Source organism: Salmo salar, chromosome ssa10 (assembly GCF_905237065.1).
Source record: "Salmo salar chromosome ssa10, Ssal_v3.1, whole genome shotgun sequence".
Lineage (NCBI taxonomy): Eukaryota > Metazoa > Chordata > Actinopteri > Salmoniformes > Salmonidae > Salmo > Salmo salar.
In genome coordinates, this window is record NC_059451.1 from 99,832,694 (window position 1) to 99,904,782 (window position 72,089).

At 44.1% G+C, this 72,089-nt stretch overlaps 2 pseudogenes; one reads left to right on the plus strand and one right to left on the minus strand.

Moving 5' to 3' along the window:
* The first annotated feature begins 8,487 nt into the window (after window positions 1-8,487).
* Window positions 8,488-40,947, plus strand: LOC123724582 (V(D)J recombination-activating protein 1-like; annotated as a pseudogene).
* A 2,396-nt stretch (window positions 40,948-43,343) lies between these two features.
* LOC123724616 (V(D)J recombination-activating protein 2-like) lies at window positions 43,344-44,953 on the minus strand (annotated as a pseudogene).
* Window positions 44,954-72,089: the final 27,136 nt, after the last annotated feature.

The window sequence follows — 72,089 nt, forward strand, 5'->3', positions numbered from 1 at the left end:
GCTGTCTGTCCAACCAGCAGAACCACACACATCCATCCTTGTTCAAGTTCATCAAACCTGAGAGCATACTGGCCACACCAAGGTGCAGAGACCCCTGGCCACAGGCCTGAATCCAGCTGCAAGGAATCTAATAGACAGCACCACGGGATTCTACAGGAGGGCTGTTCCAGTACCACGCCGACAAATACCAGCACCATGTCCCAATGTGAGTTCTTTAACACTGCTGCTGTTGCTCAAGATGCTGAGAACTGTCTAGACCTGTGTGTGGTGTCATACCACTTGTCATGTCACTTTGTGGCAAATGTTTGTAAAAGTGCTACAGGGGAAATTGATAGAGATTGACTGAAAGATAGATTGATAGATTTGATGTTTATCTCCAGGTATCATCAACATGGGCACTAGTGAGAACAAGCTGTGCTATGATCTGCTGCACAAACGGGTGAGAGAGGTGAAGAAAAGGAGAAAATAGAGGGAGAGCTGTTCATGTGGTTGCCCATATTTGCTAATCACTGACTTGTCAATCAGAATGACACATTATTTATGTAGCTTGGTGATGTGTTGGAGATGTGGTTTGGTATCATTGTAACTATATTGCATTACACTCAATGGAATGTAACCATTCTCTCTCCGTCTATAAATCAAAACCCTTTTGCAGCCCCCTGCCTCCCTGCCACAGAGATGACCTTAGCCTGACATGCTTCATATCAACCCAGTCTGCTGCAGTATCCTGACTGGAAAGGCCACCGCTGTGTTAAATCACCTTGTATGAGGATCATATGCCTTGAAAGGATGGCTATGGTAAGGATGTATTCATTAGAGATAATTGAAGTCAATTCAATAACATGTTTAGCCTTCCCTGTAGCTCCTTCAGAGATGGTGTTTGCAACGCCAGGGTTGTGGGTTCACCCCACGTGGGGCCAGCACAGAAAAATTGAATGGAAATGTATGTATTCACTATCGTGTCGCCCTGGATAAGAGCGCTCATAAATGACTAAAAGGTAAATGTAAATGTTTATTTGGCATACAAGAAAGATGTTGATTACAGGGCAGCAACAAAAGATAAGGATGATAGAGAGCTAATGTGATGATATTCAATAGTTGAGAGAAGAAGTGTCAGGTTCCGTCTGGCTCACTGTGGCTCGCCCAGGCTGCATTGAGAGCAGACAGGGAGGTGAATTGAACCCGCCCCAGCCCTTAGTAGTAGTATAATGGCTTCAGTCTAGTGTATAATCCAGCCAATAGGAATACATGTGATTGCTGGATTATCTATGGGTGTGAATAGTTCAATTATGAAGAATGTTTTCACTCATGCTAAAGCCAGTTTGTCAGTGTGTATGTGTTCAGTTGTGGCAGATGAACATTGTGGCCCTCTTCATCCATAGCCACAGTGCTTGTGACCGAAGGTTAGTTAACTCAGTAGACCAAGAAGTATGTCAGTCGCTTTCACCCATGTCTCACATATTATAGTGTTTTAAATATCATCCATGCCTTGTCAAACTGTGTAAGAGAGAAGTTTAATTCATGGATTCTGAGTGGTTGCCCAATATCAGAGATTTATCCTGACAACAAATCAGGGTAGGTGTTAGATGCAATCTCATTCCAACTCCATTTTATGGAGGATCACTGAGGAATGCATCTGTGTTGCAGTGTTGGCTCTTCCATGTTCACTCACCGTGAAGTAGGCTTTAACGAATAATCTACATACCAGCCACACATCACCGTTTATTGCATATGTTATTTGATGGCTCATTTTCATAAGGCAATATATTTTTTGTGCGCTTTTTGGTGTGTGCGTTAGCCTATGGCAGTGGTAGCTCTGGCCTTTCCACCTCACTGTGGACAAACTGGAGGAAGCTATGAGAAGCATTAGCTTAGGTAGACCCCCCCAAGAAAAAACAGAATAGTTATCCATTGTTAAAATGAAGACAGTACAGAATGTTTATTGGTGTAACTGTCTTGGTGTGGCTCTCCACTGTCAGGGGTTGAATGCGGCCATGGTCCTGCGAACCTCTGTAACCCCCTGGCTGATGCTCCGTTACTCCTCAGAGATGATCATGTTTCGGAGCTGCCAAGAGGTGAGTTTTGTCCTCATATCATATATTTCATATTGTACAATATTTCTTCCCTCTTGCGACATATAACGGCTGAGTATTAAAGGGACTGTAGTTGTGGTTTACAGCTAAGGGCTGAGGACTTCTCCAGAGCCATTGGTTTAGTCTGTGGTTCACCCAGTACTTTGCAACCCTAACACCCTCCCATGCACCAAGACACAAAAATTGAGCTTTGTAGGTAACCATAAACCAGCCAGCTTGTGCCAATGCGCCATTTCCTCCGGGCACAGTTTGCACTGATAGAGGCCGTTTACTGCCTGCTTGTAGGCTGCCTTTATAACAAAGAAATATACATAATAACGCAGCAATAGAAATCATGATAAATGATTTATCTTTTGCTCTCTGGTTCATTCCTTTCCTGCCTAAGGCAGCATAAGTTGCATGCCATTGTAGATGAGGTGTACATGCTGACAGTGTTTGAAAGACACAGTAACCTTCCCACAGCGCCCCTTGTGGGCATGGACACAGGTATGATGCACACACGCACACACAAATTCCGCTCATTAAATGTATTAATTAACATTCAAAAGTTTGGGTCATTTAGTGAAATCGTTTTGGATTATTTTGTCATTTAATAAATAATTGATTAGAATATAGTGTAGATATTGTTATGCTGAAATTAAATTTAGCTTAGGAAACCAGAATTTTAACGAACATCTACATAGGCGCGGCAGACACCAGCTGGTCATACAAAACACCCAGTTTAATGTAATGCCAAGCAGCTAACTAAGTTTATCATTTTAAAGGGTAATTTGATCATTAGAAAACCCTTTCTAGTTATATATGTTAGCACAGTTGAAAACTATTATTCTGATTAAAGAAGCAAACAAAATCATTTTAGAGAAGAGTATTGGAGCATCAGCATTTGTGGGTTGGAATATTAAAACTAGAAACAAATAACTTTCTTCTGAAACTCATCAGTCTATTCTTGTTCTTGAGAAATGGAAGGCTATTCCATTGCTAGAAATTGCCAAAGAAAACGGAAGAATAGAATATTAAACTGCAGTTTATTAAATAGCACTTAAACACCGTTCAACGGCCAGCAGAAGAGGCGACCGGATGCTGGGCCTCTCTAGGCAGAGCGCAAAGTTCTTCTGTCCAAAATGTCATGTTGTTTGCCCATCTTAATCGTTTATTTTACATTAAGTCGAGATATGGCTTTTTTTTGGAACTCTGCCCAGAAGGCCAGCATCCCGAGCTTCACTGTTGGACGTTGAGACGGTGGTTTTGGGGTACCATTTAATGAAGTCACTGAGGACTTCCAGAGGCATTTGTTTCTCTCAAACCAGACACACAATGTACTCGTTCCTCCTTGCTCACTGCGAAATCTTCATTGCTAGAGCAGTTTGTGCCAAGGTTCTTTAGCGCGAAGTAGTACAGCGCTTGAACGAGATCTTCAGTTTCGGGCAATTTCTTACGGAATAGAAAAATTATTTGCAGAACAACAGAATTAATGCCTGGGAAGAAAGACGTTTCGGGCCATTTTGAGCCTGTAAATTGATCCTACAAATGCTGATGTCTAGATATCATTTGAGCTTAAAGAGCGCTGCCTTATTGCTTCTTTAATCAGAACAATAGGTTTCGCAAAGAGTACACTGCAAAAGGGTTTGTAATGATATCAGGTTTTTAAAATTATAAAGGATTAGCTAAACAACGTGTATTGGAACACAGTATAGAAGCGTTGATAATGGGCCTCTGTAGTATATTCTGTTAAACGCGTTTCCAGCCACAATAGTCATTTACAATATTAACAATAATATAATTTACTTTAACAATTTGATGTTATTTTAATGACAAGAAAATGTGCTTTTCTTAGGCCTCAAAGCTCATCACTAAGCTGGCGACCTCATGGGATTCAAACACCTCCCTCTGCAACCGATCCGGACTTCTTTACGGGCGTTCCAGGTGGTAAGGGTAGGTAATAACACATACGCCTACGCCTGATACTCAACACGATAGCCACCCTCAGGGGTGCGTGCTGCAGTCCCCTTCTGTACTCCCTGTTCACTCATGACTGTACCGGCCAGGCACTACACCAACACCATCATTAAAATCTGTTAAGGATAGGGGGGCAGTATTTTATATCCTGATGAAAAACCGCCTCAAATTAAACTGCCTCACCAGACTCAGAAGGTAGGATATGGGTTATTATTAGTAGATTTGGATAGAAAACACTGTGAAGTTTCTTAAACTGTTTGAATGATGTCTGTGAGTATAACAGAATTCATATGGCAGGCAAAAACCTGAGAAAAATCAACCAGGAAGTGGGAAATCTGAGAATTTTAGTTCTTCTTTTGAATCCCTATCTAAAACTACAGTGTTGTGGGGTACGTTGCACTTCCTAAGGCTTGCATTGGCTGTCAACAGCCTTAGAACGAAACTTGTTTATCCTTCTCCTGTTACTGGGCAGAAAATAGGAGCTCAGCCAATCAGTGGACTGCCTAAGGACAAAGGATTTTGTTATGCACTCTGTTTCGCGGGAGCGCGCCTGCTCCTTTTTCTTCTCAAATGAATACGCTTATTGTCCGAAGTTGGAATATTATCAACGCTTTTATGTTAAAAATACCCTAAGGATTGATTGTAAACAACGCTGACATGTTTCTGTGAATCAAATGGAAGATTTTTGACTTTTCGTTGGATTTACGCTTTCATGCCGCTATGCCTTTGGATAGTGATCTGACACAGCATTTAAAAACGTGGAGGTATTTGGACAAAATATGGGAGTATTTCGAACAAAACTAACATTTATTGTGGAAGTAGGAGTCCTGGGAGTGCATTCTGGACGAAGATCAGCAAAGGTAAGTCAATATTTATAATACTAATTCTGAGTTTAGTTGACTCCAGAACTTTGCTGGTATCTGTATAGCTTGCTTTGATGGTGAGCTCTGTACTCAGAATATTGAAAAATGTGATTTAGCCAAAAAGCTATTTTAAAATCTATCACAGCGGTTGCATTAAGGAGTAGTATATCTATAATTCTTTCAATAACTGTTGTAAAGTTTATCAATGTTTATGATGAGTATTTTTTGTAAATTGATGTGCTCATTCAATGGAAGTTTTGGGTGGCAACACATTTTCTGAACATCACCGCCAATGTAAAATTGGTTTTTGGATATAAATATGAACTTTATCTAACAAAACATACATGTATTGTCTAACATTCCTGGGAGTGTCCTGGGAGTCTGGGAGTGTCATCTGATGAAGACGTCAAAGGTTAGTGTAATTCATTTTAGCTTTATTGTGGTTTTTGTGACACCTCTCCTTACTTGCAAAATGGCTGTTTGGCTTTTCTTGTTTAGCCTGTCTAGGGTAGGTGGACCCGAAATCGGTCCCACCCATCGTAGAACAGCCAGTGGAATCCCGTGGCGCGCATTATTCAAATACCTTTAGAAAATGTTATTATCAATTTCTCAAACATAGTTGACTATTTTACACCATTTTAAAGACAAGACCTCGTTAATCTAACCACACTGTCCGATTTCAAAAAGGCTTCTACAAGAAAGCAAAACATTGGATTATGTCAGCAGAGTACAGCCAGAAATAATCAGACACCCATTTTTCAAGCTAGCTACATGTATCAGCATAAACCCAAACCACAGCTAAATTGCAGCACTAACCTTTGATGATCTTCATCCAGATGACCCCAGGGACATTATGTTCCTATAAATACATATGCATGTTTTGTTCAATCAAGTTCTCATATTTATATCAAAAACTAGCTTTTTACATTAGCATGTGACGTTCAGAACATAGATACCCCCGCAAACTTCCGGTGAATTCACTAAATTACTCACAATAAACGTTCGCCAAAAAACATAACAATTGTTTAAGAATTATAGATACAGAACTCCTTTATGCACTCGCTTATGTCCGATTTTAAAATAGCTTTTGCGGTGAAAGCACATTTTCGGCAATATTCTTGAGTAGACTTACCTGGCATCACAGGGCTAGCTTATTTAGACACCCACCAAGTTTAGCCCTCACCAAAGTCAGATTTACTATAAGAAAGATTTGATTACCTTTGCTGTTCTTTGTCAGGGAATGCCCCAGGATTTCCTCAATAACAAATGTTGGTTTGGTTTCAAAAATGATCCATAGTTATGTTCAAATATCCTCTGTTTTGTTCGCGGCGTTCAAGACACTATTCGCGAAGTGTAAAGAAGGGTGACGCGCCCGGCTGGCGTTTAAAAAAATTCTAAATATTCCATTACCGTACCGTAAATGTCAACCGGGGCATTGTTTAAAATACATTTTTATGCCATTTTTCTCGTAAAAGCGATAATGTTCCGACCGGGAAACCGTGTTCACGTTCAAAGAGAGAGAAAATAAAAACATGGGGTCGCCTCGGTGCACGCCTCTCAGTCTCATTGTCCTCTGATAGACCACTTACCAAAGGCGCTAATGTTTTTCAGCCAGGGGGCACAAGAAGACATCATTCAGCTTTTTTCCGCCTTCGAGAGCCTATGGGAGCCGTAGGAAGTGTCGACGTTACAGAGATCCTAAGTTTTGCAAAGAGAGTCATAGACCAAGGAATGGTCAGAGAGGACTTCCTGCTTACAGAATCTTCTCAGGTTTTTGCCTGCCATGAGTTCTGTTATTATACTTCAACAGACACCATTCAAACAGTTTTAGAAACTTTAGGGTGTTTTCTATCCAAAGCCCATAATTATATGCATATTCTAGTTTCTGGGCAGTAGTAATAACCAGATTAAATCGGCAAGTTTTTTATCCGGCCGTGCAAATACTGCCCCTACCCTCAACAGGTTAAGTGATGTGCTAACATAATCTAATGTTTTGTCTTTGTAGTATCCCTTTTTTTGAAATCGGACACTGTGGTTAGATTAACGGAATCTTATCTTTAAAATTATGTATAATACTGATGTGTGAAAATTTGAATTATGTGATTTTAGTTTTGAATTTAAGCGGTGGTATTTCTGCACTGGCTGTTGTTTCAAATCGATCCCGCTAACGGGATTTCGCGTGTTAAGGGGTCACTAAGAGGTTTGCCGATGACACAACAATGGTAGGCCTGATCACAGACAATGACGAGACAGCCTATAGGGAGGAGGTCAGAGACCTGGCCGTGTGGTGCCAGGACAACTCTCCCTCAATTCTCATCGGCCGGGGGCTGTAGTGAAGCAGTTTGAGCTTCAAGTTCCTTTTTTGATGTCCACATCACCAACAAACTAACATGGTCCAAGCATCACCAAGACAGTCGTGGAATAGGGTACCGACAAAACTAACTCCCCACTCAGGAGACTTAAAAGATTTGGCATGGGTCCTCAGATCCTCAAAAGGTTCTACAGCTGCATCATCGAGAGCATCCTGACTGGTTGCATCACTGCCTGGTAGGCAACTGCTCAGCCTCCGACACGCAAGCGCTACAGAGGGTAGAACGCTGGCCCAGTACATTACTGGGGCCAAGCTTCCCCACATCAGGACCTCTATAACATGGGGTGTCAGAGGACGACCCTAAAAATTGTCAAATCGACTCCAGCCACCTGAGTCATAGACTGTTCTCTCTCTGCTACCGCATGGCAAGTGAGTGCCAAGTCTTGGTCCAAGAGGCTCCTAAACAGCTTCTATCCCCAAATCTCAATTACCTTGACTAACCGGTACCCTCTGTATACTAGCCCACCGCTATTGTTCTTTTCCCTGCTTCTCTTTAATTGTTACTTTTATTTCTTATTCTTATTTTTTATTTTTTATAAATATATATATTTTTAACTGTATTGTTGGTCAGGGCTTGTAAAAGTAAACATTTCACGTAAGGTACCTGTTGTGGTTTGACGCATTGATTTGACATCCTGCAAGCATTCTATCTATGTTGCTTTATACAATACAAAACATGTTTTTCAGAGAACATTTCCCCTTTCCTGTCACTGCTTATGTTAATCTACTTTCTTTTCTGCTCACTCCTATTTTATGGTGGAGGAGCTTTTGTTGAGTGTTTTCACACAGGTATATTAGTGAAGATGGATTGCCTGTGTATTGCCTTCAGTAAACACTCAGATTCCTCTGTCTAGACTCCTTAGACTCCTATCTACCGATGATGACTTGACTGACCCAACGCTCTTCTCTTTCTCACTCCCTCTCTGTCTCTCTCTAGGATTCTTCTTCCTCCTCAGCTGGTCCTCTTCACCTACCAGCACCGGGTGGAGATCAGCCGATGACTTCCATGCCTGGGCTCCTCCTTTTGTCATGGGTTCCCTGGGCTGGGCCCTGCTATTGGTTGCTCTGCTGCAGTCTTCCTGGTGGAGCAGTGTGTGGTCCCGGACATCCTGCCAGATCTCATGAAGGCTGCCGATGGTAGGCGGGGCGCCTCCCAGGTACCTGTACGCCCAGCGCTCATTCATCGTGAGTCACCAGCGTTGTCATGAAGACCAGAGTGATGAAGACTGACCTGCGAGGGCTGAGGAGGTATGTCTGTACACTGGAGAGGAGGGAAGAGAGAGGACAGGACAGTGATGGAGTATTAGTGTAATTCCTTCTTCAGGCTCAGAGACTGAGCTGACTACAGAACAGGGACTGGACTGGGCACACACAGCTGATAGGGTCCATGTTCACACTAGCAGTTCACCAGGGAGAGGAGCTTCTAGTCTGTGTGTCTGTATCAGAGATTTCTCCACTGTAGGAGAATGTTTACAGACACACTCTGAGAAATATGTAATATTAGACTAATCAAATCAAATTTCATTGGTTGTAACACACATATTTTGCAGATGTTATCACAGGTGCAGGGAAAAAGCTTATGTTTCTAGCACAAACAGTGCAGTAATACCCTAACAAAACAAAACACACAAATCCCAAAAATAACGAATAACGAGCAATGTCAGAGTGTCGAATAACGAGCAATGTTGCAGAGTCCGGAATATAAGTATGTAATTTTACAAACATTAACATATTAACAATTTGCAACAGGCTCAAAATGGCCAGAAACAAAGAACTTTTAGATCAGTCTATTTCCTTGTTCTGAGAAATGAAGAGCTATTCCATGCGGAAATTGCCAAGAAAACTGAAGATCTCGTACAACTGTGCAACCTTTACTTCCCTTCACAGAACAGCGCCAAACTGGCTCTAACCAGAATAGAAAGAGGAGTGGGAGGCCACGGTGCACAACTGAGCAAGAGGACAAGTACATTAAAATGATAAACTTGGATTAAGCTAACACAACGTGCCATTGGAACACAGGAGGATGGTTGCTAATAGAGGGCCTATGTAGATATTCCTCAAAAAATCTGCTGTTTCCAGCTAAAATTGTCATTTACAACATGCAATATCTAAACTGTATTTCTGATTAATTTGATAAGTTATTTTAATGGACAAAATGTGCTTTTCTTTCAAAAGCAAGGACATTTCTAAGTGACCCTAAACTTTTCGAATGGTAGTGTATATAAACAGCACACATATATATAATGGTATGTGTATAGACAGTATATGAATAGAAAAGTTGTGTACAACAGTAGATATATAGGATAAGCCTTGAATAGAATACAGTATATACATATAAAATTAGTGGGTAAAACAGTATGTAAATATTATTAACCTTGTCTCGGGTAGGATGGGACGTTAAGCGTCCCACTTATTTCAACAGCTACTGGAAGAGCGTGGCTTGAAATACAAAAACCTCAAAAATGCACAATAATTTCAATATTTCAAACACACGACTTACACCATTTGAAAGATAAGACTTCTAGTTAATCTAACCACATTGTCCGATTTCAAAAGGGCTTTACTGGTGGAAAGCAAAACATTAGATTGTTAGGAGAGTACATAGACATAAACCACACAGCCATTTTTTCAAGCAAGCATATATGTCACAAAAACCCAAAACACAGCTAAATGCAGCACTAACCTTTGATGATCTTCATCGATGACACTCCCTAGGACATTATGTTATACAATACATGATGTTTTGTTCAATCAAGTTCATATTTATATCCAAAAACAGCTTTTTACATTGGCGTGTGATGTTCAGAGACGCATTCCCAAAGCAAAAACTTCCGGTGAATTTACAAAATTACTCATGATAAACGTTGACAAAATACATACCAATTATTATAAGAATGATAGATACAGAACTCCTTTATGCAATCGCTTATGTCCGATTCGAAATAGCTTTTCGTAAAGCACATTTTTGCAATATTCTGAGTACAAAGCTCGTGCCATCCACGGGCTAGCTAATTGGACACCCGCCAAGTTCAGGGGCACACTAAACTCAGATTTGAGTATTAGGAAAATTGTATTACCTTTGCTGTTCTTCGTCAGAATGCACTCCCAGGATGTGCTACTTCCACAAGAAATGTTGTTTTTGTTCCAAATAATCCATAGTGTCCAAATGCATCCGCTTTTGTTCGTGGCATTCAGGTCACTATCCAAAGGGGTAGCATACGCTGAGCATATCGAGACAAAGAAATTCAAAATGTTCCATTACCGGTACTTAGAAGCATGTCAAACGCGTGTTTAAAATCAATTTTTATGGTATTTTCTAATAAAATAGCGATAATATTCCAACGGACAATAGTGTATTCATTCAAAAAGAAAAAAATGGTGTGGTCTCGTGAACGCACACATTTTCAATCTCTTAGTCACCAGGCAGTCCACTGACAAACCGAGTTGCTATACTCTGCCTAGAGACAGGAGACGACTCAATACGTTTTCTGAAGGCTTCTGAGGAGAGCCAATGGAAGCCTAGAAAGTGTTCCACGTAACCCCACAGATTCTGTAGTTTTGATAGAGAAGCAAAAGGAGAACTACAAATTGTCACAGGACACTTCCTAGCTTGGAATTTTCTCTGTTTTTTGCCTGCCATATGAGTTCTGTTATAATCAGACACCATTCAAACAGTTTTAGAAACTTCAGAGTGTTTTCTATCCAAATCTACTAATAATATGCATATTCTCATTTCTGGGCAAGAGTAGTAAACCAGTTTAAATCAAGCACGTTTTTATCCGGCCGTGAAAATACTGCCCCCTACCCAGACAGTTAAAGTGGGACCAAAAGTTTCAATTAGTTAGATAAAGGGTTCTTGTCAACAAGGAACAATTCATTATTTGTAGTTGTTTGTTGCCAAGTGTACTTTCAGTAAGATTTTCTGTGTAGTAAAATAAGATTTACGTTTACAAAGCAGCCTCATGTGGTGAGTTGAACCAAGGTTTGATGTTGAAAAATCTATTTTTGATACAGCTTGGCAGCAATGTTTCTGTTCACAAGTATTCAACATTAATAAGTGGAAAGTCACACATTTTGGTTGTTTTGTGTACAAAGTGGGATCACTACTTGTTGAATTTAGATGGAAGTGATAATACATTTACAGTTTAACAGTTTAACTAATACTTCTAAGACAGTCCTATGTGAATTGTGCATTTTCTCCAGTAAGCTTGATACTCATCACCACTATAAAAGTGAATGATATCACAAAGTGTTTTGCAGTGGCACTGTGATATTATTGATTTTGTACCTTTAAAAACAGATGAATAAACTGCTGCTTTTATTTACTCAGCCCTGTTAACCAGTATCTCTACAGGCCAGGACGTCTTCCTGGCATCACCAGAGAACAGTCCCTGCCCAGCCAGTGCAAAAGCCACTGGATAGCACACTGCACTCCCACAGAAAGCCTTATTATTACGCCCCTATGAGCAGTAGAACCATCACATACAGCAGTACAGTTGGACTCAATGCCAGCCATTTTACTCAGCACTGCCAAGCTACTGTCTACCAGTCTCTCACAGCCCTTCTTTAGTTCTCTCAGTCTTCTCTCTTCTCTTACTTCCCCAACAGGGAGAGGAGAGAGTGGGCTCTCCCTGCCATCATGCCCCATGTTTTACATCCTGATCCTTGTTAAAGTAGGGGAGAATTAACAGGCTCTGGCTTTGTTAATTGGCTGCTAATCAGGTGTTGCCTCAATTTGCAGTTCTGCCCTGTTGGTGCCTGCTAATGAGTGTGTTATTAAATCCACCCAAAGGATTTGGGTCTCTTTTTCAATTTATCAACAGGGTAGAGATTAATTTGTGTTGGAAAATGAGAGTGGAATGTCATTAGCTGTCTTGCTACAGAGTGTGATCTAAGTGGCTAAGATCAAGTGCTCTTCTTCTCTCTACATGACAACAAACATGCAGTGTGGTGCTGTGGTTGTGGTGTGGTTGTATGATTTTGTCGCTTGATTTTGTGGTGTTGTGTAGTGTTGGTTTGTGTGTGTTGGGTGTTGTTGGGTCTTGTGTAGTGTTGTTAGTGTAGTGCACCCAGCCGATGAATGTTAGGATATTGATGATGTGAATACCTCCCCTTGTGCTGTATTGCTCTTCAAGAGATCGGTTTACTTTTTGACATGTGTATACAGGGAGATGTGAATCCTGGTCTTCAATTTAATAAGAAGAGCAGGGCCCATATAACTTCTAACTTTACCTACATGTACATATTACCCTCAACTAACCGATGCCCCCGCACATTGATTCTACTGGCACTTCTGAATATAGTCTCGCTATTGTTATTTTACTGCTGTTAATACTGTTACTTTTATTTCTGATTCTTATCCACAATAACGCATTGTTGGTTAGGGCCCTAAGTTAGCATTTCACTGTAAGGTTACTACACCTGGTGTATTGGCGCACATGACTAAATAATGCATTTGATTTGATTTGACTGCGCTACAGTTGAGGCTTTCTGCCTGGCTCCTTGAGACCTTGGCAAGGCCATGTGGCAACGGAGTGACACTCCCATCATAGAAAATATGTGCAGATGTTTTTTTTATAATCAGGGCCAAATCTTTAATGCTATATATGTATTTGAAGGTATTTGTTAGTTCTTTAACGCAATACCACAAGTAATGTTCAAATAAGTGGTGTGGGGCTAGTTGGCAAAGTGGGTGGGTTATATCCTGGCCTGTTTGGCTCCTGGGTCCTCGGGGGGTATCATCGATGGGGCATTAGGTGTCTCTGACACCTCCCTGTCTCAACTCCAGCATTTATGCTGCAGTAGTTTGTGTGTGGGTGGCTAGGGCTGGTCTGTTATATCTGGAGTATTTCTTCCTGTCTTATTCGGTGTCCTGTGGGGAATTTAAGTATGCTCTCTAATTCTTTCTCTTTCTTTCTTTCTCTCTTGGAGGACCTGAGCCCCAGGACCATGCCTCAGGACTACCTGGCATGATGACTCCTTGTTGTCCCCAGTCCACCTGGTCGTGCTGCTGCCAGTTTTAACTGCCCTGGCTCAAGTGCTATGGAACCCTGACCTGTTCACTGTGATTACTATTATTTGACCATGCTGGTCATTTATGAACATTTGAACATCTTGGCCATGTTCTGTTATAATCTCCACTCCGCACAGCCAGAAGAGGACTGGCCACCCCTCATAGCCTGGTTTCTCTCTCTAGGTTTCTTCCTAGGTTTTGGGCATCTAGGGAGATTTTCCTAGCCACCGTGCTTCTACACCTGCATTGCTTGCTGTTTGGGGTTTTAGGGCTGAGTTTCTGTACAGCACTTTGATATATCAGCTGGATGTAAGAAGGGCTATATAAATACATTTGATGTGATTTGAAATATACTGTATCTGTCATGCAAAAAAATTACATAGTGGTGGGTGATAGTCACAGCAGCCCAGAAACAAAACAACAATTCATCTTACTTTAATCATTTGTGGCGCATTTTATGACTTATATGGCTCCATGATAGATACAACATTTTGCATCAGGAAATTGTCCTAAAAATACATATCCACAGATAACTTGTATTGCAAATATGCTATTTTGCACATTTGTCACTGTGTTACCATGTAACTCCGTTACATCTCTTGGATTTTCATGGTGAAATATTAATCAAATGATACCAAAATTGGTGTTGATATAGTAACTAAGTATTTAATTAGATGATATGTTACATTAATGGATTATCACAAAAATAGAACGTTATGTAGGTGTGCATATACCCCCCCGAAAAAGATGTTAACTGGCTGTGATCAATTACCAAGCACTAGTTTGAGATTTTGTGCTTGAAAGATATATTTGAACAATTACTTGTTAGTATTGCATAAGAACACTAACAACACACACCTACATAGTAGCATTAAGACTTGTTCCTGACTGTAAAAAAGACATGGCAGTTTTTATATAGTGGGAGTGTGACTTTATCGTGTGACTTGGCTCTCTATATAACCTGTATACATTAGCACTTAACCCCTCTACTATTACTTCCTCTCTACCCACTTTTACCTTTCTCTCACCCCAACCTGAGAGATAGAGACAGATATGCCAGGGTAAGAGAGAGACAGTCTGATGGAGCGAGAGAAAGAGCGAAGCGGACAAAGGAGAAAGAGAGAAGAGAAAAGAATAATAGCTTTTAGGACGAAGGGAAGGGAGAGAGAGTGACGCAGAGGGAGGTTTATGTTGTTTGCCAACTTGGCCGGTTGGTGGTGCTAGTGTAACGTGGTTACTTTGCTGTCATTTGATGAGTAATGAAATGACGGAAGATGGACTCATATGGATGTGTCCGTGTGTATGGATGCCTGATATAGTCATGATAAACCCTGAAAAACCCTGATGAAGTATCAGAACAATATTTCTGAATATTTAGTAGGAGCCAGGATGCGTAGCCTTATTTATAAGTAGCTGTTATTAGCTCTCTGTCTCCGCTTTGGAGGATGATAAATTAGAAATAAAGCAGGAACCTTGTGTGTTTCTCTGCAGTTGTATTTTTTGGTGGTTTGTATAATTCATTGTGCATATTTTGTAACTTATCTGACAGTTAAATGCTGTTATGTTAGAGCAGAGACACTGGGGGAAAATGCAGAATACAAGATGGCAGGGGAGAAATAGAGGTGGAAATTATGAGATGGTGGAGAGGAGAGAGTGAGGATTGAGAAGCCAGAAGATGGTTTTTTCATTGTAGTCTACCAAATGTTTGAATGTGTTAGTATAGACCTGTCAGTGATAAAATGCCCTACTCAGAATTCCCCCCTCCCACTCTCTCTGCCTCCCCTGTCTCTTTTTAACTCCCCCTCTCTCTCCGCTATAATGTAATAGTTATGGTCCCTCTATTATGGCCTTCAACTTCAATTCATTGCATTTTTACGTGCTTTAGTAATTAAATAAATGGTAGTCTACAGTATCTAAGTGGAATGGAAACATCAGGAAGATGTTTGGGTTCCAGAGAAAGGAGGCAGTGAGTAAAAGAGAGAGAGAAAAAGACAGAGATAAAGGTGGACATGGACGGAGGAGAGTAACCCAGGCCCTGGTGTCCCTTCAGGCTCTCCTTCTGCGAGGAGGACCCTGGCTAAAAGGCCTCCTCCTGGTGAATGTTAAGCGTGCCTTGCTCTTTGTGACTGGTGTCCCATCTCGTCCAGGATCGCTAAGGGGCGCTATGCACCCATTATTTTAGAGGGGGTATGAAGTACGCTTAAGGGTAAGTGGTCCTGTATTTTCTAACCAATTCAGCCAGCCAGAGCTATAATCATTATGCCTAATTTCTATGTAAAAAAATATGTATATTTACCTCATTTAATTAATGATGCACATAGGGATTTTTTAAGAACTTTTATGTTAATAGGAGCTATTACAACTGGCCACACTGGTATATAGTATCATTACCCAATAATTGTTGTCACTGCTAGTAAGGTTGGGAGATTAGGAACCTATGTAGCTGGCTAGCTAAAGCCAACTTTCATAAAATTGTTAGGGTGGCTAGTGATTAGAGAAAAACCAAAATTTTGTTTTATTTATTCATCAAGAAGGAATCAATAGGTTACATAGCTTGATCAAATTTAATTTTACAAACATACTTCCTGCTCATTACCCGAACAGCTAAAATCAAATCCAAAAGCTATGTGTCACTCTATCTCCCTCTGCTGATGATACTGCATGGCACTAGAGCACCGTTTTCCAACTCATTCCCACGGAGGGCCAAGTGGGTTGTGGGTTTTCACTCTCCTTTGCACTTGATTGATGAATTAAGGTAACTAATTCGTAAGGAACTCCCGCAATAGGTTGTCTAATGTCTTAATTAAAAGAAAAAAAGAAATACCTGCAGACACTAGGCCCGCCAAGGAATGAGTTTGACACCCCTGCACTAGATTATCTAGCGCCCTCGCTAGCACATCTCTTTGCTCCAGTGTAAAGTTTAATAATTAGTTTAACATTTGAAAATGTTTGAAAGAGGACAAATATGAGGGGCGTACACGCTTGTGCTCCTATAAGCATGACGCCCACTGAGACCACCCCCTGCTGGGATTACACTCCTTCCAACAGGAGAGCGAAGATGCGCCACGGAAAATGTTTCAGAGATTGTGAGGGCAAAGGTCACAGTCATCCCTTTGGTAGACAGTGTGTATGTGAGTGTCTGTATGTGTGTAGGTACGAATGTGTGTGGTCAGTGTATGAGGGCAGTACCCAGATATTCCAAAGCCTTTATACTGTCTTTGTCTATGTGTGTACGTAATAAGTGGACTTGTTTGTCTATTTGTGTGGGCCTAGAGTGTGTTTGTGTCTTTCGTGTGTGTGTGTGTGTGTGTGTGTGTGTGTGTGTGTATGTGTGTGTGTGTGTGTGTGTAACCAGGTTTCCATCCAACATTTTCATGTAAAGTACATGTCGGATAAAAAATGTCAGAGCCTGATGGAAACAACAAATTTGACGGTAAGCTTTGCTAAGTAAGGCAGAACCAAATATTCTAGACAAGGTGGGATCTTTTTGTGTCAGTAAAATTCATTATGTGAGAAAAGTCGGTGGAAACACCTTTATGCTCAAATATTGATGTATAATATATCAAAGTAAACTTGGAGTCAACGCAATGATATATTTGTGTTGGGGCTCCCCACTACGACTTGGGAAGCATACAGTTTGCCCAGCTTACAGATGATATATGTTATGATGAACTTCACATGCATTTTACAATTTATATTTTAGTCATTTAGCAGACACTCTTATCCAGAGCCGACTTACAGTAGTGAATGCATACATTTCATTTTCATTTCATACAAAACATTTTTTCTTCTTTTTGTACTTGGTGGTGAAAGTGCACAATGAAGGGAGCTTGATACTCCAAAATTTTACAATAAATATTGAGGATCTTATTTTGTTGACATTCATTGGCTGCCGTTTGACAAATATTTCTCTATTTTGTCCATAATAATATGCATAATATGTGTGTAGCCTGCCCTCACTGTATCTGCATCAGCTGTTAGCTAGGCGCACATGCCAAGACCAGAGTGGGCACATTGTCACGGTTATCGTCGATTAAGGAGGACCAAAATGCAGCAGGACTGTGTTTGTTCATTTTTTGAACATTTATTAAATCAAAATGAACACAAAACCAACAAACAAGAAGGTGAACGATCCACAGACAGTCTGGCAGAAACTTAGGCTAAACACAGAACAATCTCCCACAAACACACAGACAAAACACACCCAACTAATATAGGACTTCCAATCCAAAGGCAACACCACACAGCTGCCTTCAGTTGAGTGATCCACCCCCAATAACTCTACATTAGAAACACACTTACTAGACTACACACATGAAATACATAAACATAGACCGCAAACCAAAAAAAACCGGAAATACTAAATCCAAACACCCTTTTACCAAAACACCAACCGAACCACATAAAACAAATACCCTCTGCCGCGTCCTGACCAAACTAACAATAACAATTAACCATATACTGACCAGGGCGTGACACACATTAGGCTATGTAACATAGGAAATGTTTTTGGTGACAAAACTATCAGTAGAGTTGTATGATGGGGAAACCCATTTAACGTGTAAATAGAATTTAACCACAAAAGTTATTTTTATGTGCACTATGTCATCATACACAGTTTTTTATCGCAACAAGTCTATTTGATGGAAACACATGTCTGGTGAGGAAAATGCGCATATTGTTTTTATGCAAGATTTTAGAATATTGGCATGAAAATCTACAATCTTCAATTGGATGGACACCTAGCTAGTGTGTGTCTTTTTGTGTAGGCCTGTGGCTCCATTCTCATCTCTCTATTCATGCCTGATCGCTGCAGTCTCCATCCCTTATCTCGGTGACCAAGGAAATTGAAATTCTAAATATAATCACTCTGTGCCAGTTTCTTTAACTGCATGCATCTGCTTTGCATATAGAGTGTGCTTGCTTTGGGGACGTAGTGCGAAAGTTACTCGCCTGTTTGAAATAATGGGCCACAGCCTATACCTGCTAGTAGTCACACACTTTCTTTACACTGTTGTTCACATTCACAAAAGCTATCTGGAGAGAGAAGGTTGAGCCAAGAAAGAGAGATGTGGTGAGTGAGAGAGACAGGTACAGAAATCTGGTTGTAGAAACATTTCTGCATTTACTGTTTGTGTAAAGCGAGTAATTTAGAATAGTGTAAAGAGCTGTTGTAGGAGACAGTAAGTATATCGAAACAGACATTTCCTTCTAATAAAAAGGATTTGTTAAAAAGGTGATGAGAATGATAACCTAAAGTGAAACCTGCACTGTTCTGTCTTAAGGTATTCTCCTTTTCACTGTTATCGCCTAGTTCCCTTTCGCTATGTAAGGGAGTTTGATAATAATAGTTTTGGGTAGGCTTAGGAATGATGCAACCTTGATAATGATGATAGTTTAGCACATTGTAATGCACCGCACACGCATGCACACACATCCAGGCTCCCATGATCCCAGAGGCAGCCTCCTCAAATCAAATCTATTCCAGCCACGTTAGAACATCTGACTGAATAAACAGTCTCTCTCTCTCTCTCTCTCTCTCTCTATGTGTGTCTCTCTCTCCCCCTATTGTCTCTCTCTTTCACCTGCTCTCTCTCCAATTTTCAATTACTCTCTCTCTCTCGCTCTCTTTCTGTCTCTCTGCCTCTCTCCCTCACTCTCCTGTGGTCTCTGTGTCTTCACTCTCTCCTCCTCTCTCTGTTTCTCTCTGTGTCCGTTTGTATTAGAATGATGCTTCTCTCTAGGAGTTAAATTGAGAGTGGAAGTAGAGGTAAAATATGTTGATATGGAGGCTTAATGGTGTATCAATACCACCAAATATACCCCATCCAAAACACTTTCTTAAGCAGGTGTGTCCACACATCTATGCCTCCACCCCAGAGAGACTCACTTGACCAACTGGTTGGTGTGTGTGTGTGTGTGTGTGTGTGTGTGTGTGTGTGTGTGTGTGTGTGTGTGTGTGTGTGTGTGTGTGTGTGTGTGTGTGTGTGTGTGTGTGTGTGTGTGTGTGTGTAGAGAGAGATAAGAAAGCCAGGCTGGTAAAATTAATGTCTCCTGTTGTATTCTGAGTCATGTTTTCTTGTAATTTCTCACTCCAACTGGACCAGCCCAACCTCAGAAGACAGCTTGAATCTTCTCCTGCTCCCTCTTCTCCACGTCTCAACCCTTATTTTTCCTCTGGTTCTGCCTGTTATTTTTCTCGCCAACTTGACCAAATAGCCTCCAGATGGCGTCAGGGTCTCTCCCTCTCCTCTCCCTCTCTTCCTTTCCTCACATCACTAGGCTGTGTGATTGGTTTAAAGAACAGTCACTCTAATCAGTCCTGAATCAACGTGTGTTACGTTTGCCATTGTCTCCATCTGAGCTATGACACCAACTCCGCTGAAAGGGCACGGTCGTCCTGGCATTTCCCATAATGGATGTTTTGGTTAAGGACAGGGAAAATAATAACCAGAACTATGTCTGGGAACAGCGCTGTTTGAATCTTCCAGGAGAGTGGGGAGACCAGAACAGGGGACTGTCAGGGATTGCGGGCCCTTGGGGGCCTGAGGTGGGCCTGGGGGCTGGAGCTGACAGACAAACGCTACTCTTTTCACACTCAGACAAGCAGGATGACAGTTTTCTTTCTCTCTTCACGCCTTTTTCTCCTGTGGTCAGCGACCTGCCCACTACATTGATGGAGAAAGATGAGATGAGGAAAATATCTCAGGTTTAGGAGGAATCTGGTGCTTTCTCTGCTGGGAAAGGGTGGCTACAACTTTTCAAGCGGCAATTGACCACCTCTGTAGGTTCCATAATACTGTTGCTAATAACCAGATAAGCATTGAAGAGCTCCACCACATCTGTCCAGTTGTAGCATTAGCACACAGCACTGGCGTCTTTGAAAAACTAAGCACTTACTCCTGTAAAGGGTTTCTTCCAGGAGAAACTACCTGCTGGTGATGGGCTGGCGCTGTGTACATTTGTTGAGTTTCTAAAAAAAAAAACAGGCGATTAACTAAAACAAATCCTCTGAGTAGTGTTGAGGTGGCGTAAAAAAATTTCCCAGCGCACTGGTGCCCCCTCTCTTCACTCAGTGAAATCTACATTTAATTAACACTGCAGAGTTAAAGAGCATTGTTTTTTTATTATTAAAAAGACACCAGGCTGTATTCCTCACACTACTTCCGGTGTCCTGAATCCGACTTTAATTTGATTTGGTTTTTACAGGGAGAGTGGATCAGAACCATCTGGAGTGTCTGCTCTTGATCAGACTGTGTTTTACTTCCTGGTGTAGGGGTAGCTGTCTGTAGATACCTTTTCACCAGGCTTCCAGGAGTGAATGTAGATTTAGCTTCTTTAACCTCCTATGTGTGTGCCTCACTTACTGTCAGAAGTGGGTGTAGCTGGTGCATGAAGTCAGGCTCAGGAGAGCAGAATGAGTGAGCAACGTACTTTTTACTCAAAATAAAGGCACAAGGTAACAAATACACTTACGACCAAATACAAGCTTAAATATTTAGCACTGGGTGAAAGCTAGCACTTTTCGTCAAAAAAGCAACCATCATGAACACACATGAACATAAAAACAATCACACACAAAACACATGGAAACAGAGGGTTAAATACATGAACATGTAATTGGGGACTGAAAACCAGGTGTGTAAGAAAACAAAACCAAACCAATGGAAAATGAAAGGTTGATCAGCGATGGCTAGAAGACCGGTGAGTCGACCGCCGAATGCCGCCCAAACAAGCAGGCGGAAGTCGTGACATACTTAGCTAAAAAAATTGTATGGGCCTAATCATAGAATTATTCATTTAATGGATCTTTGTTGGCTAATAGTAAAGATTTGTTGTTTTAGAAATACAATCCTATTCATGTGGCATTTAACACAACTAGTTATGATTTGTTTCATCTGATTATCAAACAATCCCTTCACAATGCTGCTCCTGTAAAGCCTGGCTACCTGCTCACTTTAGGGTTCACCAGAGCATTATTCCCACATCCATAGAGTGCACTGTGCACCCGATATTTGATGAATGGAAAGATACATCTGTCACAAAATGTTATGAATGACACATTTTGGTGATTGTCAAATAGGCCTACACTTGTAACCTGAATTGATGCGTATCCACTGCTGTCCGCATAATGCTCTCGCTCCTCGAGCCACTCATCTCTGTCTTAGCAAATTTTGTAGTGTATTTCCACACGTTTTCAAGTCCATTTACACATTTTTCATGTGACTGACATGACGTAATGATAATAATAGTGTAAGCTTACAGTTTAGCATCTTTGTTTTAATTATTGTGATAGGCTCAATGTTTTTACCAGTATGGGTGTAAAACTGTAACCCCACTATTTATTTTGCCTGTCCTCCATACCGGACCGTTCGGCTTACTTTTCAAACCCTGCAGGCTTCTCTTGCGAGTTGGTTTAACTTTGTCAAACAAGTTATTTGAACAAATATGTTTCCTATATTGTCCTAGTCTCTACAGAACGGACACATTTTAATAGAACAAGTTCTGCACATAATCAACATAAAGCTCTTTGAACACCAAGGGGAGAGGGCAATATTAATCAAATGTATTTTAACATTGACAATGTTTGCACTTGAGAGTAAGAACATTTGAGGACAAATGGTAAGAGTAGTGATGCTGAGTGTTAGTGTACTACATCTCTGTGTTGAAGCCCTACCACACTCTCCACAAGGACTCCAACACAGTCCCATCACACAGGAGTGATTTAACATCAATGGCCCTGAACATTGTGCTTTCCATTTATTACAGTTTTTCTCGATTGTTTACACACATTTTCTGAAAGCATGCCTCATATTCTCAGAACTCTACACACAAATCAAAAAACACACACACAATGGGCAAAACCCCCCAATTCTCCAGCAAAATGAAACTTTACATTCAAAACAATGTTAGTTCTTATCAAAATGGTATTTTGCTTTCAAATAGCCACACACAAACCATCATATGAATATTAGACATTTTATAAGAACCAGTTGAACACTGATGTGCCAATGTAAAACACTATGATGAATGGGAAAACACTTCTTCTCCATTCCATCCATAATGACTTGAAGCCTTCTTTTGGTTCAGTGTTGCCATTACTACAGACAGTACATACATAAGTGTGTTGTAAAAATATTTGAGAATATTGTTTTTATACTCAGAACAGACAAACTACACGGTATCAAATATATTTTATTTTTCCCACAAAAACAATCCGAGTGTACATCCCATTCCCAGCCAACTTCAAAGTTGCACATACAGTGAGATGCTACATACAAAACAGAAGAATTGAATGTATACAGTTACAGTAAAATATATATATATATATGCTGCATCCTCTCTTCTATATTAGCGGTCTGGCCACAGCACCTCATCCACACATCACAAGCTTAATGTTTTCCTATAGCCAAGCAGCGGGGGAAATATCAAGCCTAGCGTAGCGATTCCAGCCATGAAAAGCATCAGCTGCTATATCTCCACATGCGACTTCCATAGCTTTGGAGAGAGAAGAGGTATACTGCGATTTGTGGATTTCGGTCATACACTTTCCATCTCCAGGCAGAAAAAAATTCCTCAGCGGGGTTAGGGGACTACCAAGAGAGTCATGGGAGGAGATAAACAACTAAAAAGCGTGGCTGGGCAGTACAGGTCAACCGCAGCCCTGTGGAAGCTTGAGCTTCCCAAATGACAAGCGTACCTGAGCTGCTCTGGGCCTCTACACTGGTCGGTGGAATGAGTGTGTTGTGTGGGTGTCAAGGAGATGTGATCAGATGGGCGGTGTTGTAAGCAAGCCAAGGGTAGCATGGTGATGGATGACGCCGTGGTGGGTAATCGCTGCACACATTGTGATGTTCCCTCCCGCTGGCAAGGGACTTGAACAATGGTACGCTAGCCGATGACATTCCTTCCCCTCTTCGTCTTTTTGTGGGGTTGAATCCAGCCTCATCAATGAAAGATGAACTGGGTGCTCCACTGCAGCCACCCTCTGGCTCAAGGGACTCTCCCAGAACACACATGAACATATCAGAAGTAAGACCATTAGGGGTGGGGTCCTTCAACTGTTGAGAAACACCAATCATTATGAGTTCTAAATACTAGAAATATGTATAATTTATAGGTTGAGTAGGCATCAAATTGTGGGATTGTATAGGACTCACTTACTTAGTTATACTTCGCAATTCTTTGACTCTTTCTGAATTGCATTCAAATGGCACCCTGTAACCTGCTTCATCCAAAGATTATTTCTCGCCAGACACAGTCCAGTGTTGATAAGCTTACCCTATCAATATTTTGAAATATCTCATTGTTTTCTATTATTTTTCTTTGTATTTGCCGTAATGTTATAGGCGTTATTTTCCTAGGAACCATAGTTCATGATTTCAGTTTCCTGTTCAGGGGACAGAGCACGTTCCCGACCACCTTGTGTTGGTAATCTTTCAGCTCTGCGAACAAATAGTAAAATACTGTAAATAAGTGAATACAGTTCCCAAATACTTTGAAACATACTTTATTTTTACAGTCACAGAACAGTCCACAGGCAATACTGTACTACTGTACTCATTGAGTACTGTATTGATATGCAATACTGCAATTTTTCTAGTGAGAGTAGATTTCTTACCTATTCTCATTTCGAATATCCAGATGATGGATGCTACAGTGTAATCTAGAAAAAAGCGCGCACCTTTAAAGGCGGAGTGCTGGCTAGGAGTAGAACACTAGAAAATAAGAAGCCGCACTCTAGAAGCTCAAGATGCAAAAATTTGTCCACCAACGTTTCGACAGCAAAGCTGTCTTCATCAGAGTATCATCAAACACTGCGAGATGAGTCATTTTATATAGTGTCAAGGGCACACAAAGGTGTTTATAATCTTGTGATATATTATCATTGGTTAACAAATATTTTAAAAAATGGCATACAAAGAACATACAAAAAGACAAACAAATGGATAGCATACGATCATATTATTTGTAGTCTAAAATGTATCTAACAAGCAAACAAAATTACAATGGCAAAATAGCAATTATCACAAGAATGGCTTCAGATCAAAGTCTAATGTGTTGAGACCGAAGGGGGAGCAAGGGTCGCACAAAATTAAAAGTCCGAGCAGCCTCTCGTTTCAACAATCAAGTATCGAGATGCACCCCCTCTCCTCGGGAGGGTGACATATTCAATACCAATAACGCAGAGGCAGCTCGGATGGTTTTGCTTCAAAAGTGGGCCGCAACTGGGTAAGTTAAAGTTTTGCACCTAATGGTGCTCTGATGCTCCTGAGATACGTACTTTTAATTCACGCTTTGTTTTACCCACATAATTTTTACCACAAGGACAAGTTATAAGATAAATAACTGCCTTAGTGGAACACGTAATAACACCTTTAATTGGGATAGATTTCCCTGTTTGGGGGTGTTTGAAGGATCTACATTTATAAGTGCCATTACATTGAGCACAGCCATTACACTTGCAATTTCCATCCAGTATGGGGCGCAAATGAAGCGTTGTTCAGGAATATCTTGGGGTGGTAAATCAGGTGTACCAATTGGTCTCTGAGATTTCTTCCCAGCGAAGAATACGACAAGGGAAGATCAGAAAATACATTACCGGACTATCATCATATTTCAGAATGTGCCAATGTTTGTGAGCGATTCCTTTAATTTGTTCAAGAGCACTTTGAATAAGCGGAGTGAGTGGTAGCAAGAATGCGTCTTTTTTAACGAGACACGACCTTGAAAAGTTTTGTGATAGTGTGATTTTGCCATTGTAATTGTTTGTTAGATACATTTTAGACTACAAATACTATGATCGTATGCTATCCATTTGTTTGTCTTTTTGTATGTTCTTTATATGCCATTTTTTTTAAATATTTGAGTTAACCTGATATTAGGTAAACTTGGCCATGATTACTAAACACCTGTGGGTCTCTTGACACTATATAAATGACTCATCTCGCAGTGTTTGATGATACCCTGATGAACAACACTGCTGTCGGAAACGTTGTGATTAAATTTTTGCATCTGAGCTCTTAGAGTGTGCGGCTTTCCTTTATTTTCTGGGATGCTACAGTGTACCTGCTCAAATTTGGCTGTACTCTTTGACCAGCCTCCTCATTGTTAGACCATGGTTGACCACATGATCCCAACCAAAGTGGCTCGGATCTCATCAGGGTGCAGGTCCTTGGCCTTCCTCGTCCTCGATCCTTGTCCTTGTCACTCCCAATCCTCCTCCTCTTCCTCTCACTCCTCTGGCTCTGCCTCTGTTTCCAATGTTGGCATCCATTGCTCCAAAACAGAAGAAGCTCTACTTGTTGCCCTTTTATGCTAAAGCTCCTGATTGCTAATTGTATAACTGTGTGACAGGTGTTTGCCCATATCATGAGTCAGTGTGCATATTTGAATGGCAGTGTGTTCATTGTGAAAACAAAATTTTCTGCATGAAGAATTGTGCCAAATGCAAAGAATTGTGTGTAGTGTTTTGAAAAAAGTGTGTTTTAAGAACTGCAATTTGAGTGCTAAAGTAGGAATTGTGCTTGTAGTTTAGCTCTAGCTTTGGTTCAGGGGTTGGTGCATGAGTTACATGCTGGTCGTGTGTCTCAAGTACCAGTATTTTGTCAATGTGTAAACAATTGAGAAAAACTGTTACAAATGCGGCTATAATAGATTTTTGACTGGTTGCAGGTTCATATCAACAAAGAACAGAAATTAGGATATCTGCACAGAGACAGAGGACAAGTTTGTGAGATGCAGGGTGCAGTACTGTAAAAATAGGGGTACAGGAGGAAGAACAAAAAACAAAATCGCAAGAAACAAAGCAAAGTAGTAATTTCTTATCAATTTTTGAGCTACCTATGATAGAACATGTTCTCATTTACATTACATTTAAGTCATTTAGCAGGCGCTCTTATCCAGAAGCGACTTACAAATGGTGGATTCACCTTATGATATCTAGTGGAACAACCGCTTTACAATGAGTGCATCTACATTTTTTAAGGACGGGAGTTGGAAGGTTGAAGGATTACTTTATCCTATCCCTAGGTATTTCCCTTAAAGAGGTGGGGTTTCAGGTGTCTCGGAAGGTAGTGATTGACTCCGCTGTCACAGGCGTCGTGAGGGAGCTTGTTCCACCATTGGGGTGCCAGAGCAGCGAATAGTTTTGACTGGGCTGGCCGGGAACTGTGCTTCCTCAGAGGTAGGGAGAGCGAGCAGGCCAGAGGTGGATGAGCGCCCAGTGCCCTTGTTTGGGTGTAGAGGCCTGATCAGGGCGAAGGTACGGAGGTGCCGTTCCTCAGCTCCATAGGCAAGCACCATGTGGTCTTGGTAGATGCGAGGAGCTTCAACAGGAAGCCAGTGGAGAGGGCGGAGGAGGCGGGGTGGCGTGAGAAGGCTGGGAAGGTTGAACACCAGACGGGCTGCGGCGTTCTGGATGAGTTGTAGGTGTTTTGTGGCACAGGCAGAGAGCCCAGCCAGCAGTGAGTTACAGTAATCCAGACGGGGAAGTTGACAGAAGTGCCTGGATTAGGACAACACCCGCTTCCTGTGTGAGAACTTGAAATTAAGAGTACTCTGCGAATGTTGTAGAAACTGTGAACCTACAGGATCGGGTCCTTAACCTTGATGTTAGTAGAGAAGCGACAGGGGTGTTGTCCAGGGTCACGTTAAGGTTCTTAGCACTCTGGGAGGAGGACACAATGGAGTTGTCAACCGTGATGGCGGGTCATGGAGCGGGCAGTCCTTCCCGGGAGGAAGAGAACATCCCATCTTGCGGGTTTAACTTGAAGTGGTGATCCGTCATCCACACTGACCATGTCTGCCAGACATGCAGGGTCGCGATCGCCACCTGGTTATCAGAAGAAAGGAAGATTAATTGTGTGTCGTCTGCGCCCACTTAATGTCCTGAGAAGACCATGTGAGGGATATGACAGAGCCAAGTGACTTGGTGTATGGCGAAAATAAGGAGAGAGACCTAGAACAGGCCCTGGGGACACCAGTGGTGAGCACGTGGTGGAGACAGATTACGCCACCTGGTAGGAGCGACCTGTCAGGTAGGGGCGCATAGTAATTCAAGCGTGGGCCGCGCGAGGAGATGCCCAACTCGGGAGGAGGGTGGAGAGGGGAGGATCTGATGGTTCACAGTATCAAAGGCAGCAGATAGGTCTAGGAGGATGAGAGCAGAGGAGAGAGTTAGCTTTAGCAGTCGCGAAACCTCCGTGACACAGAGAAAACAGTCTCAGTTGAATGACCAGTCTTGAAACCTGACTGATTTGGTCAAGAAGGTCATTCTGAGAGATAGCAAGAGGCTGGCCAGGGCGGCACGTTCAAGAGTTTTGGAGTGAAAAGAAAGAAGGGATACTGGTCATAGTTGTTGACTTCGGAGGGATCGAGTGTAGGTTTTTCAGAAGGGTGCAACTCTGCTCTTGAAGAGCCCGGAAGGAGGACATAGCCAGCGGTCAAGGATGAGTTGATGAAGCGAGGGGTGAGGTAGGGAGAAGGTCTCGGAAATGGTCTGAGAGAAAGAGAGGAGGATAGAGATCAGCGGGCAGGTTGTTGGGCGACCGACCGTCTGGGCATGGCAATTTCATCTGGAGAGAGAGGGAGAAAGAAGGTCAAAGCACAGGGTGAGCGAGTGTGAGCAGGACCAGCGGTGTGCGTTTGACTTAGCAAACGAGGATACGGATGTCATCAACCTTCTTTTCAAAATGATTGGCCGAAGTCATCCGCAGAGATGGAGGAGGAGGGGGAGGGGGAGGAGGATTCAGGAGGGAGGAGAAGGTGGCAAAAAGAGCTTCCCTAGGGTTAGAGGCAGATGCTTGGAATTTAGAGTGGTAGAAAGTGGCTTTAGCAGCAGAGACAGAAGAAGAGGAAAATGTAGAGAGGAGGGAGTGAAAGGACGCCAGGAGTCCGCAGGGAGGCGAAGTTTTCCCTAATTTCCGCTCGACTGCCCGAGCCCTGTTCTGTGAGCTCGCAGTGAGTGCGTCAAGAAGCCCCGCAGACAGGAGGGGGAGGACCGAGCCGACCTGGAGATAGGGGGACATAGAGAGAATCAAGGATACAGAGAGAGGGAGGAGAGAGAGGAGGAGGGTTGAGGAGGCAGAATCAGGGGGGATAGGTTGGAGAAGGTTTGAGCAGAGGGAAGAGATAATAGCATGGAGAAGAGGAGAGAGTAGCGGGAAAGAGAAAGCGAAGGTTGGAATAAGTAGTAATACCATCCAAGTAAGGGACGAGTGAAAGTGGTGGATGAGAGCTTGAGAGGAAAAGGAATCACAAGGGTAAGTGAAGGTCAGAAACTTGGAGGGGAGTTGCAATAGAGATTAGTGGACCGAACAGCATCTAGTAAAGATGAGGTCAAAGCGTACCTGCCTTGTGAGTAGGGGAAGGTGAGAAGGGTGAGGTCAAAAGAGGAGAGGGTGGAAAGAAGGAGGCAGAGAGGAATATGAGTCAAAAGGTAGACGTGGGAGGTTAAAAGTCACCCAGAACTGTGAGAGGTGAGCCATCCTCAGGAAAGAGACATCAAGACGTCAAAGACTCATTACAGTTGAACTCTCTCCAAGGGAACCTGGAGGGCGATAAATGATAAGGATGTTAAGCTTGAAAGGGCTGGTAACTGTGACAGCATGGAATTCAAATGAGGAGATAGACAGATGGGTCGGGGAGAAAGAGAGAATGTCCGCACTTTGGGAGATGAGGATTCCAGTGCCACCACCCCCGACTGGCCAGATGCTCTCGGTGTATCACCGAGAACAACGTGGGCGACGAGGGGAAGAGCAGTAGGGTAGCAGTGTTATCTGTGATAATCCATGTTTCCGTCAGTGCCAAGAAGTCGAGGTGCTGGAGGGTAGCATAGGCTGAGATGAACTCTGCCTTGTTGGCCGCAGACCGGCAGTTCAGAGGCTGCCGGAGACCTGGAGAGACTCCACGTGGAGTGCGTGCGCTGGGACCACCAGGTTAGAGTGGCAGCGGCCACGCGGTGTGAAGCGTTTGTGTGGCCTGTGCAGAAGAAAGAACAGGGATAGACAGATACATAGTTGACAGGCTACAGAAGAGCTACATTTCGTTCATCAAAGACAATGACGGAAAAATATGAAATTTTTTTCAATAAAAATTATCACTTCTCCCTGAGAATTGTATGTTTTTGAACAATGTAATGTTTTCTATTTTTCGGTGTATTGTTTACTGACTGCTTGAGTGTATATCATTTTGATCACTTTGTTTTATGATTTGAGAGCAGTGTTTGATTTTGAACACAGAGTAAAAAACTGTTTTTGGCGAATGTTTCATTTTGCGAGAGAGGAGTCAAAGGTTATGTAAATAGTGCTTGAAGATGAGGTTTTGTGTTTAATGTTTTCAGGAAATTGAAGGCAAGGTTTCAGAAATTGTGTTTTAACAATTAGGCTTGTAATGACTATCAACAAGGTCAGGGTGAAGAGAGAGGAGGAGACAACCAGAAAGGTCAGGAGAGTGAAAGGTCAAGAAACTGAGGAAGAGAGGAAGAGAAGAGAGAGGGAGATGTAGAAGGAAAGAGAAGAAACGGATGAGGGCAGTATGAGTGGTTGGGATAGGGATCTGTTGTGACAGGTAGTGTTGATAAAAATGGCTGAGCATCAGTAGTCCAAATAGACAAATCATCTGGGGGAGTAGACAGACAAAAGAAAGGGAGGTGACACACGTTTGCAATGTTGTGGAGTGTATTATAGTAAACTTGATAACCTTAGGCCAAATTATATACGCATAAAGAAAGTGGTACAAACAGACAGTGTGAGAGCTAAAGGTAATTACAGAGTAGAGAGAAAATAAACTAATAGCAGAAGCACTGAGCATTCTCTAATCATGCAGTTTAGTGTTCAGAAGCTATAGGCTACTTGGAAAAATACAAAAAATACCATGTATTCAATAAAAGCTGAAAGGATTATATCAGTGGTGATCGGCACTGTTTAAGTGGTGATCGGTGCTATATTTCTATCACAGCATATTGGATGACTGTCATTCATATTCCATTAACTCGGCTCAATAACATTGACATGGTTTGAGGCTACTACATGATACTTAAATTTTCCCTGTACCTATCATAGGTTGCTACAACCTAGCCTATGAATGTAAAGTATACAACGTAGGTGCACAGGTCAAGAGAAATTTGAGTAATCAAGGTGACAGACATTGACACATTCAATACCTTGCACAATCTTGCCTGCACCTGTTGATCAAGGGTGTGATCATTAGTCCAACACCTGCAAATGAGAGTTTCTAATGGACAAATTCAGGTGCGGTGCATTCGGAAAGTACTCGGCCTTATTCTAAAATAGATTACATTGGTGTTTTCTTATCTAATCTACACACAATACCCCATAATTATCTGAAAATGATCATTTTTCAATGTTTCACTTTTTCATGTTCTTTTAATGTTTCACTATTTAATGTTTTTGAAGTTCACTGAGGGGATGGTACTTCCCTTCCTCTCTGAAGAGCCTCCACTGGATTGTATAGTCTGTTTTTGAAATTCAAAAAACACTCTTTTGTCCCAGAGTTATCTTGTTGCAGGTGTGTAGGAATGTAATTGCTGAAAGAGAAACCTGCATACTTTTCTCATTTTTTGTTCAAAGCATATGTGGTCTTTTCCATCAGAGCTTGTCTTTTTTGGTCATGCAGTGTGTAACCGTGGGTTTAAGCCACTTAACCTTCAACATGTTGAAGGCATCCACGGATCTTCAGCACCCTGAAGCCACCCATGTCACGGCTCTCTTTGGGGTCGACACAGGAAGTAATCCATCCTCCTTTCCCAGTCCTTCTACTCCTGCCCAAATCCACATTCATAACAGTCAGCTACATGCCAGGTGTCTGTCTCTGCCAGGCTGTATTTCCATGCACACATCAACCAGCTGTTGATTTGATCAGCCTTTCTCAATCAACGGAGGCAGAGAGATGGGGTCTCAGGGGGTCCTGCTTGTTTATTAGACAGACAGACATCTGCAGCTTTTCTTTAGGTCTTTCTGTCTGTCTGTGCTCACCTATAACTATACAGAACATGGGGTTGGGTTCGATGGTTAAATTGAATAGGCTACCCAGAGGCAACCTTCAACACCGCATGGGTCAAAGAGGAGTAGGATAGAAATTTGGATAATAGTACCCTACTTACATGAGTAACCCTAACCCTTACCTAACCTAAACTTAGCTTTATGTATACACACCGGTTCAACCTAATCCTAACCAAAGCTTCATGTCCACACCCTGGTTCAACCTTAACCCTTACCCCTCCAAATACGGCTCCCGCCAAATTCCTAATTTGAACCCTGGGTTATGTTTTCATAATCCATCATTGGTTCTATACATATATCTTCATGTCCACAGATATGGTGAACTGCAGATCTTCAAACTTTTGCCTTCAATTTATTTTTAGTTTTCAATGTGGCTATCCCTGCCTTTTTGTGTGGCCCATTGTATCCCCAGTTAACTATAATTACATAACCTAACATCCTTCTCAACAGTCAAACACCACCACTAACAGTACCTTTCTCCTTTCAGGTCTGTGGAACAAGTGGAAGGCAGAGATGAGTAGGAGAGAACAGACCAAATCAACTCCACTGCTTCTACTGGGGCCGCAGTCACTGTGTGTCTAACTGACTTGGCAGGCAGATACAGCACAGCGCAGGCGGAGAGGCTCCCCAGGCGAAGAGATACCACATTTCATCCTCTGGATGAATTTAAACAAGACTGATCTTGAGCAAATTCTGTTTGTCTGTCTGTGTTTGTCTCCACAGAGATAACATATTAAAATAGTGCTTTGTAATTAGTGCTCCGTCTTCAATGGAGACATGGAGGGACCTTGTAGTTTGGAAACAAAATAAAAGGTATTAGTTGATTTGTATTTGTCTTTATTATGGATCCATAGTTGCTGCCAAGGCAGTAGCTATTCTTCTTCTGGGGTCAGGCAAACTTAAGGTAGTTATACAATTTTAAAAACATTACAATACATTCATTACAGAATTAGCAACACACTAAGTGTGTGCCCTTAGGCCCATACTCAATACCACATAACTACAACACAAAATCATGTACGTAGTGTGTATGTGCTGTATGTGATCATGTGTGTTTATGCATGTGTCTGTGCCTATGTTTGTGTTGCTTCACAGTCCCCGCTGTTCCATAAGGTGTATTTTTACCTGCTTTTTAAATCTGATTCACTGCTTGCATCAGTTACTTGATGTGGAATAGAGTTCGATGTAGTCATTGCTCTCCATAGTACTGTGCACCTCCCATAGTCTGTTCTGGACTTGGGGACTGTGAAGAGACCTCTGGTGGCATGTCTTGTGGGGGTATGCATGGGTGTCCGAGCTGTGTGCTAGTATTTTAAAACAGACAGCTCTCAGTACATTCAGCTTGTCAACACATCTCTTACAAAACAAGTAATGATGAAGTCAATCTATCTTCCACTTTGGAGCCATGAGTGATTGGACATACATTTTATTCATGTTAGCTTCTCTGTGTGTACTTTTAAGGGCCAGCTGTGCTGCCCTGTTTCGATCCAACTGCAATTTTCCCAAGTCCATATTTGTGGCACCTGACCACCGACTGAACAGTAGTCCAGGCTGCAATAAAACCAGGGCCTGTAGGACCTGCCTTGTTGATAGTGTTGTTAAGAAGGCAGAGCAGCGCTTTATTATGGACAGACTTCTCCCATTTGCTTAGCTACTGTTTTATCAATATGTTTTGACCATGACAGTTTACAATCCAGGGTTACTCAAGCAGTTTAGTCACCTCAACTTGCTCAATTTCCACATTATTCATTACAAGATTTAGTTGAGGTTTAGGGTTTAATGAATGATTTTGTCCCAAAATACAACGCTTTTTAGTTTTGGAAATATTTAAGACTAACTTATTCAATGCTACCCATTCCGAAGCTAACTGCAAAGTGTTCCAGCGTCATTTCAGTCGAGTAGCAGTAGCAGAGTATAGTGTTGAGTCAGCTGTCTGCATACGATAGCCACACTGGCCTTACACAAAGCCAGTGGAATGTCATTATAAAGATTGAAAAAGTAAGGGGGCCTAGATAGCTGACTCGGGAATTCCTGATTCTAACTGGATATTTTGGAGAGGCTTCCTAAAGAACACTCTCTGTGTTCTCGTTAGGCAGGTAACTCTTTATCCACAATATAGCAGGGGGTGTAAAGCCATAACACATACCTTTTCCAGCAGCAGACTATGATAGATAATGTATAAAAGCTGCACTGAAGTCTACAACAAGACAGCCCCCACATTCAGTTTATGGCAGATGAACCTGTAGCCATATTACTTTCAACGGTATTCTAACATTAGATCGTCTCTAAGCTTTACAGGAATGTGGTTCTTTATATAGACCACAACACCATGGCATTTCTGTCTTTTCGGTAAGTGTTATAACCATGTATTGATACCACTGTATCATCAAAGATATTATCTAAGTGAGTTTCAGAGGATAGTCAGAATGTGAATGTAATCTGTTACAAGCAAGTTATTGACTTCATGGACCTTGTTTCTCAGGCTGCAGTATGTTAATATCGGCTATTTTTTTGCACGTTTCTGGGTTGCTTGATTTTTTAAAATATCAAGGCACAAGGCGAGACCCAGATGCAGACACAGGAGGCAGATGGTTGGAGTTTTACAATGTTTAATAATCCAAAGGAGTAGGCAAGAGAATGAGTCGTGGGACAGGCAAAAAGGGAAAAACCAGATCAGAGTCCAGGAGGTACAGAGTGGCAGACAGGCTCGTGGTCAAGGCAGGCAGAATGGTCAGGCAGGCGGGTACACAGTCCAGAAACAGGCAAGGGTCAAAACCGGGAGGACTAGAAAAATGACAATGGCAAAGGAGTACAGGAAAAACAAGCTGGTTGACTTGACTAAACATACAAGACAAACTGGCACAGAGAGACAGGAAACACAGGGGATAAATACACTGGGGAAAATAAGCGACACCTGGAGGGTGGAGACAATCACAGGAACAGGTGAAACAGATCAGGGAGTGACATTTAATGCTTTACTGGGAAGCTTATCAGAAGTAGACTTGCTCATGTTCTTTATATTGGAGCTGATAGTAGTGCAGGATGAGCTGCAAAAGTGGTCTTCCTACTATTGCACACTGTCTCAGTGCTAACAGTGTAACTCTGGTTCATAGGCTCATGATTACTGCATACAATAGCTGTAGGATCAACAGAGGTATTCAGGGCAATTAGGGGGACATAAATTAAGTTACTTACATTGTGTCTGCCAACGCCTCAGGATAATGTACATTTGATGCAGCATTATGACGACTCATTGTCACAATGGTAGGGGATTAACTGAGCTGGTCTTGGCTCATTGACAATCAATGTTTCAATGCAGCCTTGAAATGCGTGACAGAATCCAGGAGCCAAGATGATTTGGATGGACTCCGTCATTCCTGTAGAGTATTTTCCAGAAGGTGTCAAAGTTATCTATAAAAGTGAAACCAGCAGAGCTACAATAATCTTTTAGTCAGATGTGTAATACCAGTAGCCTCGCGGAATCTTTTACACCCACGGACCAATGATGGTACTTGGCCTGAGTCTTTTAATGCTAAAATCAGTTCTTTAAAATTCATTTTGCCCCCAAAGAAAAACAGAATCAAATGAAAGATCAAGTTCACACTCCAGTGATCGTGCCATTTACAGTAAAACAGTCTATCTGCTTGTAAGACTGAAGCCAGCATTAATTGGATGAACTAACAAAGGTTCACTGCACATTCGATGTTATGTTTGCAGTCTTCCCTCTGATCTTATTTAATTTAATTACTGATACAGTTGGACTTTATCACTGACTTGAGGGAGCATCCATTATTCTTAGACCATACAAGACCGTACAACAATGTAACTGCTCCTCTGTGTGAAAGTAGGGCTCTACTGAGCTATATACCGTGTTCTCCATAAAAACCCTGCACTGGTAACCTTTCCACCACTCTCCTTTCACAGTTTGGACCACCTGGTTGAGGTGAATCCACAGATGGAGGTTGGTAAAGGGGGAGGGGTGACACAAAAGAGTCCCCACCTGGTGAGGAGTGTGAGGTGTTAATGTATCTGGCAGTGTGTGTGTGTGTTTGTGTGTGTGTATGTGTTTGAAGGTGTGTGTTTTGATGTTTATGGATATGTGTGTGTGTGTGTGTGTGTGTGTGTGTGTGTGTGTGTGTGTGTGTGTGTGTGTGTGGGTTAACCTCATATTGTTTTCTGATCGAGCTGCCAGTGTCTCAGGTGGCAGTGTTTGTCTGTTGGGGTCTCCGTACGGGGTATGAAATACCAGAGGAGAGGAAGAGAGGGACAGACAGAAAGAGATTCCCATGGAGTAACAATCCATAGTGGGAGACACACCAAGCCAAGAATCAGCCCCAAGGCCGGAGATAGACACAAACATACACACACACTGTGCAGGAGCTGTGACTCCAAGTCCCCCCCTGTGCCCCCATGCGGGAGGGGAGCCCCAATGGGAACCGACGCCAGCTGAGACTGAAAAAACAAGGTGAGAGGCCCAGCGCTCTCGCTCTCTCTCTCTCTCACACACACACACACACACACACACACACACACACACACACACACACACACACACACACACACACACACACAAACACTGGGTGACTCAGCTGTTAGACTCTAACGAAAGTTCAGTCTGAGATACAGAGAGCTGGGAGTAAAGTAGACTTCCAAACTACCCAGTGAAAAAATCACACTGGGTATATACACACACAGAGATGGAAAGAAGGGGAAATGACACTATGGGCACGCCAATGGTGAGACATGGTAAGAGTCTATGTTTATGCTTTGGTTTAATTGATGTATTGATTTGTGAGCTACTTGAATGTAAAGTGAATGTACATTGGTTGACATAGCATTGCAAAAAGTGTACATTGACAGTCACATGGTATTATTGTATACGAGCAGTTGACTATGAGAATGAGGATGTTGTTGAAGTGTCTTAGCCCTTCAAAATAACTACTCCAGGGGTCCAATTGGAACAGTTTCCTGAATTCAAGTGGCATATAAAAAATATAGGCCTATTCCTGTATAATTATTTTTCTGAAATGAAAAATTATTAATTTTCTGGGTGCTCCAAATGCCAGTGAGAGCCTCCCTGGGGCTCCAATTCTGTCTCCAGCCTAGAAAATGACTAATAGAAGTGATTGACAGCCCTCCAGGGATAGGTGTGTCCATTTAGCAATTTCACAATTCCAAGGCAAAAATTGCCACATCAGTTCCCTTGAGCACCAGGATTGGGGGAAGATAGAAATAAAGATTGTTTGGTTGTGGATCGATCCCTGAATGTCTCATGCATTTTACAGAAGATCTAAATGCCACTTATGGTATAATACAGAACTTCGGGTCAGATCTCAGATGTCCACCTTATTCACGGGTTAACAGAGGACTTTGTACATAACCCACCAGATTTAAATTAAGCGGTTGGACGTTAGCACTGATCATCTAACTTCTCCCCTACCGCTTCACTCTCATTTTCTCCTCTCCTCTCCTCAAGAGCCCTTGCTGACACTATGGAGGAGGGGGACCCTGGAGACATATGCCCCCGGTGCTCCATGCCGGCCGAGCTCCATCACCCCTACTCCAAGTTCTCAGACTGGAAGGTTCAAGCTGTTCCGGGTCAGGTCCATGGAGAGGGCCCGCTGCCCGGGGAGATGCAGCTCGAGAGAGGGGCCTTGTCTGGCGACGTTGTGGTCCTCTTGCACCCCTGGGGGAAACTGTGGGGGATGTGGTGGGTCTCCAGGGAGTGTGATGAAGCTTTGCCTGGGGGGTAAGAGCAAGGAGAACATAGAGGGCCGGGAAAGAGAGTGGACCTGAAACTCCAGGAGATGGACACACACATGAACCACCTCAGGTCAGTTGAGGAAGTGGAGTGTTTTTTAATCAGCAACAAGCTCAGAAATGTAGTTTCTTTCTGTTTAAAACATACTGGAAGATCAGAGAGACAAACTTTTGGTTTATGTAATATCCTAATGTTAATGTGTGTGTGCAGGTGTCTGTGCCGTCTGTGGGGGGCCCTGAGGAAAGCCAAAGGTCCAGAGCATGAAGTCCAGGGGCTTCTGGACCGGGGGCGTTAACGCAGGGAGTGCCCCCGCTGGGGATGGGCTGCAAGGCCACCAGCTGGCCAGAGGTCATCCCTGCAAGGTCTTCAAAGTGGACGGGCGGGGACATGGAGGTCGTCCATCCGCCGTTCTTCTGCCAGCGCTGCTGGACATTGGCCATGCGAGGAGGGGGGCTTCTGCAGCTTCCTCCAGGACCCATGTCCCAGAGTGGAGACCCCACACCATCCCTCTGCCTCCTCTGCCACCCCAAGAAACCCTTACTACAGAGGAGAGGGTAGGGGAAGAGGAGGAAGCCTACCGTGGAGCCCAACGCTCTAGGCCAAGAGGTCCAAGTGGGACCTCCAGGATAACGCTGCTACATGTTGGTGAGAAGAGAGCCTGAGAACAGTGATAGATCCTCACCAGGGGACCTGGACTTAGACCCTGGGTGAGATCCAGCGCTCAGAGAGCTCAGTGGGTGAAGAACATCGCCCTCGCCAGAAAGAGCACCTCAGTGCCAGACTGCTGTCCGAGGGGATCTCCCTGTGGACTTCCTGAGCTCAGTTACCTGTCAGGTGTGTGACCACCTGTTGTCTGAGCCCGTCCAGTCCCCCGCAGACTACCTCTTCTAGCCGCAGCTGCATTGCTAAATACATCTACTCTCTGGGCCCCCACTGCCCGGCTTGCACCCCTGGCCTAGCGGCCCTGCCGACCTTACTGCCCCAGCTAAGGGCTTCCTGGGGGTTCCTGCACTCCCCTGCCGCTGCTTTGCCCCAGAGAGAGCTGTGGGGAGGCGGGTACGGCTGGACTCCTTCAGAGCCCACTGCTTGGGCCACCATCTGGAGGAAGTGGATGGGGGACACTGGAAGTCAGCAGAAAATTGCCTGGACAACTTCCTGCCTGCCAACAAGGGGGAAGGCCCCGACAGCATCTCTTGTCACTGATCGAGGCGTGCCCAGTGGAAGCAACCAGGCTGAGGGGACCTGAAGACCCAGGTGAAAGTGTTTGCAGAGAAGGAAGAAGGTGGAGACACCAAGTCGGTGTGCCTGACCCTGTTCCTGCTAGCCTTGAGGGCGGGAAACGAACACCGGCAGGCAGATCGAACTGGAGGCCATGATGCAAGGTAGGGAGTCTGGACATTCACTAGCTCACACATACAACAAACATGATCTAATGTAATCACAGGATTTGAGCCACTTATTGTTGAGATTCGATTATTGCATTTGTTCAAAGGTGCAGTTCACATAAACATTGACAACTACCCACCTGTGGGATATTTGTAAATGGAAAATCTTGTTACACACTCTGTCCTCTCGTTCCTCTCCCTCTCTTTCCCTCTCACACCCCTTCTCTCTCTTACTTTCTCTCTCTCGCTTTCACCCCTCTCTCTCGTTTTCTTTCCCCCTTCCTCTTTTCTCTCCCCTTTCACACTCTCTCTAATGCACAATAACAACTCTTGTCAACAACATCAGCACCACTGTATCTGCAAATTATACAGGCAGCATCGTACTCCACTCTGGGAATAGAGGCCAGCTGGTGTCTGTCTTCATCTGCAGCCAATACATCAGTTTATGGCAGCTTCACTGATTCACCCTTGCTGTCCTCTGCATAACGTTCATAATGACAGCAAATGCAGGGGTGCAATTAAGAGATATTCCAGTACTGAAATTATCATCAGAGTGCTAGAATTAACTAGTGACTGAGGTCCGATGACAGCTCTCATTCATAAACATGTCTGGTACTCATAATACATAACATCTGCCTTTGTTTCTCTCCGTGCTTCTCTCGCTTCTCTCAGTCCGGCTCCAGGCAGGGGCTTTGGCCTGCATCCTGCTGTGTCTGGCCATCCGGGTCAACACGTTCCTGAGCTGCAGCCAGTACCACAAGATGCACCGCACCGTCAAGGCCACCAGTGGGCTTGCCAGATCTTCCAGCCCCTGCACACCTTAGCGCTGCAGAGAAGGGGAGCTCTCCCAGGCTACCACCCCTTTGAGTGGCAGCCGGCCCTCAAGAGCATGTGTCCACATCCTGCCATGGTGGGGATCATTGACGGGCTATCAGGGTGGGTCGCTTCGGTGGATCGACTCCCCAGCAGATACAGTCACGCGTCGGTTTCGCTACGACGTGGCCCTGGTGTCGGCCCTGAAGGACCTGGAGGAGGACATCATGGAGGGGCTGAGAGAGCGAGGCCTGGAGGACAGTGCTTGCACCTCGGGCTTCAGCGATGATCAAGGAGTCCTGCGATGGCATGGGGGACGTCAGTGAGAAGCATGGTGAGCGGAGCGGGCCGTCCCGGAAAAAGCTGTGCGTTTCCTCTTCACCATCATACTCGTCCGTCTCTATTCAAGCTGAGGGAGAAAAGATGAGGCGATCACCATTTTCCTGGGAGCCCAAGCCCAACTCGAGAGATGTCCTGCAAGCCGCTTGCCCTGATGTTTGCCGGGACGAAGTCGGGACCACGGAGACTCTACAGGCGTCCTGGGGCCTGTGGTGGCTGAAAGGGAACGCGAGTGAAGCACAGCTGTCTGATCCTGTCTGTGGGCGGCTTTTCTCGCTCCTTCCCGCTTCCACTTCCGGGGCACGGGCTATGATGAGAAGATGGTGCGAGAAATGGAGGGTTTGGAGGCCCCTGGCTCACTACATCTGCACGCATGTGACTCCACTCGGGCAGAGGCCTCCCAAAATATGACTCTCCACTCTGTCACCCGCAGCCACGACGAGAACCTGGAGCGCGATGAAATTCTTTGGAGGACCAATCCTCATTCTGAACCAGCTGAAGAGCTGCGAGACCGAGTCAAAGGCGTCTCTGCCGGGAAGCCCCATGGAGACCCAGCCCACACTGGATGCCCTGCACTGTGATATTGGCAATGCCACCGAAGTTCTACAAGATCTTTCAGGAAGAGATAGGGGAGGTCTACCTCATAAGACAAACCCAGCCGGGAGCAGCGCCCAGGAGCACGGCGGGCCGCCCTGGACAAGCAGCTGAGAAAGAAGATGAAGCTGAAGCCCTGTAATGAGGATGAATGGGAAACTATGCACGGAAGCTGGATGACCCGGGAGGCAGTGGAGGCATGTGTGAGCTGGTGCCTCAGAGGAGCTGTCAGAAGCCCAGAGGGAGCTGATGGGGCTCTACATCCAGATGAAGCCTGTGTGGCGCTCCACCTTCCCGGCCAAGGAGTGCCTGCAACAGCTCTGCCGGGTATAGCCTTCAACTCCCAACGCTTCGCAGAGCTGCTCTCCACCGTCTTGCAAGTGGGCTGACGGAAAGATCACCAACTACCTGCACAAGACCTTGGCCCATGTGCCAGAGATTGTGGAGGGATGGCTCCATCGGGACCTGGGCCAGCCGAGGGGGGAATGAGTCTGGGAACAAGCTTGTTCAGACGGTTCAGGAAGATGAATGCCCGTCAGTCCAAGAACCTTTGAGCTGGAGAGGACGTGCTGAAGCACCACTGGCTCTACACATCAGTACCTGCAGAAGTTCATGGAAGCTCACAAGAACTCTGCCAAAGCTCTGCAGGCCACCATTGACAGCTGTGGAGAGTCGGGAGACACAGGAGGATGCTGACATGTCACTGGATGTCCCAGACTTTTGGAAAATTGTTTAATTTGACATTTCTTTGGAACTTTATGGATTACATGAGGGATATGTTTTTAGCAGGAGCATGTCTAATTCTAATCTGTCTGTACTGTAACTGTTCTGCAGGGGCGGACTTGGACCAAAAATCAGTCCTGACATTTCTAAGCATGTTAGCCCAGTGTTTTCCTTGAGGCCCCAATTATTAGTCGAAGATAATTGTGTGCAAAAAAAGAGAAAAAGTTAGACATGTCTACTAGGCTAAAAATGGACCAGCTAGTATAGCATTTCGCACGAAAAGCCAGATGGCCAGTGCGCGCCCTGCTTGTTCTGTTTCAAACTTAATATTTACTCTGCACAATATGAACTATGTAAGAGGAAGATACTTTTATTCTGTAAAGACATTATTATTAATTGTCATAATCCAAAAAAAGGTGGCACTTTTTTTTATTTGGATTCATTATTTACTCTGAGGACATTTGAAAAGCTTCTACCAAATTTAATTTCCATACCATAATTCCCAAAAGTCGTTGCATTTTTATTATTGGTATTTTATACTTACTTCATTAGTTCATAATGATTTGATGATTTGATAGTTGGTGTTTTATCTCTGGGTGCCTGTGAAATGTGGGACAGTTTATTGTATTGCATGGGTTATGACACATCCATGAATTTATCCAGTGAGGTTATTTAGGGAACAAATGAAAGCATACTGTAAGTCATGGAATGGAAATTGTGATAAAGGAGCTCACATTTATGATCAGTGTATTAGTTTATCTCCAGTGCTGGAGCAAAATTGAATCATATAGACTCAAATTGTCTTCGTTTCAGGTTGCCTTCTAAAAACTGTTGCTTTAGAGCTTTATATTCAGGTCCCCGAAGTCCAAAATGGGGGGCCGTGAATTTGAAACCATCTTTATCTGTTTTAGCATTTGCACAGTGAAGGGAGAAATAATACCATTCTATCTCTTTTCATAAAATAACATAAACAGACCTTTTTGTTGACCACAGTGAAAAATGCAGTAGGCTCCATTACTAGGCCTAACACCTTTAGGCTTGCCTAAATGATGTATTTAGATGATCTTTATTGAATCCTCACACGCCCTGGTTCTACTTGCCTCTTCTGGGGCGAGTAAACAGGAAGAGAAAATCAGGGGAAGCAAGTGAGCCTTGAGGGGAACTGAATTGATTTGATAGTTTATTTGTTTGATTGATTGATGTTATTGTTTATCTCTGCCGGACACCATTTTGAGTTGTGACAGGCAATTTTTTATATTTGACACATTAAATGTTCTAGTTCTATTTTACTGTCATGGCTTTAAGCTGATGATGTACAGATTTTCATAATAAGTGTAATATTTAGTTTAAACAACTGTCACAGTCAAAAGAATAACATCACATTTTTACATGACAGTATGTTAAATAATGTATTCTCCATTATTAGAACTGCATTTGCTACATGAAGGATGATGGATATGGTTTGTTGTGAATCTTATCTATCAGCGGTGTATTCAATCTGCTGCTTTGTCATGTTTCAAGTTGTACATTTAAACTCAGAGAGAAAAAAAACTGTTGCCAAAAACACTTTCTACTCATTTTTTATTTGAATGAAAATAATGATATGTATGCCTGTTGCACATTTGTTCACTGTTCATTTGTTTAATGTGTTTGTAAATTTGATTTGGTGGTTTATTGGCCTTTTTATTGTTTCATGATTACTGAAGTAATTCGTTCATACCTCTCTACAAAAATACTGTTGTAATGTACTGAAAATGTAGCAAACAATTTATCACACTATTAAACTTTGCCGTATTCAAAATATTTGTTGATTCTGCCAACTGAGCTTATGTGTTGCGTTTATGTTATTACACCCTGTGTGAACTGATCAATGTAAGTTTTTATCATAACATATTTTGCCACAGAAACATTCAACCACAGAAAATAAATTATATTCTATAGGTTTACATACAGTTGCTTTTTGCCAGTCCACACAGTATTAGCCTACCTTCCAAAGAAAATTTGGTTTGACAAACCTCAAATATTCTAAAAGCATCCTGATAACGACACTGCCAATAACGAGGGTGAACACAGCAAGCACACAAAGTCACTATGTGTATGTATGGGGGTAGAACATGAAGCAAATAGACTCTGGCTTTAATTTCCATTTTTATTCAATTCGGTTTCATACATTTTTCTTGCAAAACTTTTGTTTAGTTTATTACATAAAATGGCTGAGCACTGTAAGGAATCAAAAACGCAAGCACAAAAAAGAGTTCTGAGTTTACTTATTCAAAAGTTTGGAAACAGTAAATTGCTACAATGGCAATTAAACAATGTATATGGCATTTAGAGCCATATAATTAGAGTAATGACATATTATGAACCAGTTGATCAATGAGTAAGTATAACTTTGCAAATTGTCAGACATCACTCAAACAGCCTCCTGAAGAGCGCTTCTTGGCCGGGTGTCATCTTTAAAAAACGCATCATTGGGCCCTTCTGTTGGGTTTCATGGGGCTCCTCTTCAGGGGCAGCACCTGGCGTGTTCATCCTGGCGGGGCAGCCCCGTGGTCCAGGCAGAAGTACTTGCCGTTTCCCTAGAGCCTTACCCAGCAGGCCCTCAGTCAGCTCCATACACTGGGCATGGACCCAGTGGCCTCCTCTCCTTTGGAGCAGTAGATCATGGCTGGCCCAGCAGCTCTGTGGAGTAGTAGGGCTCCCAAGTGTTGGGGTCCACCTGGCAGCCCAGGCAAACATTTGACCCAATAGCCTGTCTGGGACTCGTCCTCCTCATCCTCTTCATTGTCCACAGTATCCCCCTCTCCTCGCTGCTGTCCTCCAGCTCATGGGGCTCGTGGCCGAAGTACAGCTCCTCAGAGTCCTCCAGAGGGGCGGAGTCCTCTCCCGAAGTCTGTCGGGATCCTGGCTGCATCCCTGGTTCCCGTCTTACCTCTCCTTCCCCCTCCTTTTGGAAGCACACCTGGTAGAAGTAATGTGTTGGGCGGTGCTGGCCTGCCCTCAGAGGGACCCCGATCAGAGCGCTCCCTCCACCCAAGCTGCCTCCGAACCAGGTGTGGCTGTGGCTGATTTCCCCTGTCCACTGAGGGGGCCCTCTGGGCTCGATGCTGATCCCAGAGTCATCCAGCACCACACTGCTGCACTCCCGATTCTCTTTTGGGTCTCTGACTGATACCCACCCAGGACAATGTACTCATGGGGAGGGCCTCCACACCGATGGAATAGCACTGGTGATGGACAGGCCGGGTGTCCAGGTGTTCACAGGAGAGCCAGAGGGCTGAATCCTGCAGGAGCTCCACACGCAGGCAGAACTTACACGAGGGAGGACGGGAGTCAGACGACAGAGTGTGGCCACCAAGGGAAGTAGACACAGTCGTCTCTGGCCAAAGCTAGGTGGAAGGGACTGGCCGTCAGTGAGCTCAGGTAAGGTGTGGGTGGAGCAGCAGCCAAACTCTAAGTCGATGATGAACACCTGAGGAGGGCAGTCCACAACGCTGTTCCAGTTCTCATAGGCCCGCTCCCCGGCCGGCATGTAGGATCTGCCCCCAAACACAACACAGGCCCTCTTGCCCAGGACTGTGCACCACGCTGAGGGTGTGGTCGTATCGGGGCCCTGGCTTTGTTCTCCCACCAACTCTCTCTCCTGACAGCGCAGGGTCACTTTGCAGGTTGCAGCCACGGCTGTCCAGGGTCAGCAGGTAGAGGCTGGAGTGGGAGATCTCGTTGTTTGGGGTACGGCTCCATGGATCGAGGCAGCCTCTGGGTGTCCATCATGGGGCTCAAGGCGGGTCACGGCGGGACAACGAGAGGGGGAAGGTAGCAGGAGTCATTGAGAAGGAGATGGGTCGCAGTTTGGGCTCCCATGCAAGCGATCTCGAAGACCCCAGTAGGACAGGGAGTCGCTTGGGCCAGCCTTTCTGGCCCGAACAGAAATATGTCACCGTCCAGCTGTAACAGGGGAGCAGCCAGGCTGCAGGAGGCTGCCACAGTTCACTGCGAGTCAGTGGTTGCAGAGACATGCTACTGCAGGTGGCTGTGGGAAAACAACAACACAAAATATGTCTCAGTCAGCTGCCATGCTTGTTTTTGAACTGAAGGCTTTTAAACATGTGGTTGTTCTGACTCTTTCCCTAAATCTGGTCTGATTAGTGACAGAACTTGTATCACAAAGGAAAAGGCCATTTTACTATGTTTGAACAAGTGAGGATAAAAAAATAATTTTCAGTCCAATGTATTCATTGTTGTTTATTTAGGAACTATTTATTCTACATTCGTTTATGACTTGCAGAAAATACTGTCAGATAAATTTCCTATCGTCGTGTAGTTTTTTAATCGCTTTCTTCGTTCCATTAAATAGCACAAAAGACTCATTTTCCCAACATTCATTGCTCAACGCAAAATCCGAGCGAAGGTAACGTAAATTTCGCTCAATAATCAACCTTTTACTCGTGTTAACTGGCACATTTTCCTAAAAAAAAAAGCTTTACACGAGTTAGCTAGCGATTTTGGTGAACAATGAACCATAATACAATGATACAAGTGCCAGCTTCAGATTGTAATAGCATACGTGGTAGCCTGCTGTGGTCATGTTTGACTGGCTAAGCTTAGTAGTTAGCTAGCCTAAATTAGCCTCGGCAATAATCATACTCTGATGTGATGTGGCAGAGATATAGCTAAAGATGGTTTAGATTAGAAACTGTGATTTTTGGGATATAACAGTACGATAAACAACGCAAACCATCTAGCTAGCATTCTGCTACATTTAATCGTTACGTTAGTTAGTAAGGTCCCATTGCGATGTCCTGCTCAATTGAAGCAAGTAATAACGGCTATGCTAAGTTACTTAGCTAACGTTTGCTGTCTTTATGCCAAAGAGATAATTTAGGACATAAAATAGCGCAATAACTTTTCTACAATCCTATATAAAATATCTAGCTAGCATATGATTATAACTCCAATGTGACAATGAATGCTATCTAGCTAGCTAGCTATAGATCATGCTCTAGACATTCTTGCTCCACATTGGAGTTATAATCATAGCTAACGTTACTACGCCGATCAGTGTCAATCTCTCCCATTGAAAGCAGAATTCCAGACGTTGCTTACCTCCTGCTCAAGTAGCCTTTAACGTTACTGTTTACAACGTCTCGAAGAAAACGGTGTTATGGAATGTTGTAATAATGTTGTAATAAGTTAGGCATCTTTGTGTAGCTTTAGTACTAAGCTGTGTAGATACAGACAGTGGTTGACAGAGTTTGGCGAAGCTCGATTGACTCAGATGAGTTACAGATCCTGAGGTTAACTGTCTGTGACCGCTGCTGTCAGGACAGGTAGTGCTCTCTACACTGCAATAAGACTGAGCTGGTAATACAATCACTGTTAATGTAATCTCATAGGTTGTGTGTTAGAGTTTGTTTTCTCTGCAAAGAAGAATGTTTTTGTGCTTTGAGTTTTGTCATTGCTCTTGTGATTGAACCTTGAAAGAACCAAAGGTAGCTTACAGTTGTGACACATGTTACAGTTTTGAAGGCAGTCTATTTGCAGAATTAATGGAAATACCAGCCCTTTATATAGTTGCAAATGTAGTGCACCAATCCTTCCAGCCCCTCTCCCTCAGCTCTATCCCTCTGTTCCATTATTTCTCTCCTGTGGACTCCTCACAGTGAGTGTAAAAGCTGGCTTTGTTAATGAGTACAAGCCAATGCTTATTGTTGTCAGATTTCTTTACATCTAAGGAAGGTGGCCATAAGCTCCCTGTCTCTCCCGTGTGTGTGTGTGTGTGTGTGTGTGTGTGTGTGTGTGTGTGTGTGTGTTTACACATTTGTGAAACATTCAGAGGAGGCCTCATTGTATGTATCCCATTTTTTTAGATGGAGAGCCATCATTATCCCCTCTGAACATTTTGGCATTTTCCACACTACAATTAAGTGGCATGTGTGTAGTGCCATGTGCAGTCAGTGGGACTGTGATTCATGTCCTCACATGGTACACTGAACCCTGATGCATCCTACATTATACTGTGTTAAAGAGGAGAAAGGGAAGAGAAGAGCACAGCTTTATTTCTTTAATTTCCTAAGTTCTACTCGGGCTTGAATTCCTTTTCTATTATGCCTAACCACTTCTTGTGTCTACCGGAGGAGAGAGGAACACACACACACACACACACACACATACACACAAAAAAAAAAATGAGCTCGGAAGCAGCTGATCTGGCAAACCATTAGCATAATGTTTTTGTGTTTTTCGGAGGGGCTGTGAGAAGGCTCAGGAGCGTACAAAACAAACGCTGCAACTACGATTGCCTGGAAGAACGTTAGAACTCAAAACAAACAAGCAGCGGAGCACCTGTGTCTCTTGAGCTGTTGCTTAGAGGGGGTACCTCCAGCACCAGGAAACAGGAAATAAAGCATTCCTCCCCATTCCTAACAGCTGAATAGGTACTGTGAGCATGTTTTTTCTATGAGTTAAGATAATACACCTCCAAATCAGCACTGAATAACAAACCAGCTCAGTCCGTCTTCCTTAAGGCACCTACACAGTTCTGTTGAAGGTCTGCTTTATAGTTGTAGCTGGGTCGGTGCAGTTATGTGTGGTGTGGCAGGCTCCAGCAGTGAGCCATGGAGATCGGATCCCCGAGGCCATGCAGGGATTTTGAGAGGAATTGAGGACGAGTCATTAGGAAAGTGTTGTAGCACCTGTTTCTGTCCCCGCTATAATGTTTCAATACCTGACAAGTCCTTCCCTGCAAGATTCCGGTTTTGATTAATGGGCGCAGTGACAGTTGTGATGTTCTGGCGATCATACTTGCTGCAGTGTTTATCACTGTTTAACGCGATGCTTAATTGTTCCCCCTGTTAGTGATTGGGATTGAGCAGAGTGTCGGCAGCAGGGTAATTACACCTGGGCCTAGCTAATATTTATTTAAATGTTATTTCTTTAACCTTTTTTTTTAACTTGGCAGTCAGTTATGAACATTCTTATTTACAATGACGGCCTACCCGGGCCAAACCCCTATACCCGGATGACGCTGGGCCAATTGTGCTCCGCGTCCTAGGGACTCCCAATCACGGCCGGTTGTAATAGCCTGGAATCGAACCAGGGTCTGTAGGGATGCCTCTAGCACTGAGATGCAGTGCCTTAGACCGCGTGGCGCACATACGCCAGCGTTACTACTGATTTTAACATCTCTCTCCCTCCCCATTATCCTATCTCCCCCAGGTGAGCTGTACCCAGGGGTTGCCAGTGTACCAGGCCAGCTAGTTGTTTTGGGTGGCAGGATGCCCGGGGTGGAGAGTGGCTCAGGTTGGTCTGGCTGATGACGAGGGTGGTCCTGGAGGCCCTGAATTGTTTCTGCAGCTCCCTCAGAACAGACCTACGACCAGTTCCTGTCCTCCTTCACACACCTGACTCCAGGTCAGGCTCCTTCACTACACCCGGACTGACTCCGGTCGGTCTCACAAGGCGTTCACACACCTAATTTGTTTTCCATAAGGATTTCTTGCAATTGAATTGGAACTAGAATTGGCCCCAAGCCTGGTCTCAAAGGCCCGCTAGGTTGTGACTTCATTACATGTAGAGCTCATACCTTACAGGCATGTATTAAATTGATACAAAGACAGATGTATTTTTTCTTCTGACCTTCCTCTCACAGGGAGTGCTGGGAGTGGACACACGACTCTGCCCTCGGACCCAGTCATCTCTCTAGGGAGATGGAGAGGGATCAGGGGAGAGGAGGAGGAATGGAGAAGAGGATGCAGGAGGAAGAGAGGAGAGGACACAGAGTGTCTGTGTCCTGCCTGCTGATCAGGAGGAGGTCAGTGACACCTAGATCTGTCCGTCTTTCCTACAGGCTTGACTGACTCAAGGCTTACACCGTAAACTCACCCCACCAGGCTTCAATCCCTCCTGTCAGCCCCTTTACTCTCTCTTGTTCTCTTGCTCTTGCTCTTTCTTGTTCTTTCTCTTTTCTCTTTCTCTCATTCTCTCTCTCTTTGCAAACCTGCAGTCCTACTTTATGACAAAACTAACAAGCCTTCTGGAGGACTTTGTAGGGGGGTTGGTTCTGTGCTTTTAAATGATGTAACTATTGGGCCAATAAAGGTATTTTTTAAAATAAAATACAATTTCTCTCTCTCTGTCAGTCTCCCTTGGTTTATTTCTGTTCCCTCCATCTATTTCAGTGTTTTCCCCATTTTCCTAAACCAAATTAGTGGATTGTTTCAGGAGCAGGAAGGTTTACTTCAGATGTGTACATTGGAGCATGAACAGTGCTTAGGACCTCAGGCTATGCCAGCTATTGATTTAACCATGATTCTGATTGAAGGTTCTTCTGCCGTAATCATTACTACACATCAGCAAGTTACACACTGAAACTGGAAAGTCTGGGATAGGATCCTATATTTGGTTTCCAATTAATCTCACTGGTGATTATTTGGAAGAGTTGAGTGAGCACAAGATCCTATAGCATCTGTAAAGGACTCTCGGAGGCACTCAGCTGTCCAAACACATTCATATATGTAACAACTGGAGCCATAGATCAACAGGAGTAGTGGCCACGACCCCACAGAGCTCTTAGTGTCTGATGAGGTCATAATGAGTCAAACTGCTTGAGCAAAAATGCAGTGGTCAATATACAGTGAGTATCTGGCAGTGAGTATCTCTTTGTGACTGTGGTTTGGTTGCAGATGGAGCTAGGTGCTGGAGTGACTGTGGGCAGCTGTGGAAGAGTGGAGACTGTGTCCACCAGGCATAACTCTCAAAGGTTGATATTGTGGACTGAAGTAATGTTGTTTGTAATATCCCAATTCCATACTGTATTTTAAATATGGGAATATTTATGTTAGTGCATATTTTATTTTTTAAATTGTCACTGTGACATAGGTCAAGGTCACACACATTGGACTCATGATGATCACATATTATAAACTGCTATATACTTTATCTCTACTATTGATCAAAAATACAGATTTATAACTTGTTTACTATGCAGTAATATACACAAACATGAAAAGTAATCACTTTCTCTTGTTTTCTGATTTGAGAATTGTTGATTGAAGAGTAACTCTCCATTGTTCTCTGTGTATAGCTGGATAACTACCTCCGATGTTGGGGACTTCAGTGAGGAGGAAGGAGATGTAATGCTGACCCAGGTACAGCATCTTGTTCTCTCACTCACAACCCTCCAGTTTTCAGAACTGATTTTGATTAGTGCATTGTACAAGGTGGAAAATAACTTTCTTGGCACTGTATAATGGCATTCTTGTTTCTTCTAAAGTCATTTAAGAGTGTGCATGGATCATCATTAACATTAATTTATCCTAATCTTTCCTGATTACGGTAGAATTAGAAAGTTAGCGCCTTTGCCATTGCAGTATTGATATGAGCCTTTGAGTCCGCAATGCTATTTCACGGAGAATGGTTCCATTAATCGGCTTCTTTGACAGTAAATTACAGCGCTCAGAGTTCTTACATTATTTCCTCAAAGAAAGGAAAAATCTCCAGTGAAAAGTAGAATATATTCTTAATAATCCATGTAAAGAAGGAAACATGAAGTTTGCCAGTAAGCCTTACAAGACATTTAAGAGTTCACCTTGATAGGATTTAGTTAATGTCATATGCATATTATTTCTGCTTAATAAGGCTAGTCCGTGCCATTCATTTTAAATACATTACCATCCTATAGCGATGATTTCAATACATACTGTAATTAGTGTTAAGGGCAATGGCTCTCTGCTCTGTGGTGTAATGCTTCTCACTGTCCTCATTTAGCAATGAGGGAACAGACCTCGGTTCGAAACTACATCTCCATACAACTGCTTTAGATACAGAGGTACAAGACCCTAACGCCAACCCTGATGCTGGAGCCCAACAGTGACAACCAGAAACCTCCACAACATGTTGTGTGAGCTGCCCAGTGTGTGAGCTGCCCAGTGTGTGAGCTGCCCAGTGACACGAGCCTACCAGACGGCAGCTTAAATCACTTATGCTCGCTTTGGAGGCAAGCAACACTGAGGCATGCATGAGAGCATCAGCTGTTCCGGACGACAGTGTGATCCCCCACGCTCCTCCGTAGCCGACGTGAGTAAGACCTTTAAACAGGTCAACATACACAAGGCCAAGGGGCCAGACGGATTACCAGGACGTGTGCTCCGGAATATGCTGACCAACTCGGCAGGTGTCTTCACTGACATTTTCAACATGTCCCTGATTGAGTCTGTAATACCAAAATGTTTCAAGCAGACCACAGACAGTCCCTGGTGCCCAAGAAACACAAAGGTAAACCTAAACGACTACAGACCCGTAGTACTCCCACGTCCGTAGCCATGACAAGTGCTTTGAAAGGTTGGTAATAGCTCACATCAACACCATTATTCCAGAAACCCTACCCACTCCAATTTGCATACCGCCAAACGATCCACAGATGATGCAATCTTATTGCACTCCACACTGCCCTTTCCCACCTGGACAAAAAGGAACACTTGTGTGATTGTTTCCAGGAGTCATGGAGTGTGACGGCAGCTCAAGAGTTCAACACCATAGTACCCTCAAAGCTCATCACTAAGCTAAGGATCCTGGGACTAAACACCCCTCTGCATCTGGATCCTCGACTTCCTGACTTGGGGCGCCGCACCCAGGTGGTGAGGGTAAGTAGCAAACACATCTGCCACTCTGATCCTCAACACTGGAGCTCCCCAGGGGTGCCTGTTCCAGTTCCCCTCCTGTAGTCCCTGTTCACCCAGGACTCGTGGCCAGGCACGACTCCAACACCATCATTAAGTTTGCAGATGACACAATAGTGGTAGACCTGATCTACCCCGACAACGACGAGACAGCCTAAGGGGAGGAAGTCAGAGACCTGGTGGTGCCAGACTAACAACCTATCCCTCAACGTAACCAAGACTAAGGAGATGATTGTGGACTACAGGAAAAGGAGGAACCGAGCATGCCCCATTCTCGTGACCAGGGGCTGTAGTGGAGCAGGTTGAGGGGAGCTAATTCCTTGGTGTCCACATCACCAACAACTAGAATGGTCCAAACACACCACATTGTGCTGTGAAGAGGGCACGACAAAGCCTTTGTCCCCCTCAGGAAACTAAAAAGAGTTGGCATGGGTCCCGAGATCCTCAAAAGTGCTCTACTGCAACATCGAGAGCATCCTGACTGGTTGCATCACTGCCTGGTACGGCAATTGCTTCGGCCTCGACTGCAGGCACTACAGAGTGGTAGCGCGCCAGCACATCACTGGGGCTAAGCGCTGCCATCAGGCTCCTCGGCACCAGGTGGTGTCAGAGGAAGGCCCTGAAAATTGTCAAGAAGACTCCAGCCACCCCAGTCAAACTCTTCTCTCTACTACGCATGGGAAGCGGACCGGTGCAGTACCAAGTCTAGGACAAAAAGGCTTCTCAACAGTTTTTTACCCCAAAGCCATAAGACTCCTGAACAGGTAATCAAATGGCTACCCAGACTATTTGCATTGTGTGCCCCCCCCAAACCCTCTTTTTACACTGCTGCTACTCTCTGTTTATCATATATGCAAGTCACTTTAACTATACATTCATGTACAGTGAAAGGGAGAAAAAGTATTTTGATCCCCTGCTGATTTTGTACGTTTTGCCCACTGACAAAGAAAGGATCAGTCTAATTTAATGGTAGGTTTATTTGAACAGTGAGACAGAATAACAACAAAAATATCCAGGAAAAACGCATGTCAAAAAAATGTTATAAATTGATTTGCATTTTAATGAGGGAAATAAGTATTTGACCCCTCTGCAAAATGATGGTATAGAACGGCATAGGCAAGATGCAGTGGATGGTATAGGAGTACGAGTATATGTTACTTATGAGATGAGTAATGGTGGATTATGTAAACATATATGGGCATTGTTATGAAGTGGCTAGTGATCATTACATCAAGATGGCAAGATGCAGTAGATGGTATAGAGTACAGTTATACATATGAGATGAGTAATGTGGGGTATAAACATATAAAAGTGGCATTGTTTAAAGTGGCTAGTGATGCATTACATCAAGATGGCAAGATGCGAGTAGATGGTATAGAGTACAGTATATACATATGAGATGAGTAATGTAGGGTATGTAAACATTATGAAGTGGCATTGTTTAAAGTGGCTAGTGATACATTTATTACATACATTTTTCCATTATGAAAGTGGCTGGAGTTGACTCTGTATGTTGGCAGCAGCCACTCCAATGTTAGTGATGACTGTTTAACAGTCTGAGTGGCCTCTGAGGTAGAAGCTGTTTTTCAGTCTCGGTCCCTGCTTTGATGCACCTGTACTGACCTCGCCTTCTGGATGATAGCGGGGGTGAACAGGCAGTGGCTCGGGTGGTTGATGTCCTTGTGATCTTTTTGGCCTTCCTGTGTGACATTTGGTGTAGGTGTCCTGGAACTTGAGTAGTTTGCCCCCGTGATGGCGTTGTGCAGACCTCTACTACCCTCGGTTATGGGCGGAGCAGTTGCCGTACCAGTGATACAGCCCGACAGGATGCTTTCTCGATTGTGCATCTTTAAAAAGTTTTTGAGTGTTTTTGGTGACAGCTTAATTCTTCAGCCTCCTGAGTAAAAGAGGCGCTGCTTGCGCCTTCTTCACCCACGCTGTCTGTGTGGTGGGACCATTTCAGTTTGTCCGTGATGTACGAGGAACTTAAAACTTTCTACCCTCTCCACTACTGTCCCATCGATGTGGATGGGTGCTCCCTCTGCTGTTTCCTGAAGTCCACGATCATCTCCTTTGTTTTGTTAGCGTTGAGTGTGGGTTATTTTCCTGACCACACTCCAGGGCCCTCACCTCACTCCCTGTGGGCCGTCGTCGATTGTCGGGTAATCAAGCATACCACTGTAGTGTGTGAGTACTGCAAACTTGATGATTGAGTTGGGGGCGTGCACATGGCCGCATGATCGTAGGTGAACAGGGAGTACAGGGAGGGCTGACCTTACTTGCCAGGTAGGGCCCCAGTGTTGAGGATCAGCGGGGTGGAGATGTTGTTACACCCTCACCACCTGGGAGTTGGCCGTCAGTAAGTCCAGGACCCAGTTGCACAGGGTGGGAGTCGAGACCCAAGGTCTCGAGCTTGATGGTAACAGCGAAGTTTGGAGGTACTATGGTGTTAAATGCTGAGCTGTGGTCGATGAACAGCATTCTCACATAGGTATTCCTCTTGTCCAGATGGGTTAGGGAAGTGTGCAGTGTGAATTGCGATTTTGTCGTCTGTGGACCTATTAGGGTGGTAAGCAAGTTGGAGGTGGGTCTAGGGTGTCAGGGTAGGGTGGAGGTGATATGGTCATGACTACTCTCTCAAAGTTTAGCTCAGTTACCTTAGCTTTCTTGGAAACAGGAACAATGGTGGGCCTCTTGAAGCATGTGGGAACAGCAGACTGGGATAAGGATTGAGATATGTCCGGTAAATGCACCAGCCAGCTGGTCGTTGCGCATGCTTTGAGGGCAGCGGCTGTAGGATGCCGTCTGGGCCTGCGGCCTTGCGAGGGTTGAATGTTTAAATGTTTTGCTCACGCCGTGTGCAGTAAAGGAGAGCCCACAGGTTTTGGTAAGCGGGCCGTGTTTTTTTTTTTAATCTGTTTTTTTTTAAATGTAATTTCACTGCTTGCGTCAGTTACTTGATGTGGAATAGAGTTCCATGTAGTTATGGCTCAAGTAGTACTGTGTACTCCATAGTCTGTTCTGGACTTGGGGACTGTGAAGAGACCTCTTGTGGGCATGTCTTGTGGGGTATGCATGGGTGTCCGAGCTGTGTGCCAGTGATTCAGACAGACAGCAATTGCATTCAACATGTCCAATACCTCTCATAAATAAAAGTAGTGGTAGAGTCAATCTCTCCTCCACTTTCAGCCAGGAGAGATTGACATGCATACTAATATTAATATTAGCTCTCTGTGTATATCCAAGGACCAGCCGTGTTGCCTTGTTCTGAGCCAATTGCAATTTTCCTAAGTCCTTTTTTTTTGTGGCACCTGACCACCGACTGAACAGTAGTCAAGTTGCGACAAAAAGGGCCTGTAGGACCTGCCTTGTTGATAGTGTTGTTAAGAGGCAGAGCATTCGCTTTATTATAGACAGACTTCTCCCCATCTTAGCTACTACTGCATCAATATGTTTTGACCATGACAGTTTACAATCTAGGAGTTACTCCAAGCAGTTTAGTCATCTCAACTTGCTTAATTTCCAACTTGCTCCAATTTTAATTTGCCTCCAGAACAACCTGAATTCTTTGAGCGTCAGTTCTACAAAGTTTGGTGTTCAAGCGTTGCTCAGTGTTATCCAAGGGACCTAACATGTGCCAGGAAAACAATCCCCCGCCATTTATGTATTTCTTTTTATTTAACTTAGGCAAGTCTTATTTACAATGGCCCAGGCCTACCGAACCCGGACTAGCGCTGTGCCAGTGCCGCAGCTCTAACAGGAACTCCCAATCAAGGCCCCTTGACTCACTGTCTGTAGGGAGTGAAATTATTTTTGTGAGCGGGGTGGTGTGCCTAATAACCTGTCAGCCGAGTGTATATTGGAAATATACCAGGAGACAACAAAAATACTATTTACTCACTATTCATATATACACACTGTTATATAATAGTACAGTTAAATTAGATGTTTAGACAGAGGCGCTGTGATACAATATGTTTTTTCCTTCTAGCATAAACTTGCTTTTGCCTTAGTAACATCTGGTGGCAGAGCATTCCCACAGTGATATAGCTCTACACATAACTGAGCCGAAGCATTAAACATTTTATTTTGGTTTGGGTACCATGATGAAACCCATAGTAGGCGTGTCTGGTGGGAGTATTTAAAAATATATTTATATTTATGCTTTTTTTAACTAGGCAAGTCACTAATTAAATTCAATTTACTTATTTGCAATGACTTCCCTGGCCAAACCTGGGCGATGCTGGGCCAGTGTAGCCGCCCTATGGAACTCCCAATCACGTGGATGATGCAACCTGGATTCAAACCAGGGACTGTAGTGACACCTCTTGCAGTGCCTTATACACAGCTGCAGTGCCTTATACCGCCTGCGCCACTCGGGAGGTATGTATGTCTGTTTTGAAGTGTATGCAAATAGATTATACAAGTGGTTAGGCATTGTCAACATACAAATGTTTCTTAAAAAGACTAGAAGAGAAGTGGTCAATTTCTCCTCAACCATGAAAGGCTATCATGCATGCTGTTGATGTTAGTTCTGTGTGTGTACAGTTCAGGGCAAGGCATGCTGCTTTTATTTTGAGCCAGCTGCAGTTTTTTCTTTGCTGCACTGACCATATTATCAGCACAGCAATCCAAAATGGGACAAGATCAGACATGAACAACCAGTACAGTTGAACTTTGTGTGTCCAAAACGCTGGCAACAATTTCCTTCACGCTTTCTTGCCGACTTTTACTATTTTGGCCATATTCAACAGATTATTGTACACTTTAGCAAAAACATGTAGCTAGCTAATAGCTATATGAAACAATGAACCTAGCTACAGGTAAGCAATATGTAAGATCCACACATCCGCGTAACGTTGGCTAACAAGCCAGCCAGCTAACGTTAGCTAGTTAAACAACAATGAACATAGTGCCAAATCATGTTGTTGCACTACCCTGCATGAATCTGCTGGGAGCTAACCAACCAGGTTTAATGTTAGCTAGCTAAAATTAGGCTTTAACTAGCCAGCAAGACGGCTCTGGGATACGAATAATAATGTCAAACCACGTAGCGTTAGCTGAGAGCCAGCCAGCTAGCATTAGCTGACCCCATTTACATTTAAGTCATTTAGCAGACGATCTTATCAGAAGCGACTTACAAAATGGTCATTCACCTTATGATATCCAGTGGAACAACCACTTTACAATACTGCATCTAAATCTTTTAAGGGGGGTTGGGGATTACTTTATCCTATTCTAGGTATTCATAAAGAGGTGGGGTTTCAGGTGTCTCCAGGAAGGTGGTGATTGACTCCGCTGTCCTGGCGTCGTGAGGGAGCTTGTTCCACCATTGGGGTGCCAGAGCAGCGAACAGTTTTGACTGGGCTGAGCGGGAACTGTGCTTCCTCAGAGGTAGGAGACCCAGCAGGCCAGTGGTGGATGAGCGCAGTGCCCTTATTTGGAGTGTAAGGCCTGATCAGAGCCTGAAGGTATGGAGGTGCCGTTCCCTTCACAGCTCCGTGGGCAATCACCATGGTCTTGTAGCGGATCCGACTGGCTGGAAGCCAGTGGAGCGGAGGAGCAGAGGTGACGTGAGAGAGAACTTGGGAAGGTTGGAACACCAGACGGGCTGCTGCTAGCTGGTTAACAGTACCCAGCTTAAGACATGTAGCTAGCTAGCTAGGCAAACAATGAACCTAGCTAGGTAAACAATGTGTAAAAAAAGATCACACACGCCACGTAACGTTAACTAACGAGCCAGACGTTAATGTTAGCTAGTTAAAGCAACAATAAACATAGTGCCAAATCATGTAGTTACTACCCTGCATGAATCTGCTGGGAGCTGACCAATAGGTTCAATGTTAGCTAGCTAACATTAGGCTCTTCATAAAGCAACCCGGTTCTGGGATCACGAATAATAACGCCATACGCAAATAACGTTAGCTTAGAAATAGCCGCTAACGTTAGCTGGCCTAGCTAACAGTACACTTTAGCTTGAGAAATGAAACTACTTTCTGTCCTAACGTGTAATATCTGAAAATGTAGCTTGCTAGACTATCACCGTATACATCATCATGCATGATGGACGGAGTCTCCCCTGTCACGGATGCATGCCACGGTTGTCCTTAGTTTGAAAGATGTAATCCGGAGACAGGTTTTCTTCATCTCATAGCTATCGTACTCTAATACTACTGATTTCCAAAACTCGATCCTCCAGAAAGTGGAGAGCAACACTTATGCAGCTCACTACACGATACATTTTTTTTTAAAGCCGCGTTCGACAGGATTACCAACACAGACTGACCAGCTGAAATAGACAAAAGCCCTCTATGTGGCAGACCAATCCGAACCCCTCTCTCGGCATGTCCAGCCCACTCATTATCTCAGCCAATCATAGCTACTGGGAGGTGGCTCACTTTTCCAATGGCTTAACCACAGGCTTGTGGCTTAACCAACAAGGCTCGTAATTTAACAATTTTATTCATATTTACAGATGGCATGCAAGTTTGTTATTAAGGCACATGAAAGTTCACATGCTCCGAGCATTTCTGCCAAAAAATGCATTTTGATAAAAAAAACGAAAAAACATTAAAATGGCTCTCCTGTAGAGTCGTGACTTGTGACATGCGTCTAGTTTCCTGAAACGGGTCACATTTAAGACCCGCTTATTTGATTACCCATTATGACACTGACTAAAGGTCTCTGTCTCCAGAGACATAACAAACCACTGTAGCTGTGTCCTCCAGGTGATGTTTGTCTTTAGGTAAAACATCCTTAGAAGTACTTGTTTACCTATATGGTTTACATGTCAAAACGACTCCTGTCGGGGTGAGCTCCTCTCCTGTTTGGGTCAGACTCGTGATTAAATTTGTCACCGACCTACTAATACCACCAAATCCCTCACCTTTTCTGTTGGTTTTGTCTTTATTGGTATCACCTGTGTTCCATTAATTGATTAGTTGGGTATTTAAGCCCGTTTCCCCACCTGTTCTGTGTGCGGGCTTATTTCTTTCTTGCACTGTGTATTGTGTAAGTGGGCGTGTTTTGGGTCATTGTATTTTGATTACACCCAGTTGTTATTTTTGGGTGTATACTCTCTTTGATGGTGCATTTATTAAAGCACGATAGCAAAGCGCTCTTGTTTCCTGCTTTGGCTTCACACCCACTACATCAAGCGTTACAAGCCCGCCTTTAAGTATGGAGTCAGCAGGAGCAGACGCCACCCCTCTCCCTCTATGGAGGAACGGGTCCTCCACCAACCGTACTCCATCGAATCGGGTCAGCGATGGACCAAATGATGGAGAGAGGATGGACCCGATGGGAGAGGAGTGGTCTCTTCTCTTCGCCTCCTGACTCACCCAGATGAGGTTCACCTACTCCGCTCCCTCCTACGTCTGGTTCTAGGCCCACATCTTGCGCTCCCGAGGAAGTACGATGGAGCAGCAGCGGTGCCAGGGGATTTCTGCTTCAGATTTGACTTATACCTGGCTACCGTGAGGCCGACTCCCTCGGGAGAGAGAGAGTGTGAGCCTCCTCGTCCTCCCTGCCTAGCCAGGCGGCGTTGTAATGGGCCCAATGCTGTCTGGAACAGCCCCAACTCCAGCAGAGAGAGGCTACCTGAGTTCACCTGCCGTTTCCGTGCCGTGTTCGATCACCTCGAAGGCGGGCGGGTGGCCGACTGTTTCATCTCAAGGCAGGAGGCCCCGAGGAGTCGCAGGAGACTTCGCTCTGGGTTCGGACGTTAGGCTGCGGGGGCGGGTGGAATGTTGCTAGGGCCCTGGTCATTACCGGTGCAGCCTCCCGGAGGGGCGTCCGCGGGAGCTAGGCGTGTGTCGGGACACTACACTCCCTGGATGAACTGATTGACATGTCAATCCGACTGTAAGCCCAATCTGCTGGCTGCCGCGGAGGTCAGAAGGTCCTGTTAGTTCCACCTCCTAGCCCTCCCGCGCCCATTCCCATGGAGCTAGGAGGGCCGCATCTAAGGAGGACAGAGGAGGGCCTCCTCCTGCCAATTGTGAGTCGCCGAGGACACACGGTCGGCCGGTGCTGGGAGTCCTCTGGGGTCGAGAGGGCAGGCAGAACACTCCTCGTTCACCCAGGTGAGTCAGCACCAAACTCACCCAGACCCTCTGTTGGTCATATGTTTGTTTTATTTTTTTTTTTTCTTGATTGTTTTTCCTGTTCCCAGCATAAGGCGCTAGTCGATTCAGGTGCAGCGGGGGAATTTATGGATCGCCCGGACTCGCCCTCAAGCTGGGAGTTCCACTGAGCCGTTAGATTCCCCTTCCCGTGCACTCCTTAGATAGCGGCCATTAGGGTCAGGGCTGGTCAGGAGACCACGCTGCCACTGGACATGGTAATGCAGGGGAATCATAAAGGGTGAATTAGTTTCTTCCATATCAATTCACCTCTCTGCGCGTTTCCAGTGGTGCTGGGGGTGCATTGGCTGGCCAGTCACAATCCCAAGATTTTGTGGACAAGGGTTCTCCAGGGACCTGCCATGGGCAGGGCGTGACCGATGTATATTGACGATATCCTGATTTACTCAAGCCACCCGCGCGAGGCATGTGTCCCTGGTGTGCAGGGTGCTTGGGAGGTGCTGGGCTTGCATGACCTATACGTCAAGGCTGAGAAGTGTGAGTTCTCCCAAGCGAGCCCCGTCTCCTTCCTGGTTGTATTTCCACCTCGGGGTGGTGATGGGTGTGACGCGTTAAAGGCCCACGTGCGTGGTGGCGCGCTCAGCCACGGTGAAGGAAGTGCAGCGGTTTTGCTGGGTTTTGCCGGTACTGCCGTGGGGTTATCCGGGAGTTTTGGCCAAGTGGCGGCTCCCATTGCCTCACTGCTGAAGAGGGGGCTGGTGCGTTTGCGATGAGTGCGACAGGCGGACAGAGCTTTCACCCAGTTGAAGAGCACTGTTCACGCAGTACACCTGTGTTGGCGCACCGGACCCCTCACTTACCATTCATAGTGGAGGTGGGCGCGTCCGAGCTGGGGTGGGTGCAAGTACTATCTCAGCGCTCGGATGCGCCACGAGAAACTCCGCCCCTGCGCTTTCTAGGAAGCTCAGTCCGGCGAGGCTGTGGCACCATGATGTGTGTGAGACCGGGAGCTGTTGGCTGTGGTCAGGGCTCTGACCGTGTGGAGACACTGGCTTGAGGGGCTAGACACACCCAGCACACCATCTGGACTGACTGCAGGAACCTGGAGTATATCGCGGGCGCTAGGAGACTGAACCCGCGTCAGGCACGGTGGGCCATGTTCTTCACCCGGTTCCAGTTCACTATTTCGTATAGACCAGGGTTCCATGAACACTAAGGCCGACGCACTGTCCGTCTTATGACACTGAGGATCGGCCCATCAGTCTCTCCCATCCCTTCCAGCCTCTAAGCTGGTTGCAGTGGTATGGGAGGTGAGACGCGGACATCGGCGCCTTATGATTGGAGTCTGCGCCTTCCGTGTCCAGCAGGCGGCGTCACGTTCGCAGTGTCCGTGATCAGGTGATTCGATGGGCTCATCGTTACCCTCGTCGGGTCATCTTGGGGTGGCGAGGACAGTGCTGGGCAACAGGGAAATGCGGTGGCCCACGCAGCTGGGGCGTGAGGTTTTATGTCTCTTCCTGTTTTGTGTGCGCCCAGAGTAAGGCTCCTGAGCACCTTCCTAGAGAAGTTACAACCCCTCCCCGTTCCACGAGGCCGTGGTCTCACCTATCGGTGGACTTTCTCACCAATCTTCCCCCCGTCTCAGGGAATACCACATTCTGGTAGTTGTGGATCGGTTCTCTAGTCACCACCGTCTCCTCCGTTGCCCGGTCTCCCCTACGACCCCTACAGACTGCGGAAGCTCTATTCACCCATGTCTTCCGGCTATGGGGTATACAGTACGTGCCATTCTGGACTCAAGACGCGGGTGGGGGGCCTGCGGTACCTCGTGGACTGGGAGGTACCCGGAGTCCGGAGGAGAGGTGCTGGAGTGCCGTGGGGATACTGGATCCAGCACTGTTGAGGTTTCCATCGCCTCCCACCCGGATCGCCCTGCGCCTCGCCCCCGAGGCCGGTGTCGGCGCTGTTGGGGGGGTACTGTCGACTCCTGCGAGGTGACTCCTCTCCCTGTTCAGGTGGGCTCGCGGTCGTCAAATTGCTGACCTACTAGCTGCCATTGATCCTTTTCTTTTCTGTTGGTTTTGTCTTTATTGGTATCACCTGTGTTCCATTAGTGATTAGGGGTATTTAAGCCCGGTTTCCCCACCTGTTCTGTGTCTTGGGCTTATTTCTTTCTTGCACTGTGTATTGTGCTTAAGTGGAGCGTGTTTTGGGTCATTGTATTTTTTGTACACCCTGTTGTTATTTTGGGTGTATACTCTCTTCTGATGGTGCATTTATTAAAAGCACGATAGCAGCGCTCTTGTTTCCTGCGCCTGAGTCCACACCCACTACATCAAGCGTTACAACATGCACACTAATTCCCTTAAACTGATTATGTCAGTAGCCGAGTATAAATATATTAAGTATAAACCACTTATCGCTTGTCTAAATCGATTGTAAAGGTCCAAAAATCAAGAAATAGCATACACCGATTAAAACACCTGGTTTTCTGAAATCTTTCTAATTATTAGGACATGTAAACCGCAATGGGGTGTTCCAGGGTGTATTTGATCTGCGCATGTGGCAGCACTGTTAGCACAAGCCTTCCTCTTTTATGCGTGAGTGAAGAGGGTTCATTAAAGGCTTCAAAAGTATGCATCTTAGAAATAGTTTTCGTATACAAACTTTATATGTCCGGACTCCAGAATCAAATAGGCTTCCCGCCAAAATAACATGGTCGCTGTGGTAGAACGTTTATTTTGATTGCCGATTTTCTGCATCAAAAAAGGCCCATCAGGTAGCCTGATTTTCCAGATGTGCCCATGTAAACAGGATTATTAGGGAAATTGTTTCTTCTTGCAAAAGCATCTAAATGTTTTATACAAATGTATAGTAATCTGACTCATATTATTTGTACATGTAACAAGTGCTCAATATGTGACTTTCTCATCTCTGCACATAATACACAAGGTGGTGTCCCTTCACCAACTCATGCTTTGTGCTTGCTATCTCCCCATCCTTGCCTCTCGTCTCCCTCCACCTCCCCTCTTCTGCTCCGTCCTCCCATCCCATGTGACTTTACAGAGTGAGAGTAATTGGCGCTGTTTAATTGGGATCAACACCGGCCCTGTGGCTGCCACCCTAGCCGGGGAAGTGTCAGCTATTTGTGGTCTCTGCTCACTCTCTAAGTGATTTAAATTCCCTTTTGTGAAGCGCACGGAGACACATAGTGTATACCTACCTGTCTTTGACGAGTTGCACTAGAGCCTGTCCTTTTCAGTTTGATACGCTCTCCATCGCGCTGAAATGTTTTTGGTCAGGGTCCTATTATCAGGAGTGTGTTTTGGGTCCCTGCTATTTGAGGCTCCTCTCTCTCTCTCTCCCACATCTCTATGTTCTCTGGATGTGGGTTACATTAGCTGGCTGGCAGAGATGATTACAGCACGACAAGGAGCCTTTTTAATTCAGATTAAATCTACCTCCACCCCATTGATGTCTTTCATATGCCTACCATAGCCATAACCAACCATCCCTCACCTGTTGTCTGTGACCCTTTCTCTCATGCTGTTGTTGAGTCCTCCTGCTCGTGCTGCGGATCTGTATTCTGGAGAAACTGTCGAAAGTACGGGTTAATAGTGTGGCTTTGCATTTTGATAGGGTCGTTTCACCAGAGTTACAGCAGGCTCAGTGTCCTGTTTGGGTTAGTGTTGTTCACGATACCCAGAATTTTGGTTAGTGAGCCGAGTGTCTGCGGGTTTTGCTCCACCCTTGTCTTGATGGATGAATTAAGGTCCCAAATGGGTAGTAAGGAACTCCCTCACCTGGTTGTCAGGTCAAGCTGTGCACTTTCCCTCTTCGTGGAATGGGTTTGTTTAACCCCTGCTCTATATCACGATACTCAATACCAAAATTATCAGAGCGATACACGCAAAAAAGAAGGCATATTAGCCAAAAACTACAGAATGGCCCAACAGATAAACTCAGCTACTGCTCTGTTCAATTGTTGGGTATTTTATGTGTTCATTACATTTTTAATTGTTTTCATGTCAACATTTTCAGAGACAGCTATGCATGCATTAATGAATCAACTTTACAATCAAATTTGACTTTGTTTTTACCAAAGTCTAACTTCCATAACAACGTAATGTAATCATTTATTTGAATGGTAAATCTATTGATAAACTGGGTAGCGAGGCTATCCACAGGTGAATCCATATTCAATAGGGTAGTGCGCATGCATTGGGTTATTGAGCTTGTTTTGGCTTAGTTCATGAGGCTACAGATGACAAACAATCTATATCCCTTTCATTTAGGACTTATTTTTTTGTGCTGAGCCAGCAACATTTGCATAAAGTAGCTTGTTGCATAAAAATGTGCGCTGTGTGTTTAACCAGTAATGACGTCATTCATGAGTCAAGAGGATTGCGGCATGTCAGAGACGTCCAGTTCGCTTTGAGATAATAGAGAGTTCCCTTTTCTGGATTCAACGTTACTCAAACATCATTTTCAAACTTTATTTTATACCATTGACAGTTACTTTTTGCTGATTTTGGGATTGTATATTGAAGTCTCTCATTAAATATTTGTCATCTGATGGAATTTAGTTTGCCAGTCTCTGAATTGTGTAATTAAGCAATAGGGCCGAGGGGGTGTGGATATGGCCAATATACCACAGCCAAGCTATTCTTATCTGTAATGACGAGCGTGGAAGCCTGGACACAAGCCCTATGTTGGCTATATATCACAAACCCCTGAGGTGACTTATTGCTATTCTAAACTGTTTACCAGCTTAATTAGATAAGTAAATACCTTGTGGTATACGCTCTGATATACCACGGCTGTCGTAATCAGCATTCGGGCTCAGAACCACGCAGTTTATAATTGAACTTTTCGGCATACTCACAGTATCAGGGCATAAAGGCACAAGTCTGTGCCTGAATTAGCATGTAGTGTGCGAATGTGCGCCCAGCTATATCTGTCCCACTGCTCGTTTTCCCTGGCTAAACCCCTAAGCTGGCTAAGCTAAGCTATGCTAGTTTTCATCCTCATTACTGGTTTCCTAAATACTGCACCCTCAACATCAAAACATTGTTGCTAATTTTATACAATCATGTAACTAAGAAATTCAATGGAAATACAATTATTTATTGTTTTGTTGAATAGTCATGACTGATTCCGAGCTATCTGTTGTGTCATTGCTACTTAATGCAGATCCAAGTTTCAGTTTTTGAAATTCTATACCAGCGTCAACATTGAAGGTGAGTTGGCTGGACATTTTCTGACTGGTCTTGGAACTGTCCTTCCCTAGCTTGATGGATATTTGGTGATTTTGCCAACACAGCCAGATATAGTTATGTACACTTAACCTTTTTATACTATTGTTGATTTAATTGGACTTTATTAGTATATTGAAGTAATCCAGGAATGTCACGATTTAATTGACTATGAAACAAAATATGTGCATTGAGTCATTTAGCAGACACTCTGCTTGTCCAGAAGCGACTTGCAGTAGTGAATGCATACATTTCATACATTTTCTACACCTTTACATTTTTTTTTTCTTTTTTCTTTGGTCCCCGGTGGAATTGAACCCACAACCCTGGTTACAAACACCATGCTCTACCAACTGAGCCACACGCGGACCGGATCCACAGGGCTCCTCCTCCTCAGCTTCCCAGATAATCTTTGGGGTAGGCAGAGTGGAAGTGAATGAAATAACGTTTTTGGTGGCAATCGGCTTTGGAAATCAGCATATGTTTGCCTTCTGGTTTTGCATATTATCACAAGCAAAGTACTAGGGAAGTGAAACAGAATGGATGTCAAGCTTTTTAGCTGCCATCTAGCAAGAAAGTTAGCAGTAGCTTACAGAGCTGGAAGCTATCTTCTTCCATTGTAAAGTGTTTAGCCTTTATGGACATTGTTTTGTGAACAGTATTGTCAACAGTTTCAACATTTCACATGCGTGTTGTGTTATTTTAAAGTGTGTTGTGGGTAAGGCGGAGCCGGGCACAGTGTCTTGCTCATAATAAGGGGGTTGGCTGTGCAGATAGACAAGGCGTGATCCGTGAGACACATTTTCACAGAAGTACCGAACTGTTTTTCATGTTCTAGTATCCAGAAAAGTACCTTATTTTTGACATACACGTGCGAGCACTAAGTTGGATGTGTCTGACAGGATGAAAGAAAGACAAAATCCACTCCAGGGGCGTGTTCAATTGAGTGAAAATCTTTTGAAATGGAGTGAAGCATGCAGTTGCTAAATTAAAGAAAACTCCACTCAAAAACAACTATTCTTTTCAGTGGTCCAGTGTTGATACGGTCCCAAAATGGTTTGTCTCTTGCTAAAGAATTATTATATGATGCGCAAAATACATCATCTTGATGTGTCAAGCTGTCACTTTTGGTTCTTGAATGTCCAATATCGCTTGAAAACTTGACTGCTGACATGCAAACAATTTTGGGACTGTATCCAGACTTGGTGCATCGAGTTCAAACGCTTGCCGTCGCGGTAGCAGAGAGAACATTCTATGACTTGAGGTGGCTGGAGTCTTTGACAAATTTTAGGGCCTTTCGCCCTTATACCGCCTGGTATAGAGGTCCAAGATGGCATGAGAGCTTGGCCTCCAGTGATGTACTGGGCCACTCGCACTTTCTCCCTCTGTAGCACCTTGCAGTCATATGCCAAGCAGTTGCCATAGCAGCCCGGGTGATGCAGCCAGTCAGGATGCTCGATGGTGCAGCTGTTGAACACACTTGCGAGGATCTGAGGGCCCATACCAAAATCTATTCAGCCTTCTGTTGGGGAACAGGCATTTGTTAATGCAGTCTTCATGACTGTGTTGAGTGTGTCATGTGGACCATGATAATTCCCCTAGTGATATGAACACCCACGATGAACTTAACGCTCTCGACCTGCTCCACACTACAGCCCTGTCGTGTGGATGGGGCGTGCTCGGCCCCTCCGTTTCCAGTAGTCCCGCGATCAGCTCTGTTTTGCTATTGGCGGCGTTGAGGGAGGGGTTGTTGTCCTGGCACCACACTGCCCGGGTCTCTGTAGGCTGTTTCATTGTTGTCCGTGATCGGGCATACCACCACCACCGTCGATGGGCAAACAAAATGGGGGTGCTAGAGTAGGTGCGCGGCCTACCGTCGTGCTGAGGTGAACAGGAGGGGACTAAGCAGGAACACCCCCTGAGGGCTCCCCCATGTTGGGCGTCAGTTAGTGGCGGATGTGTTGTTGCCTACCTCACCACTTCGGAGTGGCGCATCAGGAAGTCCAGGATCCAGTTGCAGAGGAAGGTGTTTAATCTCAGGGTCCTTAGTGATGAGATTGGGCGGCACTATGGTGTTGAATGCTGAGCTGTAGTCAATGAACAGCATTCTCGCGTGGGGGTGTTCCTTTTGTCCAGATGGGACAGTGTGGGGTGCAGTGGGATGTGCGTCATCAATTTTTTTGGCGGTGTGCGGGTGGAGTGGGTGCATGTTGTCTGGGATGATGGTGTTGTATGAGCCATCCCCAGCCTTTCAAAGCATTTCATGGTTACATGCGAATGCTTCGAGCTACTTGAGCGATAGTCATTTAGACAAGTTACCTTTGGCGTTTTGTGCGCGATCCACAGTGGACGTCCAGAAGCAGCTGGTGATCTCATGCACTTGATTCAGTGTTGCTAGCCTCGGAAGCCGAGCATAGAAGGTATTTAGTTCGTCTGGTGAGACCGTCACTGGGGCGGCTAAAGCGCGGCTGGGGTTTGCAGGAGTTGTATGTAGGGATTACAGTGTGTGAGTGCCCACTGAGGTGAGAACTTGAGGAGGTAAAATCATTACTCGTAAAATTATCCCCATTTCTATACGATTTCCTAAGTGATCAATTAAATTGTGATGAGCAGCCCTTTCTAACCTACTGGGAGTCTGATTTTAATTGAACAAGAGAGTCACTTCTCATTTTCTGTAATTTGATTGTCACACTTCAGATTGTGTTTGAGTGATGGCACAGAGGAACAAAGCCAATCGCGATAATCATTGCATAATGATGTACTTACTCTGATCTTTTGGAAGTAATACAATGGCTTAGATCTTCAGGAGCTATTGAATCCCAGTTGCTTCAAAATTAACTAACTTTTTCAAGGAGTGCCACTTGAGAAAAGGCCGGCTTCTCTGAGTGAAAACTTAATGGTCAGTTCAGTCTCACTATGTGAATCCTATTCCAAGCCACACTCCGTAAACTGTGGCATACCATCCAGAGGGGCTTAACAATCACGTGGTGTTCTCTCCTTCCCAGTTGAACACTAAAGCAGAAAGGAAGGCAACAGAGTGCTGTCAGTTAACTTTCTTATCAACACCAAGTTGTGGGCTTCGGAGTTTCTACCAGAAGTAGAGGGAGGAACTCCCTGCCTACCTGCCCTCCTTCTGTCCCACCTGACCCAGCTGAGCCTGACCTCCACAGGCAGGAGGGACGGGGGACACGGCCCGAGACACAGGGACAGCAGCAGGACAAGCCACCACAGAGACAGAGTACGAGGAAGGACATTTACTAATCTATGACATAAAGACACTATGATGAAGATTACATTTGCCACCCCAGGAACGACTTAGTTGACTCCACAATTAGTTGACCAGGAAAATGGAACTTGCAGTTGGTATATTTTGTTTGAGAGTTATATTTAAGCATTCATAAGTGTTGTTATTTAGGCCACAGTCTTTCTGTGCTAGTGTCATGCGAGAGGGTCTGTCTATATACAGTATAAATTCTTAGCTTAATTTATGTCATTTATTTTCACAGAGTGACAGTGAAGAGGTTTTGCCTTTCAACCTGGATGAGAACTTTTATTTCGACAGTATTTTGTGCTGTCCATGGCTTATCTCCTACTGCATGATCAGCACTTTAGTGAATGACCTGTGAGGACCCCTGTCTGGGAGAGCCTTGTGTCATACCACATCAAATTTTTAACAACCATTTAACTGGACTAATAAACCGCACTCCTGAAAACAGCATCCTTCCTGTCATTTCCTGCTACTAAGTGTAAACATTAGAACAGAACAACACTAAACGGTGTTTGAAAAGGACTAATTTAAAAGGAACACTACAGCACAGACTTTATTGTACTGTAAATAATTGCTAAGCTAATGGCACAGCTTATCTGAATTCTCTTCCTCTGGATCCAGGAGTAATCGCCACTGTTTTGGGCTGTAGGACGGGTCACTGATGAATGACTGACACACAGGAACATAGAACGGCCACCAGGCATCACATAGCAAGAAATGCTGTGTATTTGTGTTTGTGTGTAAGAGGTAGTTTGTGTGTGTGCGTGCATTTTTTGTGTGTGCATGCTCGTATCCACTGGGTAAACACCCTGCTGTAATTAATTCCCCTGTAGCTGGCCTGTGTCTCACTGTGCCTTTGCATTTGGAACAAAGAGCTCTGGGAGGTGCACTGAGCAGGCTTCGCAACCTGGGCTTACACACAAATATTTCCCTCTAACGAATGCTGTTGTTGTGTCAGTGGTTCATTTGTGATTTAACATCAGATTTGTGTGTGTAAGAGAGAGGCGTTAGTGTGTGTGCGTGTGAGAGAGTGACGAGGTTGACAGTTCGCTGCAGAAAGAAGCAAATACATCTTGAACCGACTGTTGGTTTGCCTTTAAAACCCCAAGAAGAAGAAGGTGTGCATGCGATGCGTGTTTTGCCCAGCCTACTCGGGATGAGCATAATGCATATTTAATGGATGTTTCCTGTCACCTCACGACATTGGTGGGTGGCATGGTTTGGAACATGCCTAAAAGGACAAGACCTTTTTGCAGTTAAAGTGTTAAAAGTTAAAGAGCAGACACATTTGGCTTGGCATTCAATGGAACACGGTTCCTTGTGTTGTATGGGCGATCTAGCATTTACATTGCCTTCAAAGTATTTTCACCCCTTTGCTTTTTTCACATTTTGTTGTGTTACATCCTGAATTTAAAATATTTAGATTTTGATTTTTTTCTTATTGACCTACATAATACCCCCATAATGTCCAAAGTGGTCCTTTTTCCACAAATATTTACAAATTTAATTAAAATGAAAAGCTGAAATGTCTTAAGTCAATAAGTATTTATTTTTTGCCTCTAGCAGAAGCCTAAATAGGTTCAGGAGTAGAAAATGTCAATAAATTTAAATGGATTCACTCTGTGTGCGATAATAGTGTTTATCATGATTTTTGAATGACTACCTCATCTCTGTACCCCATTATACAATTATCTGTATGGTCCCTCAATCCGAGAGCAGTGAATTTGAAACACAGGTTCAACCACAAATACTCTCTTCTCTGCAAGCTGATACTGTGGTAGTTCTATAGGCGTATGCATTCATGACTGTAGTAATATTTATTATTGTTTAATCAAGTCCAAGAAGAGGCACCTATTGGTAACGGCGTGGGTGTTGTTGATGTTGTGGGTTATAAAAGCTGAACATTAAGATGTCCTTTGAGCATGGTGAAGTTATTAATTTAACTTTAGATGGTGGATCAATACACCCAGTTGCAGGAAGAGGGGGGAGCCGCTCCAGGGGATTTCACCATAAGGCCAATGGTGACTTTAAAACCGTTACACAGTTTAATGGCTGTGATAGGAGTAAACTGAGGATGGATCAACAACTTATTGAGTTACTCCACAATACTAACCTAATTGACAGGTAGAAAATAACAGGACTTGGGAGTTTTGGAGAAATAGAATGGAAGCACAGGCAGCAAAATCTTACAGGAAAACCTGTTTCCAGTCTGCTTTCTACCAGATGCTGGGAGATTAATTCACCTTTCAGCAGAACAAACACAAAGCCAAGCCATCTACACTGGAGTTGCTTATCAAAGAAGACAGTGAATGTTCCTGCGTGGTCAGAGTTACAGTTTTGATTTAAATTTTATACGATAATTTGTGGCAAAATCTTAAAATGGTTGTCAACAATGATCAAAAAACAATTTCAAATCAAATCAAAGTTTATTTGTCACCTTGCATGAATACCTTGAGTGTAGACCTTACAGTTGGAAATAACACTTACAGGCTCTATTATTAGTGCCAAAAAAAGGTATTAGATGAACAATGGGTAAGTAAAGAAAATAAAACAACGAGTAAAAAGACAGGCTATATTCAGTGTGAGGCTATTAAAGTAAGCGAGGCTACATACAGACACCGGTTAGTCAGGCTGATTGAGGTAGGCCTTTGCATGGCGAATATGGTTAAAGTGACTATGCATATATGATGAACAGAGAGTAGCAGTGAGCGTGAAAGAGGTTGGTGGGTGGCGGGACACAATGCAGATATTGATTGTGGTGTGTGGGAGCACTTTTGGTTAATTAAATTAAATTGACAGATTTGACAGACTTGAAGAATTTTGAAAGAATAATGAGCAAATGTTGCACAATCCAGGTGTGGAAAGCTGTAGACGTACCCAGGAAGACTCTCATCTGTAAAGGCACCAAGGCTTCTACAAAGTTTTGACCCAGAGGTGTGAATACTTATGTAAATGAAATTTCTGTATTTCATTTTCAGCTAAATTTGCACAAAAAAACAACATGTATTCACTTTGTCATTGTGGAGAGAGAAAATGGGCGTTAAAAAATCGATTTAATATATTTAAATTTCAGGCTGTAACAACAAATGTGGAATAAGTCAAAGAATATGAATACTTTCTGAAAGCACAGTATATTACTTCGTATGATGCTCCAATGTATTTCTCTCTTCTCTGTTAAAGCTGATACTATGTGGTTTGTTCTATAGGCGTATGCATCCTTGACTGTATTAATATATTATTATTGTTTACTAAAGTCCATACCATTGTGTGTTTATGTGTGTGCTTAAGTATCATAGAAAAGATAATCTTGGAAAGCAGAGGATAAGTATTTCATTTTGCATTGGGAACTTAGTCTCGGTTCGTATCCTTTAGCTGACTATGAATTGAAATCCGACTGTGGTTAAACATCTCATGCTATTCCAGTGCCTTAGCAGATCAGACAGGCTCCCCTCCCCGGTGCTTCTGTTGTCTGTGGTGCTGTTATTGTGTGTTATTGGGGCCGTGAACACAGCCCTTCGGTTGGTGCTACCCCACCCAGAAGCCGGGATGGGGGAGGAGATAAGGGAGGAACCGCCCCTCCTCGCCCGCAGGCGGCCTCACCCAGCCTCCCACAGCTGCAGCGTTAGTGGGCATTGTGACCTTGGGTAAGCCCCCAGGTGAGGAGAGGGCCTAAAGGGAGAGCACTGCAGAAGATAAAATGGTAGGGACTAGTATCACAACTCTTAACATTGCATTACTGTAGACCTGGGTTCCAAATACTATTTTAAATAATTTAAAATGCTTTTGGCTGGGATTTATTGTGAACCTGCCTGGGCGCAGTAGAACCAAAAGAGTAAATGCAGGCTTCCCACTAATGCTTTTCAGGCAAG